The sequence below is a fragment of the Cotesia glomerata genome, linkage group LG2 (assembly GCF_020080835.1).
Source record: "Cotesia glomerata isolate CgM1 linkage group LG2, MPM_Cglom_v2.3, whole genome shotgun sequence".
Taxonomy (NCBI): domain Eukaryota; kingdom Metazoa; phylum Arthropoda; class Insecta; order Hymenoptera; family Braconidae; genus Cotesia; species Cotesia glomerata.
Genome location: NC_058159.1, coordinates 12,176,154 through 12,248,242, shown reverse-complemented (window position 1 = coordinate 12,248,242; position 72,089 = coordinate 12,176,154). Strand labels below are relative to the sequence as shown.

At 31.0% G+C, this 72,089-nt stretch overlaps 3 protein-coding genes, 1 long non-coding RNA gene and 1 pseudogene across 6 annotated transcripts in view; 2 read left to right on the top strand and 3 right to left on the bottom strand.

The window, feature by feature from the left end:
* The window catches only part of LOC123258916, a 1,533-nt gene extending 1,289 nt beyond the window's left edge, over positions 1–244 (bottom strand). Inside the window, exon 1 of the mRNA XM_044719169.1 lies at positions 106–244. The gene's annotated coding sequence lies outside the window, so the exon portion shown is untranslated. The remainder of the gene's footprint in view (positions 1–105) is intronic.
* A 10,500-nt stretch (positions 245–10,744) lies between these two features.
* LOC123258730 (tropomyosin-2-like) lies at positions 10,745–12,717 on the top strand. 2 transcript variants are annotated; one of them, XM_044718915.1, is made up of 7 exons: positions 10,745–10,903; positions 11,261–11,570; positions 11,636–11,769; positions 11,846–12,034; positions 12,118–12,193; positions 12,260–12,392; positions 12,629–12,717. In XM_044718915.1, exons 2-7 carry the CDS (start codon positions 11,331–11,333, stop codon positions 12,709–12,711), a joined length of 855 nt encoding a protein of 284 aa, XP_044574850.1. In that variant the 5' UTR covers positions 10,745–10,903; positions 11,261–11,330; the 3' UTR covers positions 12,712–12,717. The 2 variants fall into 2 exon arrangements, with proteins under 2 accessions (XP_044574850.1, XP_044574851.1); XM_044718916.1 differs by lacking the exon at positions 10,745–10,903 and adding an exon at positions 11,027–11,166.
* Positions 12,718–31,022: 18,305 nt separating this feature from the next.
* Positions 31,023–33,244, bottom strand: LOC123258736. The gene is made up of 3 exons (XR_006508127.1): positions 33,016–33,244; positions 31,363–31,391; positions 31,023–31,071 (listed from the first exon to the last, which is right to left on the bottom strand). It is a non-coding gene; the product is annotated as an uncharacterized LOC123258736 (long non-coding RNA).
* A 207-nt stretch (positions 33,245–33,451) lies between these two features.
* Positions 33,452–43,086, top strand: LOC123258732. 2 transcript variants are annotated; one of them, XM_044718918.1, is made up of 4 exons: positions 33,452–34,084; positions 34,983–35,268; positions 35,439–35,767; positions 42,674–43,086. In XM_044718918.1, exons 2-4 carry the CDS (start codon positions 34,983–34,985, stop codon positions 42,839–42,841), a joined length of 783 nt encoding a protein of 260 aa, XP_044574853.1. In that variant the 5' UTR covers positions 33,452–34,084; the 3' UTR covers positions 42,842–43,086. The 2 variants fall into 2 exon arrangements, with proteins under 2 accessions (XP_044574853.1, XP_044574854.1); XM_044718919.1 differs by lacking the exon at positions 42,674–43,086 and adding an exon at positions 36,381–36,427.
* Positions 43,087–60,070: 16,984 nt separating this feature from the next.
* LOC123259482 lies at positions 60,071–62,631 on the bottom strand (annotated as a pseudogene).
* Between the last annotated feature and the right edge of the window lie 9,458 nt (positions 62,632–72,089).

Below are 72,089 nucleotides of genomic sequence, written 5' to 3'. Positions count from 1 at the left end.
AATATAAAAATTTTTGTACAATTATTGAAAAAGTGTGGGGAGCTTTGTGCCATTTTCTCATTGATATATTAATTAACTTTTATAAAACTATGTGATATTACTTACATGTATAAATTGAAATTATTGTTCCTGTGCTCCTACTGTGGCTATGTCTCGTTCTCCTGCTGCTCTTGTTCTTATGATATTCTCTGGAAGACGTTCGTTACACTGTTCTTGAGATTCTTGTGCATGACGTTCTGCTGTCCTGATTCTTTGAGCTGGATTTCTTGATTCAATTTGTTCTGCCAACCAGTGCAGCCAGATCGTGGGTAGAAGTTACCCTTTCCCTAGACCTCTACACACACGCCACACAATGATACACTACTGTATCCGTGAGCGAGCAGCGTCGATGTTGCTCGGAAGGAGCCGAGAGCGACCGAAGTCCGTTGCCCCTCGCGCGCCAAAGTTCCACCACCAAACCGCCAGCATTTACTCTAATACATGGAAGCTGAGCACGTTCGTGAGTCGGCAAGCCAAAAGTGAGGCTTGGAAAAAAATGAAGTCAGCGCGAGGATCCTCGCGTGTGACGTCATGCGTCAAATTTTTTATGTTTTCAGGTTCTTCTTTTATAAATTATAAATTATAATAATAATAATAATAATAATAATAATTATTATTATTATTATTATTATTATTTATCATTAATAATTGTTATTACGGTTAATTCTTACTCGGAATTCCTAAATGCAAGTTAAATATAAATTACCACTATGTCCCTGTAAGATGCCTTGATAGGCGCGCGGCAAATTTTTTGGCTCGGGTGCCTAAAGTACCGGGTTCGAGAACTCGGCAATTTTTTTTTTTTATTTTTTTTTAAACAAAAATATTTTTTATTTTGTTTTTTTAATACAAATTATTGTTATTACTTGTTTTTTTTTTTTTTTTGCTTATAATTAAATATTTACACAAGCAAACGTATAAAATTTATTATTAAAATTGTAATTATTGTTTTATTGTTATTCTTACTATTATTATTATTATTGTTATCATTATCATTATTATTATTGTTAATATTATGGTTAATAGTTAATGATAACTTGAAATTTCTAAACGCAATTTAGATATAAGTTTACTCATACTCAGTAAGCTGCCTTGATAGGCGCGCGGTAAATCTTTTGGCTCGGGTGCCTAAAGTACCGGGTTCGAGAACTCGGCAATGTTTTTTTTTTTTTTTTTTCAAACAAAAATTTTTTTTATTTTGTTTTTTTAATACAAATTATTGTTATTACAATGCCTTTCAATGATTCGTACCGGTCAAGAATTTTACGGAAAATGGAAACATCAAAATTTGGCCAACTCTAAATAAAGAGATCACTAAGTAAAAAATTTATATAAATATTATATTAGAAATAATAAAAAAATTATTTGTCTAAATAAGGATAATTCAAAATTTCGATATCAATAAAGGTAGTAATGTAAAAATTTAGTCACCAGAAAAATTGGAATTATTTTAAAAAAGATAAGCATAAAATTATAAAATTTAAAAATAAGATATCTATGAAATTAGACAAATCATAAAACAAACAAGTGAAATGACAGATATTTAAAAAAATGGAGAAGAATAAATTTAGACAAGTTAATAAAAAGACAACTGAAAATTTAGAAATATAAAAAAATTGACAGTTTTAATTATTCGTAAACTTAAAAAATATCCATCTCTAAATATAGACCAGTAAATTTAGATATCTTTAATATTGGACATCTCTAAATATTTACAATTTTTAACAAAGACGATTAAAAACATAGTAATCATACAAAATAAGTACTAAGAAATTTAAAATACAAAAGATAGCTAAAAATTAATTAATTTTCCTGTGACCGCTGCTCCAGGAAGTTATAAAGTTATTTGCGATCAATTGTCCTGTTATTTTTAAAACACACCAAGATTTTGCTTTTAATCTTAGTAAAAAATATTTTCGAGGACTCGGAACTACCAACAGCTCCTGTGACCGCTGCTCCAAGAAGTTGTAAAGTTATTTGCGTTCGATTGTCCTGTAATCTAAAAAATACACCAAGATTTTGCTTTTAATCTTGGTAAAAAATATTTATGTAGACCCGAAACTACCAACAGCTCCTCTCACCGCTGCCTTAGGAAGTTGTAAAGTTATTTGCGATCGATTGTCCTGTAATTTTAAAAACCGACAGAGATTTTACTCTGTCTAAAAGAGGTTGTCTAAAAGACAATCGATCAAAAATAACCTACAACTTCCTGGAACAGCTGATGCAGGAGCTTGTTGGCAATTTCGGATGCTACATAAATATTTTACCAGGTAAAAGCTAAATCTGATGTTGCACAGAGACAATGGCTGGAGACGATCCTCATCATTTTAGATAAAAAGCAGAATTTGATTGTGTTTTAAGCTCAACAGGATCAGTGATCGCTGTATCGTCTCCTGAACATGCATAATTGAGCACAGTCTCTATGCTGACAATCGTTAGTTGACTGATAAGATATCTAGAACATGATCTAGAGATGGTTATTTAAGTTGGCTATATTAAACTGTCGAGCACACTTCGGTTGTCTGTCAACATTACTTCTCCGAATTTTAAATGTCATTTCGCGTTTGTTTGTTTGATTCATGTCTTGACCACAGACTTATATTTCAACTAATTTAATGATACATTCATTACAAGTTGACTCAATGATTTCTAATGATCATTTTAGCTCAGATGTATCTGCACTGATATGTTAGCAATGACATGTGACCTGAAAACAAATAAACAACGCTGTTTAACGTTCAGACTTAATGTTTTGTCTAGGCAGCTAGGCATTCTCAGGCAGTCAGTATGAAACTAATAGTTTGCAAATTATCGTGATAATCGTAACTGTGGCTAATAATGATAGTCAACTAATAATAATGACAATAATAGTAAGCTGTAACAATATTGTCCAATACGCTTGTGTAAGCAAAAATATAGCAAGTAACAATAACATTAAAAAAACAAATAATATTTTGTTTAAATAAGCAAATACTTTATGCTTCACCGAGCAAATGCGCCGCAGTGCAATTATATTGCTGCATTCCAGTCAAATTAACCGTAATAATGATAAATAATAATAATAATAATAATAATAGTGTGTGTATTATTATAATTATAATTTATAAAAGAAGAACACGAAAGCATAAGCACATTTATCAAGCCTCACCAGACTTGCCGACTCTCACGCTGCCAAGCAAATGCTGGCGCTCAGCATTCGCATGTGAGCTGGCATCTACTTCCGAGCAACATCGACGTTGCTCGCTCAAGGATACAGTAGTGCATGATTGTGTGGCGTGTGGGTAGAGGTCTAGGGAAAGGGTAACTTCTATCCACGATTTGGCTGCACTGCTGCCAACTGATGGGCTCTTTTAATACGTTTGCGTTGTGCCTCTCTGGTGCTCGCGTTGTTGAGGTTAGATTTTTTCCGTGGCATTTGACTGAAAATAATAAATTAATCGTTTAAATATGAGAAAAAAAAATTGAAAATCATTCTAATTAACTTTTATAATTATGTGATAATACTGACATGTACATATTTAAATTATAGAGTTTAAATAATAATTTCAATAAGAATTGAAATACTAATTTAATCGTTTGAATATAAGAAAAAAAATCTGAAAAACTTGTTATCATAGCACATTGAAATAATAAGTGCTAAATATTTTTTAATAGAGGTTAAATAAAAACAATAAAAAAAAATATTTGTACAACTATTGAAAAAGTGTAGGAAATTGTGTATCATTTTTGCATTGACATTTTAATTAAATTTTATAATTATGTGATAATACTTACATACATATATTCAAATTAAATTATAAAGTTTTGATCAATGAAGCACAAATAAGTAAAAAACAGGATTAATTTTACTGTATTATCTTCATTATAATATAAATGCAATTTACACTTCAGTCTAAGTAACACGTGGCCGGCTATGCTAACACCAAAAATTTAACAAGTGGAAATAATTGAATTATACGGTATTTCGTTGACTACAAAATAAATTCAATTAATTTTATAGCGTCAACAACACGTGGTAATTATGCTGTTAAAATGTAGCTTATATGACACGTTCGTAGATTTACCATAGCAGCGCCATCTATTGGTTACTTACTCAACCCAGTCGAAAGGTATCGACATCTGTTAGAATCATTTGGAGTTAACAGATAATTGTGACTGTCAAATAATAACAGACAAATAATTAGCAATAAATTAAAATTGCGACTATAATTTGAGATCTAAACTATCCTATCTCTCAAGTTGGATCGAACTGCACATGGTGTGCAAATTTTATTATAATCGGTTAAGTGGTTTAGGAGTCCATTGAGAACAAATATTGTGACACGAGATTTATATATATTAAGATATATATATATATATATATATATATATATATATATATATATATATATATATATATATATATATATATAGGGTGTCCGTTATTTACCAAGTTGGCTATTTCCACTTGGGTATCGTCAAAATTATTTCTGTTTGACCTAAAAACAATTCTAGAAATGAAAAAAAAATTTTTACGATGCCGTTTAACCCTGCCTAAATAACGATACTTTTCCTATTTAATTAACATGGGATTTTTGCACTTTTTAGCAACTAATTTTTATTTCACTCAATATACTCTTTAACTTACCAACAATACTAGATTCTGCTTCTGTTATGATCCCTTATTTAGATGGAGAAATTTCCATATTGGCGCAAAAAATTTATCACAAAACCTTTGGAAAGGTCAAAATTTATTGTTATCGATTTTTCTCGTTATTTTGCTTAAACTACTTACTAATTAATTTTTATTTTGTATTTCATCTAAAGTTTCTTATTTTTTTCTTTCAAAAAAATAATTTTAATTCATAAATTATCTGGAAGTCACACAGTGATTCTATGAAGGAATTATAGTTCAAATTTAAGTACGGTAATACGGTTATTACCAACACAAAATTAATAAAAGAACTAGATATATTGTCGTATACGGTCGTTAAAGTAAATAAAAAACGATAAATTAATTTTTAACTTACTGTCTATTCTGGTTATTGTGGTTCTTTTGACAACAATATTTCATTTTTGGATAGTAAACGGTACAATTCTCAATTCATGTTATAATATTAAATTTTCAATTGTTAAGTTGAAGTGACTAGTGCAATGAGTTGAAAGTGGAAAAATTGATCGGTAATTATCGACCAACTAAAAAATATCTTTTTAACCGCGAGAGCTCCAATCTATTGAAAATCAAGAACTTTCATCATGAGTTTAGAAAAAAATTTACGAAAACCGATGTTTTTATTAGAAAACCTTACGGATGATATAAATAGTAATAAATTAGCTACTAATAAACAAGTTTTAAGGTTACTATTTTATTATACTAAAACCGTGAAAACAACAGTGTACGATGGATGTAAAATAACTATTGAAAAAGTTAAAAAGTTTTGGATATTTGCTGGTATTTTTACATTAGATGACAAACGATGTATTCAAAAATTGCAAAAATTGCACGATGAATACAGAAATCTGCATAAAAATGCAGGGGTGTCCTCAAACCAACAAAAAGAGTAAGAGTTTTCAATTAAATTAGAAAGTTTATTTGACATAGCTCACGGCAGAGTTTTTGAAATGGTCAGCAATGATATAATAGTACATTAAGATACGAGTAAGAAACGAGCGAAGCGAGTGCGCTAACACGCCGTGAATGATCGCTCATTTAAGCCACGAGTATCTTACACTATTTTGTAGCACCAGTGTCCTAAATTCGTCTTATTCAAATTTAAATATAAAAATTAATTAAGGAAAAGCAAAAATAGTATATCATGCATAGCAGGACCGCAAGCATTCCAAATAAATAAAATTTAGAATGCTAAAATAAATAATTGCTTAAAAATAGTCTAATAGTATAATCTAATTGTAGTAATCGACAACGTCGCACGAGTTGTACATACTATTTTTTATTACAAATGCGGCGATATATGAGGGCCCAAAATCGGGGTCCAGGGGCGAAGCCCCGGCGGGGGGTTGGAGGGCAGTCCCAAAAAACAAATGAAAAGTTAAAAAAAAAGAAACAAATATATATCAAATCATAAATTCAAAGTGATTAATATTAATTAACAAAAAATAAATTCACACATTGAAACAATCAATACATAAAATTAAATAACATTAAATTTAGCTGTCACTTTATAATTTTTTAATTTTCTTAAAAATGTTAATTTCCACTTTCTATTTATTATCAAAATCTTAACAAATATTCATCTTTCTTCTGATTGAACTTCAATGGTGAAATGGCAGTTTTGGAATACCATTGTTACGAGTGGAAATTTTGGTCAATTTAATAAGTGATTCAAAATATTCCTACTGCAAGACAATTGGAATAGAAGGATCAGGATTTAAGAAAGTAAAAGAAGAAGAGGGCTTGATATCGATTAAAGGAGTGCCGGAAAAGAAATGAACACAGGTCGAAACGACGTTTGAGTGACTGACGAGAACAGGAGAACAGAAAACAAAAGAGGGAGCTTCGCGCTAAGGTTAAGGGTGCGACATATCACCCCGTATTTGTACGCGCGGGATCAGGACTCCAGGAAAAAGAAGAACAAAAACATTAACGATGCGAATATCCAACAAACCTATTGCGTTAAAGGTCTTCCACGAACAAGACGAACACAACTACAGATTTCTTAGAATTCGCAGGAGTGGTACCCCTACACCAGTCTAAAGTGTGTCACCTGAGGAACATTCTACCATCAAGTCCATCCCTTAGCAGTATTATAAAAAGGCAAGCATCAGACTGCCACAGTCAGTGCGTCAAGAACTTTTAAACTACGAGGAAGCTCTCAACGAGTGTAGTACAGTACACGGTAAAAATTCAATTTCGGGAACTCTTTTGTCTTGAATAAGATTCCAATCAACCAAATTTCAATTTCTAATCAACATCTACTTATTTCCACTGAAATCAAGCATCGATTTCGAAAATCAAAATTTAAACCAACGGAGTTAATATCGAATTAGACTCCATCACTCACCAACCCAAGCATTGAAGTTGACAATCAACTTAGTGTTTCGTGCACTCAACGTCGAGGGACCCTCCAGTTTCAACATCTCCACTCTCCAGTTTCAACATCTCCATCCTCCAGTTTCAACATCTCCGTCCTCTAGACGAATCAACGCCAAGTTCGCTGCGACATCACCTTCAACAACGAAGACGACCTAAAATCCAAATTGACGCAATTGTTCACTGACCAATTCCAATCGTAACAACCCAGTAGAGAAGTGTTCCGTAACAATATCCTGAGTGTACCAGTTATAAATAAAACACCTATTTAATATTATTTAAATCGTAAGTAAATATTTAATTTCTTTCTTTAATATTTCATTTTCTCCTCTTTTCCTTTTTCCAACCGGTTCTGATTGTCATCCCTTTAGCGTTAATTAGTCAATAAGGTTCTAAATCAAAGAGATCTGTCAATAAGTGTGACTGCCACTCCCAGGGTAAAGGCATTTAGTTGTCTGACCGTAAAAACAAGCAGTCGATTACATTTGTGTCATCCCAGGACGTAACAACCATACATTGAGACTCTTCAAATTTTTTCACGCACAAACCTAAGTCTTGATCATAAAATACTGTAGAACAGATAAATGAATGAGGAGTTTCACAATCGTCGAATTGAGAAGTTGAATTTTTCTTTCTTTCAACAGTATTTTCTTGCAAAGTAGATTTAAATTTTTTTTGATGGCGGAATGTATCAACTTTAACTTCATTTGATGCTGATGAACAAGGTTGGTTAAAGTTTGATGGAACATTATCTTTGGGTTTGGATATTGAGACTGCTGTTTTAATTAATTTTTCATTTAATACTGGTAAAACATTTGAAATTTTTGTAAAATTTTTTTTCGTCGAAACATTTGAATCGATTGATTTATTCAAAACGGTAATGTTTGTAATTACAGGAGATGGTTTAGTAGATGGAGGAGTGGATTCAACAGTATTTGTTTTTTTATTCAAAACAATTCCATCGGTGATCATAGAATGAGTACGTTTTTTGTTGTTAACGGAATCGGCAATATAACCTTCAACTACTGTTGATGATTTCCAACCACCATGTCTCTTCATCACTGTCATATCACCTCTAGCATCAGCTAACAATGTGGCAGATCTTCGACGGAAACTATGTCCTGTGTATTTCTTTGCATTTTATAATTTTAAAAATTCAGCAATGGTTCTAGGCATTGAACCAAACTTGTTAATTTCTATGGGCTGAAAAGTACAGCGAACATTTCGGTAATTCAAAAAAAATCTATCTGTTTTACAGGTTTGGGGCCTAGCATCCATATATTCTTTTGCGTAGTCGTAATATATACCATTAATGGTAAATGATCTTGGTTGATTATTTTTTGCTATTGGAACTTTAATAAATAAAGTGTTCTCATCAATTTTTTTGATATCTTCCAGTTTCATGTTCATGAATTCACTTCTTCTTAAAGCACCAGAAATTCCAAATATTAAACAAACCTGCAACAGTAAGAATAAAATAAACAAATGTTTAGACTATACAGACATTTTCATACTAAACATATCAATAAATATTTAATTACCTTTGTAGCAACATATTTATTATCAGGGGCTTCATTTCGAAATTTTTCGATATTTTCTTTTGTAAAAACTTCAGATTTTTTAGCAACGTATTTACACATTTGTTTCTTCAGAAAAAACGTTACTTTTTTGTAATTACCAATATCAACATCATCAAATGCTTTGATAGTAGTTTTCAACATCGAATGAAAAGCCCATAAACTAGGAGGGGCATATTTTTGAGAAAGACTATCAAAGTAGACTACAATTACATCTTCAGCAAAAGAATTTGATTTAAAATTTTCTTTACGCCATGCTTTAAAAGCATTATAAGTTGCCACATACATTCGTCTAGATTTTGTTGGCATTGATTGTAAAGCTATATTCTTCGCCTTTTCTTTTATCTCGTCAGGAACAAAATCATTATAATCATCGTCTAAATCACTGTAATCACTGTCCATATTTATTACGGAATAAGATTGTTGTTAAATTAAATAATGTTCAGAAAATATTTCATACCAGAATAATGTTTACGACTGAGCGAAATCGTTAATAAAAAACATTTGAGAATCATTAATAGAGGTTTTAGCATACTTCAGACTGAATCATAACCGACAAAAAGATGTAATTTTAATCATTAATTATTTATTATTTTTTCGGGGCTTTGAATGTTTTTAAATATATTTTTTCGTTTTTTTTTTGCGGTGAAACTCAAATTTTTAGAGCAGAAATGTATGAATTGATCGTAAATATGAGCCCGTAACCTAAAAAATTCCTCTCTACTCGTTTCATAATTATTTATTTAAGTCAATAGTTGAGCGAGTCCTAAATACGAATTTAGGACACGCAGTGCTATAAAAAACTTTTTAATCGATCAACGATCAGAAAGATAATTCCATCTGAATTTTTCGGGCAATTAACGAGGAAATGTAATTGAGTTATCTGGTAATATCAATAAAATATTAGTCAATTAATAAATGAAACGTTTATAAAATACTTTTTTATGTGACTTAATATTCAATATATATTGTATTTCAGTGAAACAGGATAATGATTGCCGTACTGAAGTATCAACTTCTGATAATCCACTTGTTGTAAATGATAATCGGTCCATCGAAGTGTTAACCTCTGAAAACATTGAAGCAGCATCTTGTTATGTAGAACACCAGTTGAACGATTCTGAATTATCAAGAGAAAATTCAGCTATAGACTTGAACTTATTTAATGATGCAAATAAGGCCGTAAGAAGTATAAATTTGACGGAGACATTATTAAGTTTGTATACATAATCTCGATTATTTAATTAAATGAACATAAACTGAGTCACGTTTGTTTCAGATAGAAAAATGAGTCTTTAGTTCACTAAATGAAAAATTAATTTTTTTCTTGACAAATTTATACATTTATTTCCTTAATCTTAGAAATTGATACTCCCTGAAAATTTTATGTCAATTATGTTCAAGTTTAATTTTATATTGAAACTCGCCTCAGTATTCATATTAGCTCTCTAAACTTAACTATACCTTGTTTGATTCATTTATATATCTTGTAATTATAATGTGTAACATAAATTGATTCTTTTACTTATAAATTCTATAATAATGTAAAATTATACATATTTTCACGAAATACTTTAAAAGAATTTCCACACACGTTCATTTCACAGTAATTCTCGCGTGTAAAGTCTTCAGGAACTATTTTCAGATTAAAGGTTTTTTTTCTCTTACACTTCATTTAACATCCAATATTTGACATTGATATTGGGGAGTCAAACAGAGTATATGGGTTTGTGAATCGCTTATTACTTTTAAATATCATGTTAATCAATTGATAACTGTTTAGTAATATTTGAAATACTTCGTTTACTTTAGATTTTCTTGAATTTTGAACTGAGCGATCTTATAAGTTTATCAAAATTTTTTTGAAAGATATTTTTTTTTTCTAACAATTCTTAAACTATTTTGTTGATCAGCTCTAAGATGTGATCAAAACCGTTCAAGTAGTTAATTAGTTTTCCCTCATTGAAATGATCAGTAGTTACTTTAGTGTTCATCAGTATAAAAATTCTTTTACGGCCAAAAATAGGAAGGGGAGGTGAAAGAGATCGCATTTCGGCTACTCAGAGTACCGATGAGGGTTGACCAGCAAAGAGCCAAGTAAAAAACGGGCTAATAGCCAAAGACTGCTAAGCTATTATAGAATTAGATTAGATAAAAGTTTTCGAGAAGATCTGTACTACCGTTTAGTTTTATTTTGGCTGAGCATCTGAAGGTATTCGGTAGTAGATTCACTTCACGAATTGATTTCTTCACAAAAGTGAGTGTAATTTAATAAAAATAAATAAGTGTTAGAATTGCAATTAAGTCAAAAAATATATTTCTAAAAAGCAAGTGGATACAAATATTAGAATTAGGGTAGTCGAGTGTTTTTATTCATCAATCATAAACTCAATCAAAATGCACATTGAGTGATAGTAAATGTTTTATTTATATCATTTTAATTGGGTCGGTAGTGTGCCTTAATCACCGTACGACGTTTCAATTGCCCATAGTTAAAACAATATAACAGTATTCTGAATTGCAAAGTTTTAGGATTTGTTTTCAATTAGTAAATGAAAGTGTAGATAATCAAATAATTTTTATTATTTTCATATTATTTTTTACATTTTTACAGAAAAATCGACTTTGAAGAGGACTCTCCTCGGAAATAACCACGGTAATAAGAGATCAAATACCGTGTCACAATGGAGGCCATAAAGAAAAAGATTGCAGCATTAAAGCAAGAGATGGATGCTGCGAATGAAAAAGTTGAAGCCAATGAAACCAAAGCTAAACAAGAAGATTTTCGCGCAGATTTATTATTTGATGAAGCCAGATCTCTTGCACAAAAGCTTATAACAATTGAACGTGATTATGAAGTTGCTAAAGTTAATCTTGAAACAACAACAGCAGCTTTAGAAACTTGTGAAAAAGCATATACTAAGGTAAAGCGGCTTAACAATTCATAAAATAAAATAAAAATAGTAAAATATAAATGATACATTTTTAGGCTGAACAAGATCGAACCGTTTTAACAAAAAGAGTTCAAGAAATTGAGGTAAGTCTTACGAAGAAGGAAGAATTACGTCTTCTGGCAGCAGCAAAATTAGTACGTGCTACTGAACTTGCCGATGATGCTCAGAGGTTATAATCACTTATTATTGTTCATTGTTTATGATAATTAATTATTAATATAACATGATCCTTTTATTTATCTCAGAATGTGTAATGTATTGGAAGATCGAAATCGAATAGTTCAAGAACATATGGCAAAACTTACTGAAGAACTGAAAGATGCAAGATTAATTGCTGAAGACGCCGACGCAAAATCTGAAGAAATTGCTGAAAAGCTGTCACTTGTTGAAGAAGAACTTGAAAATGCTGAAGAAAGAGTGAAAAACAGCGAAGCGTTAGTATTCTTATTTGTAAGAAGTTTTCATCTGATTTTTATTCAATTATACTTTCAACTAATAATTATTGGCTTATGCACAGAAAAATTATTGAACGAGAGGATGAATTATTCATTGTTCAAAATATATTTAAATCTTTAGAAGTATCAGAAAAAAAGGTAATTTTTATTTAGTTATGAAAATTTATAACGATTTATTAAAATTAGTAATTTCGGTAATTTTAGGCTAATCAACGAGTAGCTGATTCTAAAATCCAAGTAAAAGAATTAAAAGCCGCCCTTAAAGCCGCTGAAAAGCGTGCTATCCAAGCTGAAAAAACTGTAAGAGCATTGCAGAAAGAAGTTGATCGAAAAGAAGGTAAATAAAAAATGAATGAAAATGATAATCATAAAATCATCATATTATTTAAAAAATTCTGAGATGTTTATTTTTTTTAACAATATTAGTCATGCTGTTATATTATCATATATTAGATTATTATCAAAATTGAGACGTGATGAATCATACAGTTAGTTCGATATAATCTGAAACAAAACAAAAAAATTATCAGCATATCATTTACAATTTATTTAAATTAGGATTGTATTTTTCAGATGAACTAAGAGAAGAAAAAGAAAAGTGCAAAGCTATAATTGATGATATGGATTTAACGTTTGCTGAAATGACAGGATATTAAGGTCAAGAAAGATTAAAAATAACAAATTACATTGAAAATTGGACAGAATTTTTTTTTTTACGAAGCACTACATACATTTAATTTGCATTAAAACAATAGCTGGAACGTTATTTTAGTCTTAGCCCTTTGGCTTTGATCGAGCACTAACTATCTAATGAGAATACTTCAATCCTGGCCTTTTACAATTTAAAAATAACCTCTTATGTAGGGTGATACTTGTGCGAATCGCTTAAGCATAATTTTATTTTGTCTCTTACACTATTGATATAATTACAATGCTGATGCATAATGTTGAATGAAAACTTGTTATTTTTTTTTTTTTTTTTTTTTTTTTTTTTCAATAGAAATAAGCTTTTTAACTGCTTTTAAATTAAAACAAATCGATCAATTTGTTTATTTATTTCCAGAATTATAATTCGATTTTACCAAATCGATAATAATAATAATTTCATCACCGACTTTTTTTTGTGATGTTAACTTCTATTAATACTGTATAAAAATAGATTGATGTACTGTCAATAAATGTTCAGATTCAAAATAGCAAAAAATTTCAATTTCTTTTATTCTTACTATCAGTGCATTTTGCAATCTAAAAGTGGTAAAAGCACCAACCATTGACACTGTAAGAGACATGAGGAGGATTTCAATTTATTATTCATATTTAAAATTGAGATTATTCAATTTTTTTCTAGCATTGAATGACTTAGACTCTCCACTAATAAAATTTACGCTCATTAATAGTAATTTATCGAGTTCAATAATTAACTTCAGTTGATAAAGTTAATCATTTGGATACACCAATTACTGATAGCCTGACAAAACTGATTCAGTTATAATGAGTGATGTACTGTTTTACCAATTATTGTCATCCATATAAAAATGTCAACTATATCAGATGAATATTGAATAAAATATTTTTAATAAATTTATGAATTTAAAATAAAAACAACAAGTTTGTATTGCTATAACAATAATTATAAAATATTGAATAAAATAATAGCCTGTATATTTGTAGTGGTGGTGAAGTTTGATAACGGATTTTTATCTACACAGTAAGGTTACAGCACTGTTTAAACTTACCGGTGAATATCAGAGATGCTACTGAAATTTTATTTATCGATTACACCGGCCCACAAAAAAAAGTGGTCTGTACTTTTGACCGGACCTACCTATCTTTATGTATTTTGATGCGCTGAATCCGAATCTGAAGTCAGTTTTGCCCGTATACCCTCAAAATTTTGAGTAAAATGTAAAAAACCCAGAAGAAAAGGCAAAAATTTGCGAAAAACTGCAGTCACAGCGATGAAAAAATTTTTGCGGACCCGGATCAAGTATGATTTTTATGTATTTCAATTTACTGAATCAGGAACTAAACGTTAACTAGCCCTTTGAGCCGTCAAAATTTGAAAAAATTGTGACAAACCCAAAAATTGCAATAAATCATGAAAAATCGAAATTATCGAGATAATAAAAATTTTTTGGATTGAGATTGAATATGATTATTATGTATTTTGTTCCACTGAATTTGAATGTGAAATCTTGTCCCATTAACATTTTGAAATGAAAAATAATCTCAAAAAACCAAAAAAATCGAGAGAATCGCAGTTATAAATATGAAAAAAAAATCTATTAAACACGATTGTTGATGATTTGGGTATATATTTTCATGGATGAAATATGATCTTAGAATTGAAAAATTGACAAAATTTTAAAATCAATAAAAAATGATGTATTACTAGAGAACGAGAACGATTTTTTCGAATTTTAAAGTATTCTTCGTTGGTATCGAACTCTTTTGTTCTCAAATGATCTTAATCCTCAGAATTATTATCTTCAGAATTTGAATCTTCAGAGATTTCCTCTCGGACTTCTTCTTCCATTGACACGTCTTTTTTTTCTACTTCCATCTCTTCAAGGGCCTCGATTTTATCTACGACTAATGTTTTCTGTTGTTTAATAGCTGATGAAACATTGGCGTATTGTGTTTTATTTCTATTAGTCGAAAAAAAACCAGCAATTTCCGTCATACAAAAGAAACAGTTTTACGACTTTGGGGATGAAGTCCAGGTGACATGGGGACTATAAATTTAAAGTTTTCTCTTTTTCTGTCCTATTCCCATTGTATTAACACGATATAACATCGACCATAAACATAGTGTGGGTCCCAGACCGAATCCAAATTTATAATTTGAATACGAAAGCATTTCTCACAACTTTTTTTTAAATACTTTTGAAAACGCTCTACGGTTTTTTGCCGGTTCAAACTCGCCACAAACGTAACAAAATGAATTAGGACTTTTATTACAAAGATGGGAATTACTTCTTGTAATGGTATACTCTTCAGTAGCCAAGTTTCCCACTACTGAAGAGCTGCAGTCGCTTGATGACGATGCCTGCAGGCGTATTTTCTCACCCTGACCAGACGCCGACACTGGGTTTCCGGATCCCTGCAACGTAAAGTACTTATCACTTGTACCTGCCATGACGGTACACACGTCGTTCACCCAGGGACTTTGCCAGATAGTTCTATTGTCCACCGCCACAACGTGGAGGTGCCCTGGTTTTAGGCAAAAGCGATCGTAAGGAATTCTTAATGGATCGCAAATTCGAACTCTATTTCAGGATGCAAATTTTACAAGAAAAATGAACGAGACGGAGAGAGTAGCTTGGGTAAGTTTCAAACATGTGTCTCAGAATTTTTTAGAAAATAAAAAAACAAAAACTACAGGACGTTAGAAGAAGAATTAGTAACAAATTACAAAAATTAAGATTGCTTGTGTGTGCGCGTGTGTGTGTGTGTGTGTGTGTGTGTGTGTGTATATATATGTATGTGTGTGTGTGTAACTCGCTTATAATTTTTGAACGACTAAACCGATAGGAACCTCCCAAACGGCGTTCTGAACACTTTCCTTAAACTTAAATTTTCTGTGAATTTGAACCGATTCGGACCGATAAATTTTGAGAAATTTTAAAAAAACTTAAAAAAATTAAGAAAAAATTTTTTTTTGAAAGTGGTTTTTTTGGAATAACTTTTAAACGGCTTTATCGATCAACTCCAAGAACTAATTCGCTTTTAACTTTGAAAAACCACGTCGATCACCCTTAATCCGGTCAAAATCGGTCGATTCGTTCGAGAAATATCGTGAACAAAAGAAAACCGAAAAAAGTGTTTTTTTTCACATAACTTCGACATTTCTTTTTGAATTGTTTTTGATGAAATAAAATAATTTTTAGAGCTCAAAAAACTGCGTCGATCACCGCCAAGAACGTAAAAATCGGTTGGTTGGTTCGAAAGATATCCTCGAGGAAATATTTCGAAGCAAGTGTTTTTTTTAACATAACTCCGACATTTTTTGGAATAACTTTTAAACGGCTTTTTCGATCGATTTCAAAAACTGATTAGCTTATAACTTCAAAAAATTACGCCAAACGCCGTCGAGCCGGTCAAAATCGGTCAATTCGTTCAAGAGATATCGTGAACAACAGAAAACTGAAAAAAGTGTTTTTTCGGAATTACTCCGAATTCCCTGGTTTTATCAATTCAAACTTGGAGATTCTTCATGAGGCTAAAAAATCTGCGTCGAAGAGCTCAAAAGCATAGAAAAAGTTATCTTTAAGCTCGGAGAGCTCAAAATAACACATAAATTGTATTTTTGAGCTCGGAGAGCTCAAAAGCATCATTAGTGCAATTTTAAGCACCTAGTTAAGGAATTAGCGGGAAGTTGCAGGGATAGCCTTCAGAGTCTACCGTTTTTATAATTTTTTTTTAACTATTCATTCGTTTTTAGGGACTGGAAGGGCTCCGCCCTTATTAAGTAAGAAAAATATTTAAAACGGTTGACCTTGGAGGCCATCTCTGTAATGTCCTGTTTCTCTTGAGATTCTTTTAAACTTTATATCTGTAGGAACTGTATTTGAAGAATATAAATTTTTTGATAATTAACACCCCCGCGGCCCTATGTGGAGGAAAAATTTCGTAAGATCCTATTCAAGATGATTTCTACATTATAAATAGAAAATTCCTACTAAATTTCGAGTATGTAGAGGTTACAGTTTGGAAATAGAAATTTAATATTCTAACACCCACCCCCGCAATCATTATTGGCGGGGGTTATTGCAAAATCCGCTCTTAGGTCATTTCTGCATCACATATAGAAGACTCTAGCCAAATTTTTAGTCTGTAGGAGCTATGGCTTAAAAATAAAAAATTTTCATTGTTAATACCCACCCCCGCAACCCCCTACAGGGTGAGCTATCGTTAAATTCGTTCATAGACTACTTTTATATCTCTTACAGAAGATTTCTACGAAATTTGGAGTCTATAGGAACTATAGTTCAAAAACGGGAATTTTTTAGTTTTAACGCCCTCGCAACCCCCTTTGGGGAAAGTATTTCGTTAAATACGTTCTTAGCTTACCTCTACATAGCAAAAGTAATATTTCTACCAAATTTCATATTTCTAAGTCCTATGGTTCCCGAGATGTCGTGATGAGTGACTATATAGATGGGAATTATTCGATGATCCTTCGAGTGGGTAGGTGAGTGGGTGGGAGTAAGCATGTGGGTTCGTGGGAGTGTGTGAGTGGATTCTTAGCTGAATGTAAAAGAACATAATCCGTCTAATATACCCGGTTGAAATTCATGAAAACAAATGAATCAAGAGAAAATGCTTGTCTTTTGTTTTTATTAGCGGGACAAATGTTCATAAAAGTAAAACAGCAATAAAAAAATGAAGAAACGTTGGAATTCGAAAATAAAAAATCATAAACCATCTAGGAAAAATTTCGTATCGAATGGTTGTAGTTTCGAGTCGATACGATCAGTGGTTTAGGCGTGACTGAGCCGCAAACAAAGACCATTTTCATTATATATATATAGATTGACACGAAGAAAAAAATCTGAAAAACGATTGACCCTAAAGGCCATTACTGAAACTTTCCGCTATTTCCGTATCCAAGCGCTTAAGGGAGTATTCTACTCTAGAGGCATGAATTTCGCCCGGTTTTAGAAGCGCTGTACGAAGGAAACAAAAAATATTTTTATAATCAATTTTTTTATCATTTGTTTATTGATGTTTTATTATTACATAAAAAAATTATTAAAAATAAAAAATTAAAATTGACAAAGTTATGAGCAGTCAAAGTGGGGGGTCAAAAAAAAAGAGGGTGTCCTGGAGTGCATTATTCCAACCCTCCTGGTGATCTGAAACATAAAAAACAGACGGATTCTTAATTATTATAGATGCCGCTATCGTATAACCCTTGGATAAATTTAAAAAAAATTATTTTTTTAAATGGCGGCAGTTTGAAAAAAAAAATTTTTTTTTTTTCATATTTTTTTAACAATTCCGAATTTTTTAAAAATACTAAATGAGAAGTTATAGTTTTGGGCAGGGTTCACGAGATGAAGCGACGTATAGAGAACATCCTCTTCAAATTTGAAGTAAATCAGTTCATTAGAACTCGAGATATCCAGCTCGAAAAAAGTAGTTCCGAGAAAAACGCGTTCAAAGTTTTGAGACAAGTTTTCGACAATTTTACTTGTAGAATGGTACAGAATACTTACATATTTTTAATCGGCGATTCCTGCTCCATATAAGAATCCTTCCTCTACTTCAAAATGCTCATTCTCCGATGTTCTCTTATAAAGACGTGCAGTTCTACCCTCCTTTGACGCCTCTGAAGTCCGGAGTTCCAAGCGCTCGATACGCGCTTCGTCCGGTCTCGCTGCAAAAGCATTAGCTTCTGGGCCAATCGTGATTCCAATAACATCTAAGATTTTTAATATAGGTATGAAACCTTCATTAAAAATATTAACTGCGAAGAAAGTGGCAATTTCAATTGTCTTCGGTCCAGCGTGAATGTGCTTCGGAGCAAAAGTCCAAATTAACGAATTCAAAGATTCGTTATTATTTTGGGTTTCAGAACCCAAACATCGTTCCAATAAAGAATCAGCTGATACACTTTCATAAATTGGTTTTATTACTTCTAAAACTTTGTCATTTAGAGGAGGATTTTTTCGGGAACGCCTACCGTCTTTTGTTAACTTGTAGCGGTCGGACCGAAACCGATGCCACGTCACTAAAACGGCTATAACTCATGAAATAATAGAAATTTTGAAAAATCCTTTTAATGACATATTTTTGAATATCTAAACTTTGAAAATATAAAAAAAAAAATTTTCGATTTTTTCAAAATTCTACAGTAGGATACTCCCTTAAAATTTTTTATCGTTAACACCCATCCCCGCGATCCTTATTGGAGGCGGTTCGTTATAAAATCCGCTCTTAGATCATTTCTATATCACGTATTGAAGACTCCTCCTAAATTTGGAATCTATAAAAGCTTATAGCTCGGAAATTAAAAATTTTAATTGTTAACATCCACCCCCCCCCCCCAAAGCCCTGTGAGGTGAGCTATCGTAAAATTCGTTCGTATATTATTTCTACATCTCTTACGAAAAATTCCTACCTATTTTGGAGTCTATAGGAGCTATAGTATAAATATATATATATATATATATATATATATATATATATATATATATATATATGTCGGAAAAGCATTATTAGGGGCGTTAGTACAGTCAATTGGATTCGTTTGTTCCATTATTTATTAATTTAGAATAATTAAACCATAACACTGATCTAAATTTTGAAATGTAATGTACGCTAACTTGTATAAACAATACTACGATTAATTATCCAAATATAATTAATATACAAGGTAAAAGTGCTGGGGAATAAGACTGAGAACGAATCCGGGGTCAGCAGGACATATTTGATGTATTTACTTGATCAATGCTCAACGAGAACTACTCGTCTAAGTACTCTAAGTGCTTCTTCTCTCAAAAATATTTCGACAGCCCTCATTGTCTGTCGATATCTTTAACTGTATACTTTTTACTTTTATCCTGTGACCTCGGCTATGTTTGGTGACCATTGTCACTCCGGACTCAAGCCTATCGCCATAACCATAAAAATAATAATCGGCTTAAGTCATAAATAACTATTAAATATTCTATGCTTTACAATTTTGCTTAAAACTAACAGACAAACTAAGATATTGAGAATTTCCCTATCTCTAGGAAAACCTAGCTCGATATTATCTGCGATATATATATATATATATATATATATATATATATATATATACATATATATATATATATATATATATATATATATATATATATATATATATATATATATATATATTAGGGTGGTCGTTGAAAATTAAATTTTTTCCGACGCCCAAAAAAATCCTTCCTTTTGATAACAAACTACGGGAAAAATTTTGCTTTTTGATTTTAAAGAAAAAGAACACGTGCCTCCGGTCAATTGAAGTTCTTTTTTCGATAAAATCATAGTTTTTTTAAATATTTGTCACAGTATTTGAATTTGGACAAAAATCATCAAAACAGGCTTGTAGGAAATTAAATTTTCTACAAAAGAGTTTCTTTCGGTTTTAGATGAAGTTCATATCCATCGAGATAATCTTATTAGTAACTTATAAACTCTATTAAGTCAGTCGTTTTAGCACTAAAAACTTTATTTTTCTGAAAACATAAACAATTTTTTCTTGCATATTCTATAAACTCACAGTAAGAAGGTCCTTTCCAATTCCTATCTCAATACCTTCCTCCCAATTATCCTGTTACGTGAATCTGGAACGCTTTACGTAATAATTACCGTAACTCCCATTCTTTCCAGCTTCAGAGCATTATTTAATTTTAAAAATGTGGAACGTAAGATGGACGATGTGGCTTAATGTATATAGAATAAGCAAAAAGGAAATTTGGTATAGACCGGGTAACTCAAATGGTAAAGTAGCTGACATGTCTTCGGAAGGTTCTGGGTTCGAATCCCAGTCCGAGCTATCCAAATTTTTTCTTGCATATTCTATAAGCTCTTATTAAGAAGGTCTTTCCAATTCTTTCTCAATCCTTTCCTCTCAACTATCCTGTTACGTGAATGTGGAACGCTTAACGTTATAATTACCGTAACTTCTGTTCTTTCCCGCTTCACAGCATTATCTTATTTTTAAAATTAATTTTAAAAATGTGGAACGCCTCACGATTTTGCGTGGGAAAATAGCTGACATGTCTTCAGAAGGTTCTGGGTTCGAGTCCCAGTCCGAGCTATCCGAAATTTTTCTCGCATATTCTATGAACTTAGGTTAAGAAGGTCTTTTCCAATTCCTGTCTCAATCCCTTCCTCCCAATTATCCTGTTACGTGAATATGGAACGCTTCAAGTAATAATTATCTTAACTCCTCTTCTTTCCCGCTTTACAGCATTATTTAATCTTAATTTATAGATTTAGACCAATTTAATAGTCTAGACCTTACAGAAAGGCGCTCTACTCTCCCAAATGGAAATATGAACAAGATTAGTTGTAGATAACTTACCGATAGAGATTTCATTTTAACCCGTCAGAACTCACGTGAATTTTAGTGTCTCACTTGCACTACAGCGCCGCTCTATAAGTCGGATGTTGTTGTGTGAGCAAAATGCGTATAACGTGAGTGCCGACGGGTTAAAAATCATTAAATTGAAAATCATTTACCCATGTCAAAATATGAAGAAAATATCTAAAATTCAAGATATTTTGAGAGAATTCTTCATATTTCCAGAAATATAAAGTTTTTAGTGCAAAAATGACTGACTTAATAGAGTTTATAAGTAAACTAATAAGATTATCTCGATGTATATGAACTTTATCTAAAACCGAAAGAAATCTTTTGTAGAAAATTTAATTTCCTACAAGTCTGTTTTGATGATTTTTTGCCCAAATTTAAAAACTGTGACAAATATTTTAAAAAACTATCATTTTATCGAAAAATGAACTTCAATTGACCGGAGGCACGTGTTCTTTTTGTTTAAAATCGAAAAGCAAAATTTTTTGCATATAGTTTTTCGTCAAAAGGAAGGATTTTTTTGGGCGTCGGAAAAAATTTAAATTTTAACGACCACCCTAATATATATATATATATATATATATATATATATATATATATATATATATATATATATATATTAGGGTGTTTCAAAAAGACGAATTTTTTTTTTCTTTTGGTGTCTAAAAATTGATAGTATACCTAAAACAAAAATTTTGGCACCCATGTGAGCTCTTAATATCAATAGTAAGATTTGCCTGTATCCATTTCTTTATTTTCCATTTAAATAACACGGGAAAAATTTTTTTTAATTTTTTAATTTTTATTACTTTGGAACGGTTCATCGTAACAACAATCTGAAAAATGATATTAGTAGGAAATTTTACGCTCTACAAAAAACGTTTGAAGACCAAAGTTCCTCAGATTAACGGCTTCAAAGATATCCGCGGTCAAAGATAACACTAATAAAAAATTTCAAATATTTTCCAATAAAATTACAAAAAAAATATCACATGCTATATTTTTATTATTTTTTATGTTAAATTACTTTAATTCCGTTAACCTGAGACTGTAAACTTTTTTTTTTTTACTAATTAATTCAATACTTAACTCACGAAATGCACTAATATATAAATATAAACGTTAAAAATGTCACATAAATGATTTTTTGGTCTTTCTTATAACAAATTTATTTTATATTTTATAAAATTTATAAATTTTTGTAAGAGGAAAATGTAAAGTTCTTTATTACACAAACTCACCAAACACTCATCATTGCATATTATTCAAAATAATATGAAAATTCTGTAAATACGTTAAATCAATTAAATCTACTATAAAACTTGATCAAATGTTTTTTATTTGAAAAATATGAACAGAGCTTTATTTAGCTCTGTCGGTACAGAGTATTATACTCATTTAATTTGAGTGTTGTAGCTAATAAGCTCTGTGTTGGTAAGCCTGGTTGTTCGGTACTAACTTCATTTAGTTGCTTTGCTCTCAACGCTCTCAACAGAAATGGTGCGTGTGTATTAGTAGAAAAGGCTCTTAGTAGAAAACTGTTGTACTTGCCATGCCGACACCATATTTTTGAAATTGTTCTTCGAAGTGCATTTGAAGTATACTGGCCTGCTTCGTCTGGCCCAAACGTTCCAATTTATCAGAGATTTAAAAAGAAGTGGGATGAAATTGACCAATCAAACTTTACGGCTGGTATTTGTGACAAAAAAGTTTTGGAAGTAATAACACCAATCAAAGATGAGATTTTGAAATTCGTTAATAATCAAATAGAAGTAAAATTTTTTAATCCAGCGCTGAAGAATTATTAACTAATGTTAAAGTGGAAAAGAAAAATGTATAAAGTTCAGTATAATTGAGGAGCTGATTTTCAAAAGGGTATCTTTTCATATTTTAAAATACCAGTTTTCTGAACTTTTAAATACTAATTACTTTGAGAATTATGAACATTTATAAATGAAAATCGAATTGCAGCTTCATAACCGATTGCACTTTATAGCTAAATTAAAAAAAGTTCAATACAAATATTTATAATTGAAGATAACTAGTTTTTTGTCTCGATTAATCAAAAATCAAAAGATACCCTTTTGAAAATAAGCTCCTCAATTATCAATTTTACTCTGATTAATTAACTTGCCGTCGTGATTAAAAATATTGAAAATCAGTTTCACATGACTGTTATACTTTTTTTGCCCTCCGGGCGGAAAGTGGCAACTTTCGTCCCGCTGCGCTAAACTAAGTTGCCGCTTTCCGCCTTCGTCGGACAAAAAAATAGTATACACTCCACGGGAAGTAAATAAGAAAGCCTCAGATCACATGTTTGTTGACCTCGGCTTCGCCTCGGCCAACAATTACATGTGATCTGAGACATTTCTTACTTTACTTCCCTAGGTGTGTAATATACTATTAATCATCTTTAACGATTAAAATTGCGTTTGTAAAATATTTTACAACTTTTACCTCACATCAGTTAATAATAATTAGTCTTCTCAACTTTGAAATTGCGATATAATCAATTTCATTTTGACTTATAACTTTTTTTGTAGATGGATCATTGTCGAGACGATTACCGTGAACTTCTGGAATTATCATTAATATTTTTGGGTACTACTACCACAAATATTACATTTAAGCATCCTGGAGCGGTCCATCATGCAAGGTGGATGGCTAAAGCAATATATAGTTTAAAAATTTTTTTATTCAGAAATGAATTTCATCTTACTAAATCGGAAATAGATGGATTACGAGAACTTTGTTTATTTATCATAATATTCTATTTAAAAGCTTGGTTCACTGCGCCGTGTGCTATAACAGCACCTAATAATGATTTAACTTTGATTAAAGAATTAATTTCATATGAAAGATTTAATAATAGTCTTTCACAGACATGCTCACAAAAATTAGCCGATCACTTGTGGTATTTAAACAACGAGCTGTCTGTTTTATCTCTCTTTGATAAAAATGTTTCAGTTGGAACAAAAAAAGAATAGTTCATGCTCTTAAAACTGTAAAGCCAATGAAACTACAACAAATCGCTTTATAATAGATAAGAAAAATTTAGAGTCATTATTAAATAAAGATCTTAGTCAATTTATGTCTATGAGATCGATTAATATATTTGAATCGTTTGATTTGTCGTATGAGTTCATTGATGAGGATGTTACTTTGTGGCCTCAGAATCCGAATTTCTTAGAAAACTTGGAGTATTTCGGGAAACTTCAAGTTGTGAATGATGTAGCAGAACGCGGCGTGGCATTGATAGAGCAGTATAATCGATGCTTAACGAAAGATGAAGAACAGCTTCAATATTTGTTGCAAGTAGTGACAGAACATAGAAAACAATATCCTAATTGCAATAAAAGTAATTTTATAAAACTGTAATATTTTCAAGTTGAAAAATTGTTGTAACAAGTTGTAAATATAGTTTTTTGTTATAAAGAATTAATTGTTCAATTAAATTTCTTAATATTTAGTAAAAAAAAATAAATTTGTTATAAAAGAGACCAAAAAATCATTTATAAGATATTTTTAACGTTTATATTTATATATTAGTGCATTTCGTGAGTTAAGTATTGAATTAATTAGTAAAAAAAAAAAGTTTACAGTCTCAGGTTAACGGAATTGAAGTAATTTAACATAAAAAATAATAAAAATATAGCATATGATATTTTTTTTGTAGTTTTATTGGAAAATATTATAAATTTTTTATTAGTGTTATCTTTGACCGCGGATATCTTTGAAGCCGTTAATCTGAGGAACTTTGGTCTTCAAATGTTTTTTGTAGAGCGTAAAATTTCCTACAAATATCATTTTTCAGATTGTTGTTACGATGAACCGTTCCAAAGTAATAAAAATTAAAAATTAAAAAAAAATTTTTCCCGTGTTATTTAAATGGAAAATAAAGAAATTGATACAGGCAAATCTTACTATTGATATTAAGAGCTCACATGGGCGCCAAAATTTTTGTTTTTAGGTATACTATCAATTTTTAGACACCAAAAGAAAAAAAAAAAAATTCGTCTTTTTTTGAAACACCCTAATATATATATATATATATAAACTTTTGAACCATGTGTATTTTCTGACTCAGCTCGTCGAGTTTAGTCGGAATATAGCAAAATTTTTCAAAAGTTTCGTCATGAGGACCATTGTAATAGTTAGATTTCTATGAAATCTACTAAAAATGCTTCATGCTATTAGAAGTAGATTCTAATTTGTTAAACTTGGATATGATCAAAAATTGAAATCATTGTCGATGATTTTAAGCAGGCGTTGATTTCATCAGCGTATGTTGAACGTGAAATGACGGGAAGTGTTTGTCTGAAGTCACCTGAAAGGACTAACAGAGTGCCACCAAATAGTTTGTCGTTGTTTTTAATATCTTTCAATGTCCTGTTCAACGCCACAAGCGAATGTTTGTGTGCCATGGTACATTCATCCCAGATGATAATTTTACACTGTTTCAGCACTGTGGCTATGGACGATTGTTTTTTTATGTTGCACACTGCGTCAGGGTTATTTTGAATATTTAGTGGTAGCTTAAATACTGAATGAGCGGTTCTGCCTCCATCCAATAAAGTTGCCGCAATGCCCGATGATGCAACGGCCAATGCGATGCCATTATTGGATGGTATTTTGGCGAGAATTAGAGAAATAAGGAATGTCTTGCCAGTTCCACCTGGTGCATCTAAAAAGAAGAACCCAGCTTGTCCTGCTGAAACTGCGAGCATAATGCGGTCGTAAATGGTTCTTTGTTCCTCATTCATTAGTGGGACATTGCGAGTAACAATCACCGCCGTTTCTACAGTGTTATACTGCATTTCACGATTCATTTCAGTGTTCATTAAATCAGTTGCACCTCGATTTGGCGAATTCATACCGAAATGACTGAGTGGTAAGTTGGCAATGATAATGCAAAGATCCTCAATAGCAATCATTGAATCTTTGTGATTATCCCACAATATCTCTGCTCGGGCTGGAAAAAATGTAGTCAACACTATAGCGATTAGTAGACGAATTTGTATTGCTGTACAGTTCAATGCTGCTTCAGCAAGCATACATTCCCACTGATTGTCATCTTCTAGCAAGCCGAGTGCAAGGCATGCATCTTTATACGTTGTATACTGTTGCCCATTCACTTTACGTATATCTTAAAATGACAATGGGCCAGTAACATTTATCAACAATAGTCGAAGATAAAAGCACTCAGTCTATCTTGGATTCACTGTAAATACTCGCCCCAAGGCGTTTGATTTGAATAGATTGGGGCATGCATCAACTGGTGAGCCTTGCTTGCGGGGTATCCATTGTTTTGTCTGAGCCCATGTGAAATAGCGTGGTACTTGTGAATAGAGTAAAGTACGTGCAAAGGCAATAAAATGATATCTTAACTGGTAGAGCCCTTGGCGTGTAACCGAGAGATCTGGGTTCGATTCCCAGTCTGGGCTGTCTGATTATTTTTTCAATTACGGAAAAAAATTCCCACTGAGTAGGTCCCCCCTTTCCCCTATTCGTTCTTTCCCAACTCCCTTAAGAATTTGCTTTAATATGGCTCTCATATTATATTTACTTATATACATATAAGTGGGAATTATATACATAGTCACGTATATTATCTAAACATCTTAACATTTTCCATCTGACATGCAAGGCGATGAACGATTAAAAGTACCGCATGGGCCATAAATCATGTTTGCTGTAACAATATCAAACAGCAATTGATCAGTAGACGGATCGGAAATTTCTGCAGAAATGATATTATCTATTTCTTCAGGACGGATTTTGTCGATTAACCATACCAAAATGTAGGTATGAGGTAATCCTCGCTTTTGCCACTCAACCGAATACAGCCAGCAACGTGTGGGACCGAATACATGTGATTTAGTAATAAAATTTATTAATGACTTCAGCTTTTGTCTAAACACACGTGCTGTAATGTTATGACGATGTATTGCATTTTGGCCAGGCAACAGCAAAGATACAATCTCTGGCCATTTTGGATTGCATGTGAATGTGATAAATAAACACGGTCGCCCATATTCGCGCACGAAAGTCAGAGCATCCTGTATATACTCTTTCATATGACGTGGAATGCCTACGTACGATGATGGTAGAATGACAGAGTTACCAATTTCGGCGGCCTCGGCATTGTTGACAATAGCGTCTCGCAAGTGAATGTACTCTTCCACACGTAGCTTGAGTTGATTATATCGTAAGTATCACAATCGTTCGCCTTCTATCTTCGCGTACATGTCGACCATGAATTGTTAACAAAGCTCTCGAAATCGTAGAATGACGTTATCCAGCCCGCGTCTAATCATCAATCTATACGCATAATAATCCTTCGAGCTAACGTTCTTGTTTGTTTTGGCTCCTGTAATGATATATTCATATATATTAATTTAAGTTAATTACGTTTAATAATTTAATTGTTTTGTTAAAAATGTAATAATCAAATTCATAATAAATGAAGTACCTGATACGGGATCTCGTTGTTTAATATTTATGCTATATCCGTCTTGTCCCTTCCAGAAGATTAGCGGATATTGGAGAGCGTCATATGAACGGTGTGTATCAGCGATGAACTGAAGATTATTATTTCTCCTACGAATTACAATTTCTCGTGCACCTGTACGATCGCCAACCATGATTCCAGCAACGTCGTCAGCAACAGGTGTTTAACCGATAGAAAAGACATTTAATAAAAATTTATAAGAGGAGTTGCGCCTTCGGGCTTGATCGCTCCAACTCGTGAAACATCGTGTCACACCATGGCTGTCGCTCATGCGCGCCTTGGTTAGCAGGAGAGAAGCCGGCTCACGTGGTCGGCGGCAAGCAGTTGTGCTTGGACGCTTGTACTAGTACGACTACTCTGTGTCAATCGTTTTCTGATTTATCACTTATACTACGCATTTACTTGAACACTTAAAATATTCATTAAATACTATTAATTTCATTAACTTCAATTACCAATTAAATTCTCAAATCATTAAAAATCATTAGTAACTGTTCAGTGAATTAAATTAATTAAAATTAATAAGTGACGCCACGCGGTCATTACGCGCCATTTCAACAAAGGATTGCATCAGCCACGCGGCTTTAGTCAATCCATAGTTAAGACGCAATATTTGTAATAAATTATATTAAATTCATTGCTAAATATTTAATTATCATTCTATCAAATCAAATTTTATCAACTATTCGATTCTGATATCGAATTATCTAATTAGTTCCTACACTAATAATTCTAATCAATCAATCAGTCTCTGCACTGACATTTTACGTCAATTAATTAGTATTTCACTATTAATTGACTCTAGTTAGCTTAAAAGTTAGCGTAAATTCATTAATTCTGAATTAATACCATTTGCTTTTCTAAAGCAGTTGAGCTCACTTCGTTTGTGTTGTTTGCGACGGCAATTTACACATATTTTTTTATTCGCACTACACGCTTTGCGTTCTTACTTGTACATTTTTTCGTTCGAGGAGGTTTTTTCTCAGCCCAACTGAGTTTTCCTCCTCTGGGGATAAATAAATCTACATTTTATTCCCCAACAAATCGACGTATATTTTATTTAATATCCTAATCCCAAATTAATCATAATTTTTAAAACAATTACGGAAACTATCCTAAGTAGATAGTTTTCGACAAAACAACAGGTGCATTGAATCTACGAATGTGTTCTCCAGCTGGTGTTTTATCAGGATTAATAACAATAGCGTGATTATCGCTTTCTAATTTGTGCATGTGGGATTTGAATATTTTCAACAATTCATTATACTCATTCAATAGAGCATCTAGCTCGCTGATGATGCGTCTAGCAAAGAATGAATCAAGGTTATTTTAGCCACAACGTGCATCCACCCAATTGGCAAGTGCGCTTCCGGAGTCCTCGCCGCCCATAAAGTAGATTTGTAAAAATTTATGTGGTTCGTTTGGCATTGGCAGCAATGAGCCTATTTTATGATAAACTTGGCCTGTGATTTTAAATGTAGAATTGTATTGTTGACTATTTGCATTAGTATTTTGAACTATTTCTGTTGCTCCGAATGATGTCATTTGAAGGATGAGTTGAATATTCGAAAGGACTTCAGGAACACGTTAGAATCTGGATCTGTGCCGATAAGCAAACCGTTCAATGGTTCCGGTGGTGTTTCAATTACAGGTAGTTGTACCTTCCCTGACGCGCGACACATCCCGGCTGGTTCATTTTTGAATTCCAAAGCATGACAATACGGGCATTCTTTGTCCATAGCACCAATTACTACTTTTGAATGAGCATAATATTCAATATCGGGCTCATACTGGAATGCTAGACGCAGAAATGATGTAGCTACAAATGCTCGATGTGCCTGTTGGCGTTGTTGGTCATTCGCTCTACGTCTATTGACAGTAAAACGGTGTGATTATCGTTGTTCTAATCTCATGACTTCATTGCGTTCAGCTCGTGTATCGTCTGATGTTTTTGACGCAATTGCGCCATTCTCACACGCGCTCCAGTATTTTCTTCCTGAACTTGTTCTTCGGTTCTTTGGGCTCTTCTATTTCGAATGCTTCTAGATTTATTTGTATCACGGCTCAAATTGGCTTCTTTGCGTTTTGTTGGCATTGTTCACTGTACAATACAAAACACACATGAATAGAACTGATTGAATTATTTAATTATTATATTAATCATTTATTTTATCTTTGATTACATTAAATATACATGTAAAAATTAGATAGTTTCACGAAAGCGAAAAATTTTATGTTTCTTAATTATATCGAAAATACATATTGTTAGAAATAGTGAAAAAAAAAATTCTGTCGAAGTTAGAGCTCTTATAAGTAAACACAAAAAAAAATTTCCCAATTGTAATAATAATCTAACTTTCACCGAATTCGTTTTTCACCATTCCCAACAATATTTTCGTTATAAATAAGAAAGAATAATTTTTGATTTTATAATAGACGTAAAAAATAATTTATACTTACAACTCAATAGCCGTTGTTTGCGGGAACTCGTGACACGTGTTGAGTATTTTAGAGGTTATGTAAGTCACTTAATTAACTGATCGTGCGATTTACACTCAAAATTAATAATTTTATTAGTTATTAATAATTAATTATATTCAATAATATTAGTTATTAATAGATAAATAATAAAGTTACTCGAGAATATATTTGATATGAGAGTTACACTGAGATAGTAAAAATGTTTAACTACTACGCTTGAAGCATAAACACTAATAATAGCCGAAAACTGTAGAGGTAACATCCCTACTCTGTGTTGTTTACAGGGTGAGAAGTGACACCGGTAGACACATGGAGGGAAAAACTTACCAAGTGATAATAATTGATGTTATCGAGCGGGATAGAAAATGATAAAATTATGAAAATGACTATTAAAAAGCAAGGGTTGGTGATAAAAAAAGTGCAAATTTAGAGTTGTATGTATTTTTTGATGTCACATAATAAAAAAATTAAAAAAAAAAAAATTTTATCAAAAAAATAAAAAAAAAAATTTTGGGGTGAACACCCCTTATCACTTAGAGGTTAAAAAAATAGATAGTAGCCGATTCTCAGGCTTACTGAATATGTATACAAAATTTCATGAGAATCGGTCAAGCCGTTTCGGAGGAGTATGGGAACGAACATTGTGACACGAGAATTTTATATATTAGAAGATATATACATACATATTATTATCGTGTGCGCTGTATAGTGCGGACGTGTTTTTGCATTGGTGTATTTGGTGTGTTATTTGTAAATGATATTGTGGTTTACTGATATAGACAATTTATTTAAACTATATTTTCGAATACTGGTTTCTTTTTTAAATGATAATCGCTTGTATTTCTTACTGAACGGATTTTGTATTTAAGGCCATTTTAGGAGGGTACCCCCCACTTTTTTTAAAAGTAAAATGGCGCCGCCTGGTGGCCAGTCCGGGTACTAAAAAAGTCCCTAGCACGTGAAAATTTTCTAAATTAAATAAAAAATATGAATAATTATTGAATATAAAAAAAATGAATGCTAAAAATAATTAAAAAAATTGCTTTATATTTTTAAATAAAAAAAAATATATAACATTGACAGAATTATTTAAATCAACGATAAGCAGTTGTGGTGACCTTGAACTGTCAACGCCGTATTTATTTTTATGATATTATTAAAAAATAATGAAGCGATTGATAAAAAAAAGACCAACGTAGCTCGAATTCTACAAAAAATAAAAATATATAAAAAATAACTTACAATTATTATCCCGACACAGATGGATGTAGCTTAAGGTATTACCCTCGCCAGAGTCGTTTTCTTAGGATTTTTTTTAAACTTTGGCAGATTAATATTTATATAATTCTGCATCGATTGGCGCAATTCGAGAATTTTAGACCATCTAGTTTCCGAGATATTTAATTTCAAAGTTTGAGTTTTAAACGCTCTTATACATTACGGTATACGGGATATCGAAAAGTTTACCTACAAACATTTTTATATCTCAGAAACTTTTCTTAATATCTTTTTAAAAAACTAGAGTAATGTTAACTAACAACTAAACAATTAAAAAAAAAAAAAATTCATTGATAATTACCACACAGTTTCAGAGATATTTATTAATAAGTAATGAAAAATTTACCAGACTTTAGCCGAAGAGGGAATACGTTAATAAAGCTGTGGCAACAGCGCAAGTTTTGTGAGCCGCGAAAGAAGTATGAGACGTGCATGCGCTGACAAATTTAACCCTTCAGCACTCTCGCTATGAGATTTTCTCTCACGCTCATCAATAACTCAAATTTTCTTTCAAATTTCAAATGGAATGACTATGTGATTTTTTTTCTATCTGTCAAAAAATTAATATTATTTCAGATTGCAATATTATTATTTTAATTGTTCTATACTATAAAAAAATAAAATAAATTTTATTAACTCTGTGAGATATTTTCTCATCGCAATAGTAAAGTAGGGGGGTCAGAATTTAAAAAATCGGGTCTGATCGGTACAGTTCGGAGGTTCCCGTAAGAGTGCATTTGTGTTTGGATGTATTATTATTAAATATTATTTTTAAATAAGTCAATTTTTTTTTGTTTTAAGAAATTTATTTTATTTAAGATTTTTTAAATTAAAGGGACTATAAGCATGCGTGCGCTTCCACATAAGGCGTGAGAGTTTTTCTCATCGCGCGAGTAATGATAGTAAATCGTTTTGCGAGAGTGCTGAAGGGTTAAATAGTTTAATTTACGTTAGGTGTAATATTATAGTAATTAATTTTATTTATTTAAAAAAAATAACAATGATTATTTTATGAAAATAAAGATTTTTCTATATTTATAAAAATTCAAAAAGTTAATAATTTTAATATAATAATATTTATTAATCTTTCATAAATTATAAAAATAAGTCAGATGAAAAAATAAAAAAAATACTAAAATTTAAAATCAGTTAATACATCAACATAAAAAAAATTAGTTACTGATTTTTCTGAAAAAACAAAACAATATTGTCAATTATTTTTTTTCTATTTGTTATTTGCATAGTTATTTTCATATTTGCTAGAGATTTCTGTCGTTTTCCAAGGACTTTTTTTATGAATCGTCCTTTATAAGTCAATTTTTCAGACATTGTAATTATATTTCTCAATAAATGTATGTAAATAAATAAATAAACGCATGTGTCAAAACAGAGGTTAATCTACAGTTAGTCCAAAACACTACAGTATAACCACTATAAAATATCTCAACGCTCACGCAGTGTTGCCAGACTTTTCAAACGATCAGTTTCTCGTTCGTGATTGGCTGAAATAAGTACATAAACAGCAAAAAGTTTTAGGCTTGTCAATAATGACTATCCAGTATGTGTACCGTACACTCTAACATAAACTTTTGACGACGGAAGTCACGAGGGTAATACCTTAAAAAATAAATTTCATGTTTACATTTTGCATTTAGTAACTTTATGACAGCTGTAAGCAATATGCTCGTAATCGTTCGGCGCATGCCCGATGCATAACCGTCGTAGAGGGAAAAATTAAATTAAATAGATTGTTTTATTTTTTATATAAATTAAAATATCTCAGAAACTACGCAAAAGTAGTCGAGACATGCAGTGAATGAAATTTAGAGAATTAAATTACAAACAAAATGAGCTAAACTTGATAACTGTATGACCAATAGTTTAGGAAATATTAATTTTTTAATAAAAAAAAAACGCGGTTCCGCTCAAACGCTTATAAACAAATAGCTGTAACTTCGCGAAAAATCAATCGATTTATTTTTTTTTTTTAATTATTCGCTGGGTGCGTGACCCCACCGCCACCTGACGATACAACTTACGGTGGATTTTTTAAGAAAATTTACATGTATTAGATGCCAAATAGTTATTTAAACAATTAAATAAACTTGAAAAAAATTTGTTTTCTATGTAAAATGTGACATATTACACAGAATGTAGATTAAATTAAAAATTTTTTCTTGGGTCAGTTGAAAATAGTAAGGAAAATAAACACAATAACTAAATGTTAAGAGTGCAAGATTTTCTTGTCCAGTTATTTAATTATTTATTATATTCTATATTTATATTTGCCGCTCAAGGCGACAACTTAATTATTATGATTATTGTTTGACTGTGATGGCGTCGTTTTCGCGCGCAGCCGAGCTGCATATACCACACTCTCCGGCTCGCTCGCTGTGACATACACTTGTTGCTTGGACACTTGTCTGTTTTGTGTATTACTACGTAGTTACAACTCAAGCATCTTTATTAATATTATTAACTTTATAATACGTGTATTTTTGATATCAAAGATTATTTAGAAGTTGTTTATATTTATTAGAAGAATAAATTAACCTAGATTCAGTTTAACATAAACGTTGTGTTTCACTTTATTCAATAAACCTGATAGGTTATGGGCCCAGCACGCTTCCACTGCGCACGTGATTGATTTATTGAAAATAAATTGAGTGAAGTGATTGACCACAAGGTAAGAGTATTTATGAATATTTATTTAGAAAAGATATTCCGGAAAATAAATAAAAATATAAGACGTAATTATAGATGAACAAAAGCATGCATGCATAGAAAATATAAAACGTAATGAATACGTTTTAATAGACGCTTAATTTGAATAACTTAAAAAAGTTGATAAATATTTATTTATTCAATTAAATAAATTCATAGATGTCTGAAAATATTTTTTAATATATTAGATGGTGAAAAATAGATTGAATTTAAGTAGATGATGAAATCGCTAGCGAGGCCGGTAGACGCTAAAAATTCAAGATGTCGGCCAACTGCGTCATAATAACAATAGTACACGAGCATCACGTGTATTACAATAGTATGTTTAGATTTTGATTTTTAGAAGATGTTTTAAATTAAATTTTAAAAGTGAATTATTAATTTTAATAATTATAAAAATGTATTTTGACATGTCAGTGATATTAATTAATATAAAATACATATTAAAGCTATTTCGGTAACTTTGGCTATGCGACGCTTGTGTTCGGCATCAAGTAGCTTATAGTTTGTGAGGTTGTTTGTTTGCATAATGTATCCCGAGTGTGTGCGTGATCAACCGCCTTCAACGTCGTTTTATTGCCGTGCGTAAAACTATACGTTGGAATAGGTGTGCATACTCGAGGTGGTGCTGTGTAGATGATCAATCTTGCGTTTCAAATTAAAGTGAATTGCTGTGCGTTTATTTTAATTTAGAAGCACGAAACAGAATCAAAATTAAGAAGAGTATCGGGTACTAGATGAATAGAATTTTAGAATATTAATAATAAGAGATAGATGATAAATTATTAATTAAATAATAAATTATTAATTAAATGTATATTTAATTAAATTTAAATTCTGTTTCATAAAATCCGAAATAGATGTCAGAGTCAGATAAAAAGCTTACACTGGTTGATTACGACAGTGAGGGAAGTTTCGAGAAAATTGAAGATTCTGGAAATGCTGAGAAGGACCCAGCATTGCAGATTAAGACTGAGAAAACTGAGGACACGCTCTACAGTTTGTCTCAATTCCACAAAGGTTTAATGCAACAAACAAAAGGCAATCCAGATTCATCAACGAAATCTAGTGACATTAAAGATGTAAAAGAGTCACTTAAAAGGATGAACAACTTCTCAACTCCTGTCAAACCAGGTCAATCGACGAGTAAGTAATGACTATAAAATAATTTAGAAGCTGTAAACATAATTAGAAGACACACTTTAAGAATAGATGAAAGTGTTTTAAGAGTAGTTAGATGAGACCTATTTAAGATGAATAAAGATGTATAGATGTTAAGAAAATCCCAGATACTAATTAAGAATACATGTTTACAGGTACAGATGATGGTACAGATGACCGTAAGAATGAAAGTAAAGATGATGATACTAAAGATGATGATGATTTTAAAGACAAGAGTGAAAATACCAAGATTAAAATTAGAAGCAGCAAAAAGATGTTAATGCTTGGTAATAAAGATTTAGAAGATATGAAGAGGTTGATGCTGGAGTCAAACAAGCAGACTCAAGAAATAGCAACGTCAATTGCAAGAACAGCTAGGAGACTCGAGGAAGTCTCTGCTGCAATGTTAGATGCCCTAAAGGTGATGACAAAAGGGTATAAAGCAGAGTTAGATCGCGAAAAGACTAAAGCGGAAACAGCAAAGGTAAAGAATTCACATATATTTCCTACTTTCCCAAATAAGAATGATTTAGAAGTTACAAATGGGAATCATATTATCTCTAGAGATTTGAATGTAATTAAAGATGCATTACTATCAAATCAAAGTAAGATTAACGTTAGACGAGAATATAGATTAACTCAAAAAACAAACTATAATATCTGGTTTGATTATTTAAAATCAGAACTTACTAGTTGTGATTTATTAGATGTAATAGATGAAAATAACAGTAATGATAATAACTTATCAAATTCAATGAATAATAAAAGAAAATGCCTGGTTAGAGATATTATTATTAATCATTTAGATGAAAATTATCACAAGAGAATTCTTGATATTTCCGAACCCGTAGAAATTTTGAAAAGAATTAAAGAATGTAGAAAAGAACAGATAAACCTTACATCAAGTTCAGTTAGAAAAAGATTGTATTCAATCAAAATGAAAAAGAATGAGAAGGTCAATGATTTCTGTGAAAGATTTGACCAGATCATTAGAGAATATGATTCTTGCGGAGATGGAGAAAAATTAACTGAACAAGAGATTAGATCAGCTTTCTATCAAGCGATTACCCCTGTAACTCCTCAACTAATGTCCGCAGACTTTCTTAAGAGATCTCAGTCAAAAGAGATGATGACGAAAGAAAAGGTAAGAAATTATTAAATGAAGATTTAATAGATGAGATTAGATTTATTGCTGATTCAGGAGCAACAGATCATATAGTAAAGAATCGATTGATATTAAGCAATTTTGAAAAATGTGAAAATAGAGTAATTAAGAGTGCCAATAAGAATAAATCGGCTGACATTTTAATAGATGGAAAAGGTGATCTTTTGCTCTACACGAATCAAGATAACAAGATAATTAAATTATCAAATGTTATTAGTGCTAAAGATGTATCAGATAATTTATTATCATTAAGAAAATTAGTAGATAAAGGATTTAAGATTTATTTAGATGATAAAACTTTGAGGGTATTTAGTGAAAATTTAGAAGAAATAATACTAGAAGGAATATATGAACAACCCAACTGGATTTTGTACTTCAAAGTTAAGAATTACATCGACGATAAAAATGAATTAGATTGGGAATACAACGCCTACCGTTGTAAAGCTGTAATGATTCAAGAAGATGACACCGATGAATCAGAAGTAGATTTACAAAGTAAGGAGGGAGATTCAGAAAACATAGAGACCAAGGATTCTTCAATTAGGAGGGAGGAAGAAGTTACAACACCTCCAGAAATAGAACAACATCCTGAAAATCCAAATGATGACATGTTTAATTGGGATTCTAGTTTAATAACTAGAAATACAATTAAGTTAGATGACATCGAGAGCATTAAGAATTTAGAAGAGCTATTCACATCAAATCCATTAGAGCAAGGAACAACAGAATCAAGTAAAATAAATGAAGCTATGTTATGGCATGTAAGACTTGGTCATGCTTCATTAAATTACCTCAAGAAGTTACAGAAAGTATACAGAAAATTAGAGAAAGTTAGATTTGATGATTCAATTCTAGATTGTGAAATATGTATTATGTCAAAGATGCAAAAATTACCATTTAAAGAAGTTCCCAGTGAACACATGACTTCAATATGACGTCATTTATAAGTCATAGGAATGTCACAATATTTTACGTAAATATGACGTAAAATTGACCTGTCTTGTGATCCAATTATGATGTAAAAATATATGATATATTTTTGACATCATACTGATGTAAGTTTATTACTTCTCTATGATGTAACGGAAATGACTTAGATATTACGTACACCTGACATAATATATAAAATACAATATTACGTAACATTAATGCCATCATTGTATGTCATAACGACGTAAGTTTAACATTATGCATTTACATCAGTGACAAGTTACGGTTGTACGTAATCTTGACGTAAGTTTAACATCATGCGTTTACATCAGTGACAAGTCACGGCTGTACGTAATCTTGACGTAAGTTTAACATCATGCGTTTACATCAGTGACAAGTCACGGTTGTACGTAATCTTGACGTAAGATTAATATCATGTGTTTACATCAGTGACAAGTCATGGTCTTACGTAATACCGATACCATCTGAGAGTCATTATTTAACATCAATAATTTGTCACAATTGTACATAATACTGACATAATTTGAAAGTCATTTTCTAAATCAGTGACAAACGATTATTTTCCATAATATTGATAAAATTTGGAGGATGTATTTTTTTAATATTATCGATTGATAAAAATTTATCAAATATAAAACTTCTTTAACAAGATGTCTAATTTACAATTAATCGCTAAATATTAGTGAAAATTGGTTTAAAATTTAGTAAGAATCAGGAAGAGGTAAACAGCTGATTTAAGCTGGTACCTTGTAAATTTAAGTCCGCTTTTAATAACAAAAATTTATAATTTATAATATTAATGAATATATCTAACATATTAGCAAATAACATACAAAATATTTTTCATTTACGTTTTTAAGAAAAAAACATACAAATTAAATACATGTGGGATATAAAATTTTTGTATCTTTGCTTGTATGTTTCCATACACTGCAGAAAAAAAATCTTGACTCAAAGGTAAATTTCTTTGGACCAAGAATATATTAAAGATGACTGAAAATTTCGTGAATGAAGTCAAAATTTCTTGACACTAAAACACTTCTTGCTCCAATATAACTTCGGCCTCCGTCAAAATTTTCTTGGTGCAAGAAATACTTTTTTTTCGTTGCATATGTTTCTCACTTATATTTTTTCCATGAATTTAGGTACTTTTATCCATTGTAAAAATATTTTCGACTTCATTCGGTATAAATGATTTGGTTGAAACTGATAACAAAATACCGAGTTCAATTTATGTGGCATGAACTCTAAATTTTTAAACCGTCAAGCGAGTAAACATATAATTTCTTATGATTTCACGTCAAGAAATTAAATGTCAGTCATTTAAATATTGCACTATTACTTGAAAAATAATTTTCTGACATTAGTGCTGCTACTTATGAAACATTGTATTTGAAATAATTCAAACAGTTCCATGATTGTTATTGACGAGACTAATAGTATTTTACGCAGTAAAAAATTTTGCGTCATTGCGTCAAAAACTTTAGTGTTAAAAATTTTTGTGTTAAATATTTAACTTTTTTAAGTGTAAATTTAACATTTATTGTGTTAAATCAACATAAAAAAATGTTAAATATTTAACATAAAAATTTTTAACACAAAATTTTTTGACACAATGACGCAAAATTTTTTTACTGTGTACATCAAGTTTCATAATGTTGTTAGTATGTTAAATTAAAGAAATTCAAATTTCGAAAAAAATTGAAATTAAAAAGAAATATAGATTAAAAAAATGGTATACTTAAAAGAGTTGAAATTAAAAAAAAAAAATCTAAATTTTGTAAATCGAAATTTTGAAGAAGAAAAATCCAAATGAAAAATACTAAATCTTCGGAAAAAATTAAATAAAAAAAAAAATTCGAGTCTTGAGAAATCAATAAGTATTAAAAAATATTCAAATGACACGGATACATCGTTTACTCTGAAAAAATTTCACTTTGTGAAAGTTCTCTGGGTCCGCTTTTAGACGAAAATTTTTGAAAGTGTAAGATTCAATCAATTCTTATGAAAATTTATAAATTGTCTATTAATTACCACAAGTTTCACTAGAGAGCCTTTTATAAGAGTTTTTACAAAGTTTTATAGAACTTTATAAAATTTCATGAGTTTAATGAATATTATTAGACTTGAATTTTATACAATTCCAGCTCTTAAAATCCATTTAATCTCAGAAAAAATTATGAAATAAGCATTTTTCGTCATGTAAGGCTTATCACGTAAGTTATTTACTTCGTGACATGAACCGTTACTTGGACAAGTGAGCAGCGTTCCAGACTCCGACACGTGAGGACCCAAGTTCGAGCCCAGCATATTTCAGGATTTTTTCATCAAGTATCAACATAAAACTAGTGTTTCAAACTGTAATAAGTCCACAACACTATAATTAATTTCAAAATTGCCATCTTTTTATTTTTGAGAAATTTTTTTTTTAATATTTTTTCTGAGGTACAATTCTTACATCACTTACATCACTTTTACGTCATAATGACATCATTATCATGATATAGACATCACAGGTATGTCATATTGACGTCATAAATGTCATTGAGACATAATACTGACGTCATGACTACGTCATATTTTTACGTCAGAATCTTACGTCAAGAAGTGTGAAATAATGAGTCACATATGACTCATTCGTGACTTGTATCTTACGTAAATCCTGACATAGCCCAATGTCATTTTGACGTCACATTGACGTAAACGTGTTTACTGGGTTAGAAGACGAGCATCAAGACCATTACAAATAATACATACGGACACGATGGGTCCAATAAACACCGCCTTATACCCCTGAACACAATGGAGTCTCTGAAAGATTCAACGCCACGTTGCAGAGAAAAGTCAGAACCTATATGCTAGATTCTGGTTTACCTAAGAGTATGTGGGAGTTAGCAGTGGACGCAGCTGTTCACTCATACAACCGAACACCACATAAATCTATAGATTATGATGTACCATTGATGAAATTTAATAAGAATGAAAATTGTCATTTTGATAAAATTAAAAGATTTGGATGTATTGGATATATTAGAATTCCAAAACCAGAGCACAAGTTCAGCGAGAGAGCAATCAAAGCAGTCATGGTGGGATATAAACCCACAGGATACTTGTTATGGCATCCAAGTACTGGAAAATTTCTAGAGTCACGACATGTTAGATTCAATGAAAAATTAGTGTACAAAGATGTATATAAGAATAAACAAACAGAAGAAACTGAAGATGAAATTAGTTGGAAATCAGATGAAAATGTACCAGATAATTTAGATGACAAAACCAACGAAGAAAAGGAGAAACCGGAACAAAGAAAAAGAGGAAGACCCCGTAAAAATCCACTAGATGCTAAAAACTTAAATGAAAAGAAGAATTCATCAGAAGAAATTAGACCATGTACTAGAGGTGAGATGAAAAGAAAACTAGAATCTGAAAAGGATAAAAATAGAAAATTGATTGAAGACATAAGCTTTGCAAGAAGTGTCAACGTGTCTGAAGATCAATCTAAGATGGATGAACAAGAATTAATAAGATGTTTAATTACTTCTTTAAACAAAGAACCCATTAATTATGATGAGGCAAGCAATTCAAGTGAAAGATGTCAGTGGATGAAGGCTATCAAAGATGAATTAGACTCAATAACTAAAAATGACGTCTGGGAATTCGTAGAATTGGAAGAAGCAAGTAAAACTAAAGGAAAATTAAATATCATTGATTCAAGATGGGTATTTAAAAAGAAAGTAGAGGTAAATAAAGATGTACTTTATAAAGCACGACTAGTATGTCGAGGTTTTAAAGATAAGAATGATTATGATCTAAAAGATACATATTCGCCAGTATCTAGACTATCACTCATACGGGCATTACTTTCAATAGTAAATAAATATGATCTAGAAATCTGTCAATATGATGTGAAAACTGCATTCCTCTATGGAAACTTAGATGAAGATATTTACATGAAGATACCAGAAGGTCTAGATGTAGATGAAAAGACGAAACAAACAAAGATACTTAAATTAAAGAAATCTTTGTATGGATTAAAAGTAAGTCCTAAGAAGTGGAATATAAAATTCAATCAAGTGGTAAAAGAAATTGGTCTCGAAAATGATTTACATGAACCATGTTTATACACTTGGAGGAAAAATGGAATTGTAGCTGTACTGCTAATCTATGTAGATGACATTTTAGCTGCTAGCAATGATCCAAAGAAGTTAGATGAAATTGGAAACCATTTATGTAAGAATTTTGAGATGAAAGTTCTTGGCGAACCCAAGAAATTTCTTGGAATTGAGATAGAAAGAAATAGAGAAGGGAAAAACATTGTATTAAATCAAAGTAGGTATATAGAAAGCATTTTAGATAGATTTAAGATGACTGACTGTAACCCGCAGAATACTCCAATGGTTACTAGACAAGCTGAAAATAGAAGTAAAAGAAGAAAATTGGAAGAGTTAGAATCATCTGAATGTGAACAACCGTCGATAACTAGAAAAGCTCCATACAGAGAGGCAATTGGAAGTCTTATGTACTTAGCAAATGGAACTAGACCAGATATTTCTTTTGCTGTACATTACTTAGCTAGAAAACAATTAAGTGCTACCAAAGATGACTGGAAAGATGTAAAAAGAATTTTGAGATATTTGAAAGGTACAATAAATTTAAACCTGAAATATACAGGTAACTCAGATGACTTAGAAGCTTTCTCAGATGCTAGTTTCAGAGATAATGATGACTCCACGTCATCAGGAGGATATATTATTAGACTTTTTGGTGACGTAATTGCTTAGAGAAGTCACAAACAATATTACGTTACTCTGTCCACTTGTTAAGCAGAACATTTGGCAATGAGTGATACTTGCCAAGAGATAATATCTCTAGATAAAGCAATTAGATTTGTAATTGGAAAGACATTATTTCCTACTACTATTTGGTGTGATAACAAGTCAGCAGACGACTGTACTAAGAAGGATGGAAGTCATAAACTTAAGATGTTCGATAATAGCGTAGATGAAATTAGATTAGAATTACTAGAACGAGAGAAAACAGGTAGTAGAAAACACATGGCACAAACACATGGTGATTTCATTAAACAATGTGTTAATGAAAATAGAATACGAGTTTGTTGAATTTCTACAAAAGAAAATTTGGCTGATATACTAACTAAGCCACTACCTGCAGAACCTTTTAGACACTTAAGAGATGAATTATTAGATTGAACAATTAGAAGTATATTAGAAGTTATTTAGAATTAACTATAATTATTATTTCATTATGTTACAGAAAAACCGACTGACAGAAAGAAGTAGAGCAGTGGAAGCTGGATACAAGAAAATGGAGGGAGTGTTAAGAGTGCAAGATTTTCTTATTCAGTTATTTAATTATTTATTATATTCTATATTTATATTTGCCGCTCAAGGCGACAACTTAATTATTATGATTATTGTTTGACTGTGATGGCGTCGTTTTCGCGCGCAGCCGAGCTGCATATACCACACTCTCCGGCTCGCTCGCTGTGACACACACTTGTTGCTTGGACACTTGTCTGTTTTGTGTATTACTACGTAGTTACAACTCAAGCATCTTTATTAATATTATTAACTTTATAATACGTGTATTTTTGATATCAAAGATTATTTAGAAGTTGTTTATATTTATTAGAAGAATAAATAAACCTAGATTCAGTTTAACATAAACCTTGTGTTTCACTTTATTCAATAAACCTGATACTAAAACAAATCTCAAGTGAATTAGGTTAATCAGTGTTAAAATCTGTCAAGGTGTTTATTGTTAAATTAATATTAAATGAAAAATCCGTATTAATATTAAATATATAACAATCTGAAATTATATAAAAAATAACGAATAGCTCTATTTAACATAACTTTATATTTACATATATATCTTAAATTTTTATATTCTTTATTTAATTTTGCAATCTATTACCCATAATATTATTTTTCAACCACAAACTTTAATAAAGGGTAAAAATTTAATCCTGGCTGAACATATGAGAGATGTTGAGCAGCAGCTATCCATTTTTTTCGCTGATTTAATTTCCAATTGGCAACTGGAAACTTATAAAATTTACAATCACTATTTCTACTAGTATTTTTACAATTAACTACACAACAATTTTGATGACCCATTTTATTTTATTTATTTAAATAAACTAACACACGTGTTATTTTCATAGCTTTTAGTAATAAAGAGCCACCCTTAGTTCTGTAATGTCCCGCAGCGGGCGCTGACATCAGTTTTGTGTCCCCCACTATGCCTTACGCACCCAGCGAATAGCTTCTGTTGTTTTCTATAAGCGAAAAAATCAGCCAAGCTCAAAAAAACTTTTTTGAATTTATTTGAATAATTTTCAGTTTTTTGAATTTCTGCATTAAAAAATAGTTAGAATTAGAAAAAAATTATTTTTTTTTCATATCAAAATTTTCCCTGCAACAGAGAATCGATATGAAAGAAAAATTTTGAAAAAAAAATTGTTTTAGTGCAAAAATTTAGTTAACAAGTTTAAAAAAATATGAGCTCTACGGGGACTCGATGTCCGATCCCCGATCCGAGACGGTGCACGTGCGCCATTCCCCTCAAACCGTTGTCAGATAAAAATGGGGGAAATAATAATAATTTGAGGCAAATAATAACAATAGTAAGCGGCCGCTCAGAAACTCGGAGTTATTTCTATTTTGTAACTTTTTGTTTTTTTCTAAGTCTTAATTAACTTTAAAAAAATCGATTCCATAATATAGGTATCAATCGATTCCAAATTTCATGAATCGTCCAGAAAACCTGTCGACAAAAGATCGATTTTTAAAATGTTAAGTAATTTTTTTTTTTTACAATAAAATAAGTTAAACTTTTAAAAAATCAATTCGACAATGTAGGCATCAAACGATTCAGAATTTCATAAATCGTAAAGATATCCTATCGTGTGGAGAACGTTTTTTTTTTTTTAATTTTTCTATTTGTTTAAAAAAATAGTTAGCTAACAATTAAAAAATCGATTCCACAATATAGGTATCAATCGATTCGAAATTTCATGAATCGTAAAGATATCCTATCGTGTGAACTTTTTTTTTTATTATTTCTATTTGTTTGAAAAAATAGTTAGTTAATAATTAAAAAATCGATTCGGCAATATAGGTATAAATTGATTCCAAATTTCCAAATGAGTTAATCAACTGTCAGAAATTTGATTTTTTTCATGAAGAGCTCAAAAACCGTATATAGGTGCAATTTTAGGCACCCAGGTATTAACGAAATTAGCGGGAAGTTGCAGAGATGGCCTTTAGGGTCAACCGTTTTCCTAATTTTGTTTTTAATTTTTAAATTTGTTAAAAAAAATTGTTAGTGAATAATTAAAAACTTGTTCTACAATGTAGGTATCAAACGATTCAGAATTTCGTGAATCGTGAAAATATCCTATCGTGTGGATAAACTTTTTTTAAGAAAATTTTCCTATTTTGCTATTTGTTTAAAAAAATAGTTGGTTAACAATTAAAAATTTTTTTCCACAATGTAGATAATAAACGATTAAAAATTTTATCAATTGTGAAGATATCCTATCTTATGCTGAACTTTTTAACTTCCCGCTAAAAATCTCAGATTTTCAAAAATCGGGAAGTCATTGTTTTTACCCCGTTTGGCAAAAATCGAGTTTTCTTCAGATCTCGACGTTTGAAGGTCACAGGAAGCTTCCCTGACTACCCCCGCGATGTTGTCACTATGTCTGTATGTATGTATGTGTGTGTGTGTGTGTGTGTGTGTGTGTGTGTGTGTGTGTGTGTGTGTGTGTGTGTGTGTGTGTGTGTGTGTGTGACTATGTGACTCGCTTATAACTTTTGAACGGTTGAACCGATTTCATCGCGGTTGGTGCCATTCGAAAGGGCTACGCTGAACTTAGATTTCCTGAGAATTTGAACCGATTCGGACCGATAGATTTTAAGAAATCTTGAAAAATCTTAAAAAATAAGAAAAAATCATTTTTGAAAGTAGTTTTTGGAATATCTTTTAAACGGCTCTATCGATCAACTTCAAAAACTAATCCGCCCTTAAGCTTGAAAACCACGCCGATCGGCGTCAACCCGATCAAAATCGGTTGATTCGTTCGAGAGATAGCGTGAACGAAAGAAAACCGAAAAACCGAAAAGTGTTTTTTCACATAACTTCGTCATTTCTTCTCGGATCACTTTTGATGACATGGCATAATTTATAGAGCTTAAAAAACCGCGTCGATTGCCGCCAAAAACGTAGAAATCGGTTAATTAGTTCAAAAGATATCGTCAATAAAAGATTTGAAAACAAGTGTTTTTTTAAAATCACTGCGACATTTATAACTTTCCACTAACAAAATCGAAGATTTTCAAAATTAGGAAGTTATTGTTTTCACCCTGTTTTTTTTTTTCTTTACTCACGTCTTAACGATAATAATTTTTTGAATGAGCTTGGATAGCTCAAAATGACACGAAAATTATATTTATGAGCTCGAAAAGCGCAAAAAGTAATAAGTGCAATTTTAAGCGCTTAAGTATGGAATTAGCGGGAAGTTGCCGGGATGGCCGTTAGGGTCAATCGTTTTCCAAATTTTTTTTTTTTTAATTTTTCTATTTGTTTAAAAAAATTTTTAGTTATCAATTAAAAAATCTATTCGGCAATATAGGTATTAATTGATTTCAAATTTGCTAATGAGTTAATCAACTTTTAGAAATTTGATTTTTTATCGTTAGGTTTTCTAAACGTCATAAAGGGAAAAATTAAATTAAATAGATTGTTTTATTTTTTATGTAAATTTTACACCCAAGTCAATCTAAGTCCCGATATAATAATGTTAATATAAAATTTATGACTTTTCATGAAATATTCAACAAAAAAATTGTACAAATAAATTTGTACACCTCTTTAAAAAAAAAAAAAAATTAGAAAAACGGTAGACCCTGAAGGCCATCCGTGCAACTTTCCGCTAATTGCATACCTAGGTGCTTAAAATTGCACTAATGATGTTTTTGAGCTCTCCGAGCTCAAAAATACAATTTGTGTGTTATTTTGAGCTCTCTGAACTTAAAGAGACAGCTTTTCTATGCTTTTGAGCTCTTCGAGAGATTATTATTTTTTTATTTATTTACCAAAATTTTAGACCCTGAAGCCTTAGCTCCCTTAAATTATTTTTAACTTCCCTCTAAGAAAATTGAAAATTTTCAAAAATCGGGAAGTTATTGTTTTCACCCTGTTTTTCGAAAATCGAGCTTTCATCAGATCTCGATGTTTTCAGGTCCTAGGAAGCTTCCCTGACTATTCCTGCGATGGTGTCTGTGTGTGTGTGTGTGTGTGTGTGTGTGTGTGTGTGTGTGTGTGTGTGTGTGTGTGTGTGTATGTGTATGTATGTACAGTAGCGCTCAAAAGTATTTTGACAACATAAAATTTTTTAATATTTTTTTAAAATAAAAGCCTATCGGAAAATGTATTGAGTATGATGTAGAGTAGTGTAATTGCGACTATTTAAGCGTATCAAATTACAACTTGTTTGTTTACACACCGCGCCACCGAACGTACTTGACTTACCGTGAGCTCAAAAGTATTTTGACACGCATTTGACTTGAAAAACTCTCGCAGATTACTTGTTCCTTAGTTTTTATTATTACATATATTTACTTGTTGTGGTTACTTCAATATGTCTAAGTGCAAGGAATATTCTAGTGATTTTAAAAAAGCCGTTATTAATGCATTAAAACAAGGATTGAAACAAACAGAAGTTGCTCGTTTGTTTAAAGTGTCTTAACAGTTAGTTAGCTTATGGAATAAAGTCTATAACAAAAAAAAAACTGTCGAAAGTAAGCCTCGAACAGGCCACCCAAGAAAAACTTCTTCTTACATCGATCATATTATAAAAAAGTTATCAGCAAATGATATACGGATGTCCGCTATAATGATAAAAAATAAATTAAAAGAAAAATATAACGTAGATATTCATATTTCTACTGTTAAACGACGCTTAAAGGTCCTAGGGTTATATGGCCGAAGACCGGCTAAAAAACCTTTAATATCGAAAAAAAACAGGAAGTCTCGTCTTGAGTTCGCGAAACGGCATATATCGTGGTCAAGTTTAGAGTGGTCTAAAGTTTTTATGGAGTGACGAAAGTAAATTTAATTTAATGTCATCTGATGGTATCAAGTACATTCGGCGTCCAGTAAAAAAAAAATACGATTATCGGTATCAAATACCCACAGTTAAACATAGAGGTGGTAGTGTGATGGTTTGGGGATGTTTTTCACGGTCTGGAGTTGGACCATTAGTTCGAATAGAAGGAAAAATGGATCGGTTCATGTATGCAAATATATTAAAGTCTCAGATGTTACCATATGCTAATCATCACATGCCAGCTAAGTGGTATTTTCAACAAGACAATGATCCCAAACACAGATCAAAGCATATTAGTGACTTATTAAATCGTGAAAAAGTTAAAGTTCTTGAGTGGCCAAGTCAAAGTCCCGACTTGAATCCGATAGAAAATCTCTGGGAAGAATTGAAACGTAGTGTAAAAACCCAAAATTATTCAAACAAAAACGCTTTGTTTGAAACTCTAAAAAATAAGTGGGATCAAATTCCAATAAGTCGATTACAAAAATTAATCGACTCAATGCCGGAGCGATGCAAGGCTGTCATAAAGGCCAAGGGATATGCTACTAAATACTAATATATTTATTGCTGTAAATTATAATTATGCGTTAAATTAGTTTTTTTTCAAAAATGTCAAAATACTTTTGAGCCACCATTTTCCTAATATTTTAAAAATTAAACTTTCTTTTATTACGAATAAGAACCTCTTTGACACTATTCTGTAGTTTATTCAAAAGGTGTTAAAAAAATAAATAAATGATTATTGTGTTTCATATTTATTTTTAATTAAACCATTAAATATATTTGTCAAAATACTTTTGAGCGCTACTGTATGTATGTATGTAAACCTCTCATAACTTTTGAACGGCTTGGCCGATTTGATCGCGGTTGGTGCCATTCGAAAGGGTTTGACTAAACTTGGATTTTGGATACAAGTTGGACCGATTCAGACTGATAGATTTTGAGAAATCTTAAAAAAACTGCGAAAAAAAATTTTTCAAATGTCGTTTTTTTTATTACCTTTCAAACAGCTTGACTGATCAATTCTAAAAACTAATCAGCCCTTAACATCGAAAATCAACGTCAATCGTCACCAAGTTGGTCAAAATCGGCTGATTCGTTTGTGAGTTATCGTTGACGGAAGAAATCGAAAAAAAGTGTTTTTTTCGAATTACACTAAAATTTCCAGTCTGATCAATTTTCGTTTGAAAATATATTATAGAATTCAAAAAACTGCGTAGAATGCCGCCAACCCCGTGAAAATCGGTACATTTATTCAAAAATTATTGCGGTTTGAAAATTCAAAAAATAGTGTTTTATTAAACTTCTATCACACTTTTGAGCTCGGAGAGCTCAAAACTACACGAAAATTATATTTTTGAGCTCGAAGAGCTCAAAAACGTAATAATTGCAATTTTGAGCGCTTAATTATGAAAGTAGCGGGAAGTTGCAGAGATGGCCTTCAGGGTCAACCGTTTTCTTAATTTTTTTTTTATTTTTACTCGAATATTCTATAATTCACAATTTTTTGAGTCAATTTGATATTTTCAATGAAAAAATTTTTAATAAAATTTTAATCAAAATAAAAAATATTTAATAAAACATTATGTCAAAATCGATTTTTATCAAGAAATCATTATACCTTATTGAATATCTTTAATTTTAATAATATTATTGTGTATAGATATTAAATATGTTTAATAAATAAAATAAAATTGTGAATTTCACTATTATTTGAATGATATAGAATATAAAAAAATTCTGTTGATTTTCGCAAGAAAATGGTCAAAACCTCGCTTAAGTAAATAATAATTCTGTCATCTTCATTATTATAACCTAAGTCGTCCACTTTCCTGTGAAAATTAATAAATTATATTATTATGGGGGCGAATTTTAACATTCATAAAAAGTTTTTTATCCTTGTAATTATAAGAATAACAATTTAGTATAACGGTAGACCCTACACGCTATCCCAGCAACTTCCTGCTAATTTTAAATGCAAAGAACTTTAAATTACAAAAATGATGACGTTTTTGACCTTAAAACATAGTTTTACAGATATTTTGAATGCTCAAATATCCAAAAGAAAACTATACTTTGAACTCTTCGAACCCAGAAATAAAGTTTATATTTAATAAAAGACTTATTTAAATATATTTGAACGGCAGTACCTTTCATACAAATCAATCGATTTTTATGTGATAGGCAGTATACAGCATAGTCAAGAGAGCTTTAATAAAACTACCTAATAGAAATTCGATCAGGTGACGAATTAAAAAATTATATTGATGAATCATGATTTTTAGGTGGATTTTGTTAGAAATCTAACTATTGCATTAGTCCTCCCCAGTAAACACGTTTACGTCAATGTGACGTCAAAATGACATTGGGCTATGTCAGGATTTACGTAAGATATAAGTCACGAATGAGTCATATGTGACTCATTATTTCACACTTCCTGACGTAAGATTCTGACGTAAAAATATGACGTAGTCATGACGTCAGTATTATGTCTTCATGACATTTATGACGTCAATATGACGTACCTGTGATGTCTAATCATGATAATGATGTCATTATGACGTAAAAGTGATGTAAAAATTGTACCCCAGAAAAAGTATTTAAAAAAAATTTCTCAAAAATAAAAAAATTGCAATTTCGAAATCAATTATAGTATTGTGGACTTATTACAAGCTTTGAAACACTAGATATATGTAAATACTTGATGAAAAAATCTTGAGGTATGCTGGGCTCGAACTCGGGTCCTCACGTGTCGAAGTCTGGAACGCTGCTCACTTGTCCAAGTAACGATTTGTGTCACATAATGACTAACTTATGTGTTAACCCTTACATGACGAAAAATACTTATTTCATAATTTTTTCTGAGATTAAATGGATTTTAAGAGCTGGAACCGTATACAATTCAAGTCTAATAATTTATACAATTTCATAAAATTTCATTAAAACTCATGAAATTTTATAAAGTTCTATAAAACTTTGTAAAAACTCTTATTAAAGGCTCGCTACTGAAACTTGCGATAATGAATAGGCAATTTATAAATTTTTATAAAAATTGGTTTAATCTTACACTTTCAAAAATTTTCGTGTAAAAGCGGACACAGAACTTTACATGGTTGAGCGAAATTTTTCAGAGTAAACGATATATCCGTGTCACTTGAATATTTTTTAATACTTATTTGATTTCTCAAGACTCGAATTTTTTTTTTTTTTTTTAAATAATTTTTTCCATAAATTTAGTATTTTTTATTTGGATTTTTCTTCTTCAAAATTTCAATTTACGAAATTTAGATTTTTTTTTTAAATTGAAACTCTTTTAAGAATAACATTTTTTTAATCTATATTTCTTTTTAATTTCAATTTTGTTCGAAATTTGAATTTCTTTTATTTAACAAACTAACAACATTATGAAACTTGATATAAAATACTATTAATCTCGTCAATAACAATCATGGAACTGATTGAATTATTTCTAATACAATGTTTCATAAATAGCAGCACTAATGTCAGAAAATTATTTTTCAAGTAATAGTGCAATATTTAAATGACTGACAATTAATTTCTTGACGCAAAATCATAAGAAATTGTCATTGATGTAAACACATGATATTAATCTTACGTCAAGATTACGTACAAACGTGACTTGTCACTGATGTAAACGCATGATGTTAAACTTACGTCAAGATTACGTACAACCGTGACTTGTCACTGATGTAAACGCATGATATTAAACTTACGTCAAGATTACGTACAATCGTGAATTGTCACTGATGTAAACGGATGATATTAAACTTACGTCATTATGACATACAATGATGGCATTAATGTTACGTAATATTGTAGTTTATATATTATGTCAGTTGTACGTAATATCTAAGTTATTTCCGTGATATCATAGAGAAGTAATAAACTTACATCAGTATGATGTCAAAATTATATCATATATTATTACATCATAATTGGATCACAAAACAGGTCAATTGTACGTCATATTTACGTAAAATATTGTGACATTCCTATGACTTATAAATGACGTCATATTAAAGTCATGTGTTCACTGGGTCATGATGGAATTTTCACCTGATTTTGCTATCATGTGTCATAGTTAGTCAAATAAGTTCCAAAAACACCATTGGTTAAAAAATTTATATGTGTATGTATATATATTAGGGTGTGCCAAAATTTAACTTCCGTGGAGAACCTTTTAAAATTGGAATTTTGAGTTCCACTTTTGACAGGGGCTGTGTTTGGGCATTTCCTAAGATATTTTAGGGGGGAGACGATGTATTTGATTTTCATAGAATTTTTTAACAGAAGCTTAGTTTGGGCGTTTCCGGTGAAAATTCAAAATTTGGCCAGAAGTGCCCAAACTAACTTTTGAACACCATCAAGTTTGTTCCAATTAGCTTAGTCTTTCGAAACTTATCAAATATTTTGAAGTGGTTTCTCCAGATTTATTAAACAAATTTTTAAAAGAATAAAGAGTTAAATTAGTTGAAAAATTCTTCACAAGTATGATATTTTTAGCTTATAACACCTATAATAACCCTAAAGAATAAGATAATTAATAAAAATGATTAAGGTGTTAATTATAATCAGAGTTTTTAAAATATTAAAAAAAGACGTTAGTAATAATTTCGAAAATCATAAACGACCACTAACTAGGGTGTAAAATAAAGCACAAACTAATCAAAATTTTACATTTCTAATATATCTTGCTTTATTTATTAGCAAATGTGTAAGTAACAAAGAAATGAGATAATCTTGTTTGAATATATTGGATACAAAATGATATCATCATCCTCATAGAAAAAAAAAAGTTATTTTTTTTCATTATTTTGTCCGGAGTTTGAAGTGTTTTGACGTGAATTATTATCAGCCAAGCGTTGACCGTATAGAGAAATATTCTTGTGTTTCTCAGAATAATGACGAGCACCATATCCAGAGTCGGCCGCCACTTTCGAGTGATTATTTTGATTGTTCATTGCTAGAAAGATAAGAAATAAAACTAAAAAAATCTTATGATTAAATATTAATCGGAGGAGAAAGAGACAATTTAGTGAAATCAGACGGAAATAGCTTCGAAATATCAGATTTTGTAAAATTTCTAAACCTACATGGTTAATGTAGAGTGATGACAAGTATTGGAAAAATAAAACATTTTTTTATATACAATAAAAGAAAAGAAAATTGAAAAATATGTATCTATCTATAAATATTAGGGTTACCAACTCTCCGGTTTTAGTCCGGAGACTCCAGAAAAATAATGTATTCTCCGGACTCCAGTTTACAAAAATAATCTCCGGATTTTTTTACTTTTAGGAAAAAAATACAGTTTTTTTTTCTGTCGCAACAAAATGTACGGAACTATATTAATAATAATAATTTACCGAGAATATAGAGCGCGTTAGTCGCGCTAATCAAGTTTCGCATTTTGAATTCTCACGCTTGCGCGTACGTACTTCTCACAACTAAATAATGTTGTTGTTGACGTACGTAAATTCGCACTTTTAAAATGTAGAATATTTAATTAATTATTTTGTGATTATTAGTTTTAAGGCATCACTTATGATCAGTATTATTTAAATGTAAGTATTGATATCATACATTTTCATTATATACCTATCATCACCTGATTAACTTCGGGTTTTTAAATTAATGACATTTTATAACCTTAATATGTATTCTCATATATCATGTATTTTTTCAGGTAGCTGCTAAATAATAGTTTTATCTTATCAGAGATTTTATAATTTTAACAAAAAATACAAATTATCATTAAAATTATTTATTGAATACAAAAGTGTAATTTTTAAAAATGGCAGAACAGCCAAGACAAAAAAAAGTTAAGTACGAAACATCTTTCAACGAAAGATGGAAAAAAAATCATTTATATGCGGATTGGATGAGAAAAATTGATGAAAAAAGAGTTAAGTGCGTTTACTGTTCATCTCAATTTACTATCAAATGGGATGGTGAAACTGCTTTGACTAAACATATGAATTCTATGATGCACAAAAAAAATACATCTGAACGACAAAAAAATTGTTTAATAACTCAATTTGCTCCAGTAAAATCAACAGCAATTGATAACAAGAAGGCTCAAATTGAAGTTGCTTCTGTTTATCATGGTCTCCAACATCATCACAGCTATTTAAGTACTGATTGTGGAATTAAACTGAGTTCAAAAATGTTTAATGATTCAATGGTTAGCAAAGAGATTCGTTGTGGTAGAACTAAGGCTGAAGCTATCGTTAAAAACGTGTTATCTCCAAAGTCAATTGAGATGGTGATAAACGATGTTAAGCCTCTTGAACAAGATCCTTTGTACTTTTCAATCGCAAGTGATGCTTCTAACAATGGAAATCAAAAACTATTTCCCATTGCTATTCAATACTTCACAAGAAAAAGTGGCGTACAAAATAAATTATTAGATTTCTTCGAAGATCCTAAAGAAGAATCTTGCGATATTTACACTAATATCCGGAGCTGCTTGAATGATTACAACTTGGACATTTTGCTTGTTTCCGCATATTCAGCTGATAACGCTAACGTTAATTATGGTGTACGTAATTCCGTGTATCAAAAGTTATTAGAAGCATCTCCAGGTATTGTGAAAGCCAACTGCTGCTGCCACGTAATACATAACGCTGGGCGTAACGCTTGCAAAGTATTGTCATACGATGTTGAAATTTTGGTACTAAAAATTTACGCTGAGTTCGCTTGCAGTGCTAAAAAAGTTGATCATTTGAAAACGTTTTTCGAGGAATTCGATTTGGAATATCGAAAAATAATTCGTCACGTATCAACAAGATGGTTATCTTTATTTAAATGTATCGATCGATTAGTTCTATATTGGCCTGCTATCAAAGCATATTTTATTTCGATAGGAAAGACTGAATGTGAAGCTGCAATTTGGGCATTTATTGATAATGAAGATGAGAGTACTGAAGATTTGATGGCTGAACTAACACTTCCTGAAATTTATATATATTTTGTACATCACTATATGAATATTTTAAACCAGTCAATTCTAATACTCGAAACTAAAAGTCTGACTAGTATAGATTTTCATAATACAATGGAAAACTTGAAGAATAAATTACAGACTCGATTAAATGATAGTTTCTATGGTGCAAAAGTAAAACAAGCTTTAAAATATTTAACTGATTCTCAACGAAAAGAATTCGTTGCGGAAGCTGATAAAGTTTACCAAAGAACTATAAATTATCTAGATAAATATTATGATTATAAAGGTAGTCCGTATCGATATTTTAGTATTTTAGATTTAAAACAAGATTTAATCTATGACAAAGTCCTAGAATTGTCTCAAAAACTATTAATTAATATAAATGAAGATAGTTTATATGACGAAGTCAGTGCTGTGAATCTAGTACGTGAAAAAATTGTTAATAGTGATAAATCTATAGATAAAAAATGGGTAGAATTATTTCAGTGTACCGAAATTGCTGAATTATTTAAAATTGTTAGTAAAGTTTTATCAATACCTATTAGTAATGCATTTGTAGAAAGAATATTTTCGTTGATGAACAATTTATGGACTGACGAACGTAATAACTTGAGTGTTGACATGGTTAAAGCTGAGCTATGTGTAAAAATTAATATTAGTATGAACTGTGATGAATTTTTTGACTTTATATGTAAACCTGAACAGCAATCGTTGCTAGAAGCAACTCAAAAAAGCTTTAAGTATGATTTTATTAAAAAAAACTAACTAAATTTTAATGTTATCACAAATTGACAACAATATTGACTAATAACAATCTTTAACTATTGATATATGATATCAAACAATTGAAGAAAAAACGTTTAACTTCAAAATTATAAAAATTATTTATTTGTTATACGTTTAAATTATTTATTTATTAATTTAAAATGAATAAATTAATTATTTAATAATCCTAATTACTCTGATTTGTTATTTTTAGCCATCCAAAACAAATGACCTTTTTTTTTTTTTTTTACATCTACATATTTGTTACAGAGTTCTCTGGGCAGAACAGTCTCCGGATTTAAAAAAATTTTGAGTTGGTAACCCTAATAAATATGTATTATTTAAAAAAAAAAAAAATAATTTATATTTTTGATTGAACTTTCAATTTTCTGTTTTCTTTAATTTCACCACTCTGACCAGGTTTTTTATGTTTAATTTAATTTTAAGTTTTTAACTAATGAAGATATAGGGAAAAAATTTAAAAGTTATTTATTCTTTATTAATTAAATAACAAATTAAGCCAAAATTTGAAGCTCTTACTCAATGATTCTGAAAGATTATTTTCATAAAAAAATGATATGAATTTAATAAATAATTGAGTAAGAGCTTCAAATTTTGGCTTTAATTTCTTATTCAATTAATAAAGAATAAATAAGTCTCTAATTTTTTCTTTGTAAGGTAAAAGCCCCAATATATGATCATGTACCAGTATATGATCACTCCATGTATTTGTATACCTATATTTATGAATATAGATATACAAATACATGGAGTGATCATATACTGGTACGTGATCATCTATTGGGGCTTTTACTTTATCTCCATTAGTTAAAAAGTTATTATAAAATTAAACATAAAAAACCAGGTCAGAGTGGTGAAATGAAAAAGAACAGAAAATTTAAAGTTCAATCAAAAATATAAATAAATTTTTTTTTTAATAAATAATGGTTATTTTTTTTTTAAAGTAAAAAAAGAAAAAAAAATACAAAAAGATAATTCATTTGCTTATAACAGATTGTTTATTAAATAAACAATGAAAATTTAAATAATAATCGAATTTTTTTTTTAATATCAAAGACCAAGATAAATTATGATTTCAAAAAAAATGGTTCCTTAATTTTCATAACAAGTGGTAAAAAAGAAATTTTTATTTAACAAAAGCGTTTTTAAGCAATAAAAAATTTTTTTTTAAATTGGACTTAATTATCATCAAGATTGTTATCAAAAAAAAATTTTTAATTATCTCATAAACAACGCATTTGTTTAGAACAATTCTTTAAACCCACCTTTTACACATAATTATTCATAACTATTGCAATTTTTGCGAGCGACTAGCATTTTCTGAAAAACTATCGAATGATACCTCAATTATAATTTTCAGAAAAGGCAAAAACATTTTGACCTAAAAAGCACTTTTTGAGTAGATTAATACGTAGATGTACAAAGATAAAAAAATATCTTGCGTTACAGATGGCATCCGGGCGCACAATAAAAAATTTTTTCTGAGAATCGACATATTTTTGCTTAAAACGTGCAGAAATTCAAAAAAATTTTTTCTGAAAATTTAAATTTTATTTCGAAAAATTCAATTTTTTTAGAAGTCGAAAAAAAATTTTAATTACGTTAAATTTTTTTTGCATTTCTTGACATTCCAGCCAAAAGTAGGTATGTCGATTCCAAAAAAAAAAAAAAATTTTTTTTTTACACCCTTTGCTATTTCACTGCTATTTCAATAAAGCTCAATGTTACGTGTGAGCCTACACCTGGTTATTTACCTGTCACGTAAACAGACCTCCGGACTAGCTCAGCGTCTCACTGAAAAATATTTAGATGTTGATAAGAGGGTGAGTCGCGCAGTGAATGAAGCAGTGCAGCCAGATCGTAGGATTTTTTTACCCCCACTTTGAGCCGTTTTCAATGGGCTTAAACGGGAAGATACCACAAAGTGGGGGTAAAAAAATCCTACGATCTGGCTGCACTGGAATGAAGAATACTCGTGAATTACGGTACTAATTATTTATTGGGCGTCCCCAAAGCATGGGAGTTGCCCGAAATGGCTCTGAGAGTCTCTTTTACAAACTAATTCTATTTATGAAAGCAAATCTAATCCAGTACAATAATCCATTTGATGCAATACTTTTGATTCTATAACTAAGAGAGAGAGATGGGACAGCAACGAGAATGAGAGTCTTAGGAGACAATTAATCACGATGCAAGACAACTCGGACTCGACATAGATTCGGACAGACTAAAACGACTGACTGATTACAAGAGGCCGCTCCTCCTGGAGGTCCCAGGTTTATGTAACCTCGGTCGCGGATGCCGCCAAACACCTGTATCACTGCGCGGAACTTGTATTATTCCGCGGTTGAACTCAGATTATTCCGCCCTGAGGAACTAGGTGGTTATTGTCAAGTTCCCTAGTCAGCAGAAAATGGTATCAAGGCGCCGAAAGCGGTTCCCTGTGCTAGAGTACCTGTTCGCTCGGTTCCCATGAGAAAGCGTCTCCTCAGCAACACGTGCAAGCAGCGAATCTCGGTAACCAGAGTCAGGCTAGAAATACAACGGAAATTCGGTGTCTAATTCAGGTGGGCAAGTTGGCCCATCGATTTATAGAAAATATATATAGAATATCATAATATTGACGGGAGGGTAGGCCCACCCGTCACACTCAATCTTGTTAGAACCAATGTATTTGTTTTAAGTAATTGTTAAAAAAATATAAAAATTGAAAAATAAATCGTTTTTCTTTTACTTAAAAAAAAAAAAAAAAAAAAAAAAAAAAAGTCGATTTATTTAGAAAAAAAAATATTTTCTATGATTTATTTATGTTTTTTATTATTAATTATCTTTCATAGCAAATTATTATTTGTTTTAAGTATATATTCACGAAAAATATTATTATTTAAAAATGAAATTTAATAAAAAATTCTAAAATTTGATTAATAATTTTCATTAAAAATTATATGTTATTTAAGAAACAATAAAAAAATAAATTTGTTATAATTGCTATTAGTTACTTACTCGATATTTTAGTAATAATAAATTTATAGTCACAAACTTCAAAACAATAAAAATACTAAATAATTTTGATGTTACTAATAGGAAGACTAATGTGCAATTGAACAACTTACGTATAGATAGGATTGTATAATGATTGGCTCAGATGACTAAAGAGCTATCACAGAACTTTAGCAAGAAATAATCGAAACATCGTATTACAAGTATATGATACTATAACGCTAATATGAAAATGAAAATATAAAATGAAACTTATGACTCTCGTTTTCTTGACTTTAACTTGAGACTCATGAAACATATAAATCACATGTCTCTATAGTATTAAAAAAATGAAACCAAAAACAGTAAGAATAACTTCCGTTTTAAAACAATAAAAATGTAAACGGTAAGCTTACCTTATATTGTTACATTTTAGACCAGGTGAGGAGCTAAAATAGAGGATTAAAAGAATTTCAAACTACTAGGTATTGATAAAAGCTTACGCAAAATTAAAACGTAATGTCATGAAAAAAAAAAAAAAAAATGTATGTAAAAATTGACTTACCTAAAATGAATGCCAGAAAAAAAAATCTGGAAATCGGTTGACCGCGCAGACTAACTCTAGAACTTCCCACTAAATTTGAATTTGAAGCACCTTAAAATAAGTTTTTTCGTTAATATATTTGAACTTTTCAAGCTGAAAGCACCGTTTTTCACATTTTTAGCTCAAAATGTATTTATTAAAAAGCTATAACTTTTGGATGCGTTGTTCGATTTTTTTATTTAGAAAAGCATTCGACGCAGTTTTTAAAACACAAAAAAAACGTACAGGTTCATTTTGATTGGTTGAATAATCTCGAAGATCCTCTATATTAAAATAGATGAATTGAAAATAAGTGAAAAGTGAACTGAGTATTGAATCATCGCAAAAATTTGGTCCCCGATTTCTTATTAGATTCCTAATTAAGGCGCACAATTTAAATTCCTAGTATGTAAGCAGCGCTATTCTTATTGCCGAGGCTGACGGCTGTCGAGTATCGTCACTGCAAACTCAAGTGTTTTACTTTTAAACACATAAAGTGTTTAAAAGCTTGTAGTCACTTTTTAAACATTTTATGGTGTTTTATTCAATGGAAACGTTTTAAGCGTTTAATTTTAATGCACTTAAAGTGTTTTCATTAAATCACTTAAAATGTGTTATGATCTAAAAACATTTAAAGCGTTTTATAAATTTTTTATTAATACATAAAAAATTAAAAATCATTAAATTATTTTTGTAGGATTATTTATTTATTTTATTTTTTTTTTTAAGTTTCAATTCATAAATGAATAAAAATTACATAAAATTATAATGAATATTCTTAGGGAAATTTCATTTTACATTGCATGCAAATTACATTTTTGTTTTTTAATTATAAACTATTGAATTTTTTTAAAGTAGGTGTTGTTTTGTATTTTTAATCTAAAATAATCTTTAATTAAATTAAATTATAACAGAAAGAGAAAACATTTGAACAAAAAACATTTTAGTTTCACACATTCCAACTCTAAATCACTTTTTTTCTATCAAAACTTATCTGTTTTTCTTACATAAGAAAATATAAATTGCTATATTTAGCAACTATTTTATTGTATTCGTGTATCTATAGATTATTAATTTTTAATGAAGTGACGTACTAAAAAAATATTTCCATAACAATTTGAGTTTTACATTAATAAAAAAATAAATTAAGATTTTTTTTTTCAATAAATTAAAATTAAATAAAATGCTTGGTAAGTATCAAAGTAAAAATTAAGTCCAATACATTACTTATTTATTTTCTTCTTCTTTTTCTTTTTCTTCTCGTTTTCGAATGAACTTCAATAGAACTTGATTTTTTTTAATTATAGTTCCCAACACTTCACTGTCGATGTACTCTAACATGTTTAAGTACTGTTTAGGAAATACCGTGTCCCAAACATAGTAAGCTGCTAATAAAGTAGCTACCACCTTTGGTACTGTAGGATTGGAAACTTGAACTCTGACATTGGTATCAGCAACAATAAAAGCAGCGCTAATTTCTTTATTATCAGAGTATATAATAGCTCGAGGAGACTCGTTCTCTTCAGTCACAAGACAATCAGTAGATGAACGTGCCTGTAATAAAATAAGTTTTGAGTAAGGTAAAAGATCCAGTTATTGACACTGGCCTAGTTATTTACACTTGCAATTTTATTTTAATTAAAAAAACAAATCAACTCTAATAAACTAATAAGTATATTTTTTAAATCATAAATTTTAAGATAATTTATTTTTTAAGAATATTTTATTTTTTTAGTTAGAACATAATTGCAAGTGTCAAACAACCATGTCCGTGTCAATAACTGGGTTCTTTACTTTAATATTTATTTGTTTAAGTACATATTAAAAGCACATTAAAAAATGATCTAGCTTTTTAAAGTCTTCGTTTCTATACAACTAGAGTATTAATAAACTCACTTCATAATAATAGAAAATATAATAAACCTTACTTGTTTAAAAGTAAACAAAGGCTTAACTTCCTTCTTTACTTTTCTGGTCACAGCATCATTCAGTTTTATTACAAGGTCAATTTCAAAATTTTCACCTTCATCTTTGACTTGAAAATAATTTTTCAATCGAAAAAACATCAATTGTATGTTTTTAAATATCGAATCCTCAGTGGTATTTTTTAAATTATAAAATTCAAAGAGTATCTGTTTAAAATGAATTTTAAGGAGTAATTACTTTTTTTAGAGTATAAAAAATCAAAAAACTAAAAAAATTACTTACCGAATCACAATCATTCAAATGGGGATATTTTCTTACCACTTCCAAAATTGACTTAGCTTCATTTTTTATCCAATTGAGACGCTCATTTAATGTTAACTTAATAAGACGTTGGACATGAAGCGTATTACCTTCTTTTCCTTGTTTTTTCTCTAATTCCAATAAAGCTCGGCTAACATTTAATGTAGAAACCTCAGATCTATAAAATTTAATTCATTTATTACAAATAATTTTAATAAATAATCATATTGAGAGAAAAAAATATTTTTATAAAGAAAATATGTTTGGCTAAAAAGATTTATGCTTAATAAATTCTTATCAACAGTAATTTGTCAGCTGTTTTCAAAATCAAAATACATTTCAAAATAAAAATTTCCAATAAAAAAATCTCTCAAATGAAAAAAAAAAAATATCTATAAAAAAACATATTCTTTCTTAATCTAATAAATAATTATGATATGTAAAATTATTTAAAACATACGTTTCATTTGATACTTCCACTTTAGACATTTTGGGGACATGATTGATATTTTCTTCTGCATTTCTTTTTCCTTGCTTTTTAATGTGGTTCTGTGATTCCTTATCCAGATACTTAATTGAGTCCTCACTATATCCTTTAATAGGAAAAAGTTTTTATTTTAAGTCTAGTAAATTTACTATTATTTTTATTAGATTATTGTAATTGAATTATTGACTAATAAAAAAAAATACTTACGTAACCTTTTGGACCACCTTTTAGTAATGGATAAGCTGATACAATGGTGCTAGCAAGATTCTGGTAGTAAATTTTCATTGGCTGTCCATCAGTTGTTTCCCATAAAAATGATGCCCAATGATAAATCAAATCTTTTTGTGATGCTAGAACTCCCAAATCTTCAACTTTTTTTTTCAAATCATAAGTTAAAGAAGGTAATATTGCTGGCATCTTGATAGAACCTGGTCCGGTTTTAACGATACTTATCATTTTCTTTGACTGATCAATTTTTTTTTCGTCAACACTAATTTCACTATCTAGTGGGATTTGCGACTAAAAAAAATAAAGTTAAATAAATACATAATACTTAAAAATAATCAAATTACATATTAATTTTAATTGATGATGAAAATTCAACTTAACAATTAATTCAATTTACTAACCTCAGAATTTTCTTTAGTTGATGATGCATCATCATTTTGATTTTCGATTTATTTTTCTGATTCTAAATCATTCAACGGTTCTGTATATAGAATTTTATAGGGAAAATTTCCATCATTTCCTTCTAAAACATCAGGTGCAGCCTCAGGTGTTGGCAGTAAAAGAATATTTAACTTCTCTTTATCTTCTATAATGTCATCATCTTCCACGTCGATCTACACATCTTTATCATTATCTTTTTTTTGTACAACAATAACTTTATTTTCAATAAACTTTTTTAAACACGTATCTCGTTCACAAATATCACGAATTTTGTCTCGTATAATTGCAACGTCAGAGACACTTGGATCACGTTGAAACTTTACACATTTTGAACGCCCTTGCAAAGAACAAAAGACTTTTTTGTCCATTTTTATAATTTTTATCAATAAAGAAATGACTTTACGAATGTATACTTAAACTTATTCTATTTTTTTAAATTAATTATTAGTAACAATAAATTTACATTTGTTATTAACACGATAAGGGTAAGACTTATCATGGAATGCACCTCAAAAGCGGGAAAACAAAATAAGAACGAACCTACTCGTACTGCTGGACTCGCTAGCTTGTGTACGTGCGTGTGTGTGTAACAAGCGCTAGACCAAGAAGCCGCGTAGCGCCAATGTGTATGTGTGAGATGTACACATAAACTTGACTGAGAAGCAGCGTAGCGTCAACGTGTATGTCTTGGAATATGAGAATAAACTTAACTGAGCTAAAACTATATGTGAATATTAGTGATACAGTCAATCAGTCGTTATACATTTCTCGATTATAACCACTAAAATTTTGATGTGACATATAAGTTTATAGCGATAAAATATATTTATTTTTTTAACATAAAATAATAATAAATAAATAATGATTCTTGAACACGAAGATTTAATTTTTCCGCATCCTGTCACATCTTTCAAACTCAATAATAAACAATACATTCCTTTAATTAATCATGAACGGTGTGAATTTATCGGTTAAAATAGGGTAAAAATATCCATGTATTATAGAACTTATAATCTTTTTTTTTAATCATCTTCCAAAACAATTACACATCTACAAACTTATGTATTTATATTGAACTTATGTGTAAAGTATACCTATGTATATACACCATTTCAATTTTCAATGATATATTTTACATTTATGTGAAGTATTCTGTTTAATAAGTGTTTTACAATAAAAATGTTTTACAGATAACCGTTTTTTTTTCTAGAAACGATTTATTTGCTAATACCTGATTAGTTTCAAAACGTTTGACTGTATACTAAACGTTTCACAAATTAAAAATGTTTTATTATAAAGCAGTTTGAAGTGTATTTATTGGTAAAACAGATGAAATATTTTAAAACTAAATACCAAAGTGTTTAAGATAATTTCATTAATCACTTAAAACGTTTTAATACAAAACATTTAGATTTAAAAAACACCTCAGTGTTTTACTTTAAAACATGAAATAAAACACTTGAGTTTGCAGTGTGGCGAGTGCAACCCAACGAGGCCTCAACGGTGGAGTTCAGCAACGCAGGTCAGCGGGGGAATTTAGAGCCGACGAAGCTGAGGTCGAGAGGATTAGGACGGCATCCAATCGCGGGGACGGTGACAAGAGTCTGGAGACAAAGCCAAGTCCAGGTGTTGAAGCTTGTTGTCAACGACGCTGACTAAAGTCAAGGTTCAGTAACAGTAGATCCAATCCGAGGACTGAAGCAGCGTAACAACGAAATTCAGCGTGAGACCCTCGGTAAAGGACCTCCAGGAAAATCAGGCGTCCAGAGATAGCAGCGGAGTTCAATCTTCTGGAGATCGCCATTTTAACTTCCCGTTAGGAGAATCGGGAAGTTATTGTTTTTCACCCCGTTTTACGAAAATCAGGTTTTCATCGAATCTCGACGTTTCGAGGTTCCCTGACTATTCAGTGATGGTGTCTGTATGTCTGTATGTTGATGGTATAGATGGAGATAATAAGAAATTTATTTGGCCTCTGGGAAACCTAAGCTCCCTCAAAGCCATCAATATTTAAATTACATTGGTTTACATAGGTTACGAGATTACTTAACTAATCAAAGGTTTACAATTAGATTTAATTTCAAATGTTATAAAATCCAAATAGATTATTTAATACAAACAAATAACTTAATTTAAAGTCATAATAATTCTACAAGAAAAAATATTTAAATGAGATCGAAAATAAAGATTGCAATTGTTAATTGTCATGTTCAAAAAAGTGATTGAAGCAGGCATTTTTAAATTCCACCAAATTATCTACAGCCACAGTTTCAGCTGGCAGTGCATTCCAGATACGTATGCCATGAATTAAGAATGAATTATCATACATGACACAATTAGCCTGCGGTATACGAAGATAGTCTTGTCGGACATCACCTCTACGCAGTGCTACAGGCAAAAAATCTAGTTTTGAGCCGAATAGCTGCCGATAATTTAGTAGAATTTCCTTATAAAACAGACAAGCAATGAAATAATCTCTTCTCGCTGCAAACTTTAGCCAACCTAACTTTTTGAAATATAGAATAACATGTTCATATTTTGGTACTTTATAGATAAATCTAACACATGAATTCAATTTACGCTGCATCTTTAATAATAATTTGTTTGACATATTCGTATACGCCGCACAACAATAATCAAAGAGAGGAATTATTAAAGTAGATACTAGCTTAATACGTAAACTTTCATTATATATTTCATTGTTTATTTTTAGTTGTGCTAGAATACTCATAGCGCGATTGCACAAATTTGTTACTTGATTCTCCCATGAGAGAGTACTATCTATAGTCACCCCAAGGTATTTTACAGTGCTACTATAAGGAATAGCACACCCCTCCACAAAGATTGTGTCAGCTAGTCTGCACTCATCACTACTAATTTTTGCTCTACTTCCACAAATAATTGCTTTCGTCTTCGAAGGATTCATTTTTAGATGATTAGTCCTGCACCAATGTGTGATTTTTATTATTTCACCGTTAAGCTTATTCACACAAACACTGATTTGAGAAAGATGGCAACAAAGGTATATCAGTAAGTCATCAGCATAGAATACGTATTGGCAATCTAAACGTTTAGCTAGATCTGTGATGTATAGTGAGAATAATAACGGACCAAGCACACTTCCCTGAGGTACACCACTTACAATTTCTTCCCACGATGAGTTACCTTCGCTAGAGCGTACGGACTGCTTTCTGTTTGCTAAATAAGATCCAATCCAATCAACGGCTGAATTCGACATGTTCATAGATGACAATTTACATAATAATCTTTTGTGATTAACAGAATCAAAGGCCTTGCTAAGGTCAAACGAGATCGCAATTAAAACCTTTGAGTCATTCACCGCTTGTCTTATATCGTCACAGAACTTTACAATGGCAGTCTGCGTACCCAAACCTCCACGAAATGCTGTCTGATATTCATCGAAGTAATTATTGTCATTGATATATTTAACAATTTTGTCATGAGCACACCGTTCCAAGGCTTTTGACAAGTTTGGCAACAGCGATATAGGCCTATAATCTTCATAGTTTACTGGATAAGCCTTTTTTGGAATAGGAATCACATGTGATAGCTTCCAATTCTCCGGAAAGACTCCTGTAGTTAATGACACGTTGAAGAGGTCTGTAATTGCTTGCTGAAAAAAAGGCAGCACACATTTATATGATTTGATAGAAAAGCCATCCGAGCCACATGAATTTGACGTCAATCTCATAATTGATTTTCTAACTGTTACTGTGTTCAATTCTGTGAAAGTGAGTTCATCGCCATTATTATCAACCAACAATATGTCTGACGTGTCAACATCTGAATCGATGACGTTACCCGACGCACGTGCAAAGAATTCATTTAATTCATTCAAGTCAACTTTTATAATAGTTTGTGATTTCTTATGTTTAACAATGCCTAATCTTCTTAGATCATTCCAAAGTTCCCTCGAGTTTTTTGCATTAATTAATTGATTGTCAAAGTATTTTTTCTTTGCTTCAGTAATACGTTTTTTAACCAATCGCCTGACGTTAGAGTACTCTTTATAAGCATAACCCGTCCTTCTGTAGATGCGATAAAGCTCATTTCTCCGACATTGGAGACTTCTAATATCATCAGTGAACCATGGAGCCAGTGGTCGACGCGGAACAACCAATTTTTCAGGCGCGATAGAATTTATAATACGTTCAAGGTGTGCATGTAAACAAGTGTTCATTTCATGAACTGAGTCCAGCTCCTTCAGAGCTTCATAATCAATATTTTCACACAATTCTCGCAGCTTATCATCATCAATAGCTTTCCAATTTCTGAATGTAAAGCTGTTCAGCTGTTGTAATTCAACTTTGTAATTATAAGTCACAGAAATTAAGTCATGATCAGAAATAAATGGCTCTGAAGATTGTTCTGACGCCAACACCTTGGACAGATCATCCACAATGCAAACATCAATCCAAGAATCCGAGTTTTGTAAGTGATGAGTAGGAGCATACTCAACAATATGCAAGTCTAAACAATCACAAAACTTCCGCAGTTGATCACCATAAAAATTCTTTTTACTTAAGTCTGAATTTAAATCTCCAACAATAATAATGTTATTAAATGGCACCATTATGTTTTCCATCTCCTCCTCTAAATCATCTAAATGTCCTATGTTGGGTGGTTTATAGACCATACCAACTAGTATCTTTTGCTTTTGATGAACTCAATATTTCAACGAATAAGTACTCCGGATGTTTGTCTTCTGAGTTTGCTGAAGATGCAACATATTTAGCTTTTAATATTATTTCGCACATAAAGAGCTACCCTACCTCCACTACGAAGATGGCGATCATGGCGATAAAGAGTGTGTGATGTGGGAGAGGAGCACCATGTATTTATCAGGAATTTATTAACCAGGATTCAACCACGTTTCCGAAACAGCAATTATGTCATAATTATGATCTCTAAAATATTCTTTTGCAAAATTTCAAAATGACACTCATTTCTGAGCTTTTGATTTGAGCGTTTACATGACAAAAATTTTTTAAATTACTTAATCGAGTTGAAAGGCGAAGGACTCTGCGATGAGACGATGGACATTGAAGATGGTGAGGGGCAGGAGCAGTGATTTGTTATTATTGAATTCAAATCACTGCAGTGGGCCCTATTCCCACTGTAGGTCTCCAACTTTAACAGGTGGTTCATCATCTGCATACCTGTTGCATTTACTGAAGTATTCGAAATCCAAATGTTTTTAGGATGAATTGTCGGGTACTTTGTACGGACCTCGAGCCGGAGCTTATACAGAGATGACGGATGCCTACCATGAAGATATATAGTACCGTCGGCATCCTGGACTCCTGAAACGCCAGTGCATCAAAGTACTAACTTTTACTTTGTTTTTACTTTTAATGCATTCATCAACATGCTTCAAGCTATTGAACTTGACGCAAACACTGCGACGGCTCCTGTTACTCTTCACTACCCAAACGTTCCACGCTGACAATCTCATTTTCAGTAACTGGTACTTTCAAAGCCTGCGTTAATTGTACAACGACGTCGGGAAGCTTTTTCTCCATCTAATTCCAGGAAGACCAGTAATTCCGTTAACTCATCCGCAAGTGAACGTGATTCCATCTGCAGCATTCTAGCCTCCAAATCACCATCAGAAATATTTTTCGCATAATAGCTCTAGCTTCTTCCAAAAGATTATTACCACCATCTAGGTTGAGCTTCCTCAATTTTAGAAACCCTAGCCTCCAAATCCTTGACATTTTTCTGCAACATATCATAATTAGAAATCAGTTTCTGTCAACCTTGTCATTGACTGACTTCATAGTTTCATCAAACTTCTGTCCAACTTCTTTTCCGAACTTAGCCATAATGTTCTTATCTTACTCCATCTATTTTTGTTTAACTTCCTCAGAAATTTCCTTTAATGTCGGTGACACATCAGTGACACAAGCCGGACAGCAATCACGCTTAACCTTAGCGGCCGCATGTGCCTTGGAGTGTTAAACAACATCGCACCTTCACACATGTGTTATGAAAGTAGTGTTTACAATAAGCAGTTGTTTGGACAGCCTGATACGGCGTCACTGATGACATTTAGGCACAATCCCACACGACATAGAGCATTGTGCCAAGTATTGTGGCCAGATGGTAGCACAATATATATACCAAACGCAAGATGGCGGCTTGCCAGGCTGCAATTTACTAATAGGTTGGCCGAGTAAAGGCTTAACCTAAATCCGAAGTACAACTGTTTTCTTTAAAACCATTTTAGGAGGGTACCCCCACTTTTAAAAAGAAAACAAAATGGCGCCACCATTTAACCAATCACCAGATTGGGTACTTAAAAAAGTCCCTAGCACTTTGATGAAAATTTTCTAAATTAAATAAAAAATATAAATAATTATTGAATATAAAAAAAAATGAATGCTAAAATAATTAAAAAGGCCGCTTTTATATTTTGAAATAAAAAGAAAAAATATATAACATTGACAGGATTATTTAAATCAACGATAAGCAGTTGTGGTGACCTTGAACTGTCAACGCCAGCATTTATTTTTATGATATTATTAAAAATAATGAAGCGATTGATAAAAAAGACCAACGTAGCTCGAATTCTACAAAAATAAAAATATATAAAAATAACTTGTATTATCCCGACACAGATGGACAGCTTAAAAAATAAATTTCATGTTTACATTTTGCATTTAGTAATCCTTTATGACAGCTGTAAGCAATATGTTTCTCGCAATCGTTCGGCGCATGCCCGATGCATAACCGTCGTAGAGGGAAAAAATTAAATTAAATAGATTGTTTTATTTTTATATAAATTAAAATATCTCAGAAACTACGCAAAAGTAGTCGAGAGACGATGCAGCAGTTTGAATGAAATTTAGAGAGAATTAAATTACAAAACAAAAATGAGCCAAACTTCTTGATATCTGTATGACCAATAGTTTAGGAAATATTAATTTTTTAATAAAAAAAAAAACGCGGTTCCGCTCCAACGCTTATAAACAAATAGCTGTAACTTCGCTTGAAAAATCAATCGATTTTATTTTTAATTACCATAGCTTCTGTTGTTTTTCTTATAAGCGAAAAAAATTCAGCCATAGCTCAAAAAACTTTTTGAATTTATTTGAATAATTTTCATAGTTTTTGAATTTCTGCATTAAAAAAATAGTTAGAATTAAGAAAAATTAGCCATTTTTCCATATCAGAAAATTTTCCCCTGCAACAGAGAATCGATATGAAAGAAAAATTTTGAAAAAAAAATTGTTTTAGTGCAAAAATTTAGTTAACAAGTTTAAAAAATATGAGCTCTTACGGGGACTCGATGTCCGATCCTCGATCCGAGACAGTGCACGTGCGCCATTCCCTCAAACCGTTGTCCCCTAGCGAGTTTTGTAAATGCCGAAAAATGTCGCAATTATACAGTATTAATGCGGTATTTTTCTCCAGCATGTTTTTCAGTTGTTTTGGTCAGTTTTTTTATCGAAACATTACGGAACATTTACCGTAAAAATAAGATACATTTACGCTAAAAATTTAGAATATTTACGCTGAAAACGCGGCATATTTACAGTAATAAGGCCGTAAAATGACTGTACTAAAACCATATTTAAAAATGGTGTAATTAAATAACGCTCGGACTGGGATTCGAACCCAGAACCTCTCGAGGACATGTCGGCAACTCTACCATTTGAGCTACCCGGTCTATACCATACTGTTTTTTTGCTTATTCTATATATATTAAGCCACACCGTCCATCTTACGATAAGCATATTTAAAATGAAATAATATAATTATATACGTGAAACAATATAACTTTTCGATTTTAGGAAATTTGCAATTTTCTAAGTGAGAAATTAAAAATTGAAATGAAAATTAAAATATATTTACTTAACATATATACTATTTTATATTAATTACCACTAAATACCTAATTAAAAAATAATATTCTACATATTTTTTATTCAAAAACAGTATTCGTTTTTGCAAAGTAGCGATGGAGAATAAAAAGCAAAATTGGAAATTTTTCATTTTATCCATTTCTAACATAAAAGTGAACTAAAAATAAAACCTAATTTTTAATAATTGTCCATTATATCAGAAAATATTCGGCAAAATTACTGTATTATTACGGTAATTATTTGGAATTTTTTGGGTAAAATTTGGGAATTAATGCGGTAATTGTATAGTATATTTTTGGTAACTGTACAGCATAAGTGCAGTATATATACTGGATAACTACAGTATAAAAACTGGCCAAAACAACTATAGTTTAACCGCATTATTACCGAATTATAACGGTAAATATACGGCATGAGCATAAATGCCTAAAAAATACGGTATTTTTACGGTATTCTCAAAACCGCGGGCGGTCGGATAAAAATGTGGGAAATAATAATAATTTGAGGCAAATAATAACAATAGTAAGCGGCCGCTCAGAAACTCGGAGTTATTTCTATTTTGTAACTTTTTGTTTTTTTCTAAGTCTTAATTAACTTTAAAAAAATCGTATTTTTTTAAAATACTTGTATGACTCGAGGTTTATATTTTGTATACCACTCATATTTATTTATACATCTACAAGTAATAACCCGACAATGACTACGGAACGAGACAGTTAATGAAAGCCAATATAATTAAGGGATGACAATGACTGGGTGACGTTATTAGGACCCATCGCGTGAGGTCCTCATGAAGGGTGGCGTCGGAATGCCCCCATCAATCTCTCTCGTAGTTCTCTCAACCCTCGTTGAGTGGGGGCGAGTCTTGTCACGGGCTGGGGGTAAGACCTTACGTCACAAATCTCGGGCCTCACGATACTCGACAGCCGTCAGCCTCGGCAATAAGAATAGCGTCGCTTACAGTCGGCCGTCCTGGATGATGCTCGCGTCCTCGCGACTCAGTGGTTAGCTGCTCGTTCAAGTGACCATGTCACTTTGCCTGCTATATCACTATTATTTTCGACCTAAAATAATATTCGAGTATTATCAGTATTTGAAAAATATAAGATATCATGCAATATCATGCAGCCATTCCTATTGTAAGATCAAAGCCGTTCTCGTTTTTATCAAGAATCAACAACACATTACAATTAGACAATAATCACGTGCATCCTCTATTTACTGGACTCAGGGCATGTGTCTATACCACTGATCCAGTCATACATGCTTAAACTTTAGAGCCGACCAATTGGCACCAGTGACTTCGTATCTGACTCAGCCTTCCACCGGATACGAATCACTACTCACCATATAGCTTGTCTGCAGCTCTAATTTTTAACATTCCATTCAATTTTCATGCGTACAATTTCAAGCTTAACCAAGCTTGATCGATTAAGATCTTCGCAGTTTCTCGACGTAACCACCAGGACGTTGGAATCGTCGCCCGGTCATTACTGACCGCCCGATCGTTCAACGATCACACGACTCATATCCTCGCAAATCCTCCTCCATCTGGCCTCCATTTGTAATGAGTTAGGTCATATTCGGTGCACTAATGAAGTATCCTTGCTGCTACGGAGCTCAGGATCACTCCAGCTGTTCACCAACTCCTCCAGGTTCGCACTAATAAGTGCCGATTGTTGCTGCAACCGCTTAATTTTACACTGTCAAGAGTTGAACGGCCAACGTGATAGTCCAACTCAGCTTTTTATCTAGAACAGATTAAGAGTGTCGACGATGTAACGTCTTACCACTGAAATCCCTTCAAGATTCCTGGTTTTCCGTCTACAATCATAATGACGGTCCATGACGTACTCGATGCACACGTTCGTGCATCTCATGCACTATCGTCAATTGTTGAAAGATCTTCAACAGCTATCGCTGCCGTCCATACTGACTCGGTAATATCTGTACAACGGTTACTGAGCAA

Coding starts and splice junctions, on each gene's coding strand:
- LOC123258730 (XM_044718915.1), top strand. CDS start 11,331: ATGGAGGCCATAAAGAAAAAGATTGCAGCATTAAAGCAAGAGATGGAT. Junction 11,571..11,635: donor GTGAAAAAGCATATACTAAG/GTAAAGCGGCTT, acceptor ATACATTTTTAG/GCTGAACAAGATCGAACCGT. Junction 11,770..11,845: donor CTTGCCGATGATGCTCAGAG/GTTATAATCACT, acceptor TATTTATCTCAG/AATGTGTAATGTATTGGAAG.
- LOC123258732 (XM_044718918.1), top strand. CDS start 34,983: ATGTCAGAGTCAGATAAAAAGCTTACACTGGTTGATTACGACAGTGAG. Junction 35,269..35,438: donor CAAACCAGGTCAATCGACGA/GTAAGTAATGAC, acceptor ACATGTTTACAG/GTACAGATGATGGTACAGAT. Junction 35,768..42,673: donor CTAAAGCGGAAACAGCAAAG/GTAAAGAATTCA, acceptor ATTATGTTACAG/AAAAACCGACTGACAGAAAG.